The sequence below is a fragment of the Macrotis lagotis genome, chromosome 1 (genome assembly GCF_037893015.1).
Source record: "Macrotis lagotis isolate mMagLag1 chromosome 1, bilby.v1.9.chrom.fasta, whole genome shotgun sequence".
Classification (NCBI taxonomy): domain Eukaryota; kingdom Metazoa; phylum Chordata; class Mammalia; order Peramelemorphia; family Peramelidae; genus Macrotis; species Macrotis lagotis.
This window is the reverse complement of record NC_133658.1, coordinates 92,717,737-92,789,825: the sequence shown is the minus strand read 5'-3', so window position 1 is coordinate 92,789,825 and position 72,089 is coordinate 92,717,737. Positions and strand designations below refer to the sequence as shown.

Sequence of the window (72,089 nt, the reverse complement as noted above, 5' to 3'; positions counted from 1 at the left end):
CCCACCCCCCACTGAAAGCAATCTGTCAGTCTTTACTTTGTTTCCATATTGTACACTGACCCAAATTGAGTGTGATGAGAGGGAAATCATATCCTTAAGGAAGAGACAAAAAGTCTAAGAAAAAACAAGATCTGACAATAAGATATCTGTTTTTTTCCCCCTAAATTAAAGGGAATAGTCCTTGAACTTTGTTCAAACTCCACTCCTCTTTATCTGGATACAGATGGCACTCTCCTTTGCAGACAGCCCCAAATTGTTTCCAATTGTTGCACTGATGGAATGAGCAAGTCCTTCAAGGTTGAACATCACCCTATGTTGCTGTTAGGGTGTACAGTGTTTTTCTAGTTCTGCTCATCTCACTCAGCATCAGTCCATGCAAATCCCTACATGCTTCCCCGAAATCTCATCCCTCCTGGTTTCTAATAGAACAATAGTGTTCCATGACATACATATACCATAGTTTGCTAAGCCATTCCCCAATTGAAGGACATTTACTTGATTTCCAATTCTTTGCCACCACAAACAGGGCTGCTATAAATATTTTTGTACAAATGATGTTTTTACCCTTTTTCATCATCTCTTCAGGGTATAGACCCAGTGGTGGTATTGCTAGGTCAAAGGGTATGCTCATTTTTGTTGCCCTTTGAGCATAGTTCCAAATTTCTCTCCAGAAAGGTTGGATGAGTTCACAGATTCTCCAACAGTATAATAATGTCCCAGATTTCCCACAACCCTTCCAACAATGATCATTATCCTTTTTGGTCATATTGGCCAGTCTGAGAGGTATGAGGTGGTACCTCAGAGAAGCTCTAATTTGCATTTCTCTAATAATTAATGATTTAGAGCAATTTTTCATATGGCTATGGATTGCTTTGGTCTCCTCATCTGTAAACTGCCTTTGCCTATCCTTTGACCATTTGTCAATCGAGGAATGGCTTTTTGTTTTAAAAATATGACAAAGTTCTCTGTATATTTTAGAAATGAGTCCTTTGTCAGAATCATTATTTGTAAAGATTGTTTCCCAATTTACTACATTTCTTTTGATCTTGATTACAGTGGTTTTATCTGTGCAAATGGAAGGAGATATTTCAAAGAGCAAGGGAGCTTGGAATGCAGCCAAGAATCCACTATCCTGCAAAGCTGAGCCTTCTCTTCCAGAGAAAAAGATGGACATTCAATGAAATGGAAGAATTCCAAAAATTCCTGATGAAAAGACAAGAGCTAAATAGAAAATTTGGACATCAAACAGGAGGTTCAAGAGACACACGAAAAGGTTAAAAAAAAAAGAAAAGGGGGGGTGGTAAAAGAAAAAAAAACTGCTATCCAACAAGTTGAAATTGGCTATATACCAGCAGGGGGAAAAAGATCCTCATAAATCTTGAGAATTGTAACTCTAACAGAGAGAATATACCTAGGCAGAAGTGATGGACATTCATGACCCATCCATGAGACTGCTATCCATTGGGATGTAACTGGCTTTAACCCCACTTGGGAGAAAGACTCTAATAACTTTCAAGAATTTTAATTCTATTAGATAGAATGTACTTAGCTAGAAATGATGGATACTCAGAATTTTCTGTGACTCAGGTAGAATGATTTTTAAAAACACTACCTCCTTAAAAAGGGGGACAGGGAGGAGACAGGAGGAGGAAGGAGATTGAATGGGGTAAATCTCATGACATTAAGAGGTACAAAATACCTATGGTAATAGAGGGGAAGAAGGGAGGAGATGAGAAACACCTGAATCTTCTTCTCATCAGACTTGACTTAAAGTCAATTTACACATACTTAGTTAACTTAAAAAACATCTAACCTTTCAAGTATTAAAAGGGGAAAAGGGGAGTGGGGACAGAGAAAGGGAGGGGGAGGGGGAAAAAGGGGAACTAACAAAAGGAAGGGAAGGGAAAAGGGAAAAAGGGAAAGAGGAAGGAAAGGGGAGGGAGTGATATAGAAGGGCAAACACACTGAAGGGGGTGGTATTCAGAAACAAAATGCTGGGGAATGTGGATAAGGGGGGAAGAGGGAAAAATACAAGCAGAGGGAAGATAGCATGGAGGGCAATAAAGAATTAGTAATCATAACTTGGAATGTGAATGGGCTGAACTCTCCCTTAAAACACAAGCAAATGGCAGAGTGGATTAAAAACCAGAACCCTACAATATGATTTCTCTCTCAACACACTCAACTTGGATCAATGTACAACATGGAACAAAATACAGACTGACAGATTGATTTCAGTGGGGGTGGGGGCGAGGGGAGGGAGGTAAGATTGGGAGAAAAATTGTAAAACTCAAATAAAATCTGAAAAGCCCAGCTCCTCAGCACCTCAGTTCATACTTTAACATATGAGTGATTTTATCAAGGTGAGTATTCCCTCCCTCCAATAAGGGTTGGCTGGTTGGTTGGTTGGTTGGTTGGTTGGTTCTTGTCCTTTGTTATTGAAGACCAAAATGACATCGCCATATTTGTTGTAGTTAGACCCTGTGGACTTCCTCAGGGGGTTTCTTCTTCTCTTTCCTCTTTTCCTCTCTCTCTTTTTTAAAGTGACTTGCTAAGTGACTTGCCCTGGGTCACACAGCTAGGCAATTATTAAGTGTCTGAGGCTGGATAGCCCATGCTCTATCCACTGCACCACCTAACTGCCCCTCTCTTTTCCTCTCTGTAACAACTTAGACCAAAAAATTATAAAGCTTTTCAACTTTATGCAAAATACTGGACTAGAAAAATGTAATACATGCTTTCCTTGGAATCTCTTCCTGTACTACATCTTTAGTTGTCACAAACATGCTTGCTTTGTAAATTGAGGCTGCATGTCCCATAGACTTTGTACAAAACCAAGAACTATTCTTCCAAGACTCCTTATCGATCTACTTTCCTTCCATGATTCTGTTACTTCCACATGTTTTAATATAGTCACTTCATCTCAACTCTAGTCACTTTTTTTTCTTGGCTGTTTCCCCCACTTCCCAACTTGCCTTGAATGCTTTCTCTTTCCTCATCTCTTTCCCCTGATTTCCCTATCTTTGAGTCCCAAATAAAATCTCATCTTCTGCAGGAAGCCTTTCCCAATTATTTTGTTCTAATGTCTTCTCTTAATTATTTCCTATTTATCCTATATGCAGCTTATTTGTATATATATTTCTTTGTTGTCTCTCCCATTAGTTTGTGAGCTCCTTGAGGGCAGGGACTGTTTTTTTGCTTCTTATTATATCTCTAGCACCTAACAATTGTCTAGTTTAGTAAAGTGACTACTTTATAAATGATTAATATATATGTCTAAGATACACATAAACACACACATATATATAGCACTATCTCCCAGGGTTGTTACATTAATATAATATTTGTTAAGCACCTAATACAGCACAGTAGGTACTGTATAAATCCTATTTTGTATGGATCTATATGTATATTCTATTTTTCAAATTCATTTTTCTTAGAATAAAACATAATTAAGAAAATATAATAGAATTGGCTCCATGATTTCATTGTCACTGGTAACTACCCAATGAGGAAATTTCTTCTACCATATAATTGTAACTACATATTGTTATAAATGAATGAAAAGAAAAGCCTGCTAGAGTGAGAGAAAATTGTACATTTTATTCATGAACCTTGTAAGATACACTTTGCAAGATATGGGTACCTCACCTGGCGTGAGGCAAGAAGTGGTCTTGGAACATCAGGTAATTTATAGTTTTCAGAAACTCTTTCCCCTCCCTCTTGGATTTTCATAGGCTCTCAGAGTTAGAGTTACAATCTAAGAGGTCCACCCATTCCATGAAATGCCCCTAATATGATCCCCCTCCCACATCATGAACCCCAATTCTCACAGGGGGTGTGTGGGTAAATAATCAATTACCCAATTGGGCAAACTCAGTTGCATTAGGTCAAGATCTCTAGGTCACTCTTGGCCAGTTGAGAACCGGTTTTGGATTTGCTAGCCCTGGAATGGAATTAGGAAAACTCTCCCAGTCTTGTGATTAGCTGGGCCATTGTAATGGATTCCCTAAGGGCTCCCCTCCACACCCTGTGAAGACCAACACCCTATATTCCTCACACAAATAAATTTGTATATTTATAAAACTTCTACCATATAATTGTAACTACATACAAATATACATAGATATATATGCATAGATATATATGTATAGATATATATCTATACATATATACATATACATATATACATATATATATATATATGTATATATGTATATGGTTGATTCTTATCCTTCCTCATCAAAGAAGACCAAAATGACATCACTATGTTTGAGAAAAATTACAGTGTATCCAACTGTGGCTGATCAGACCAATACAAACTCGGAATGCTCTACCACAGGTTGGGCACAAATAGTCCATGTAAACACCTGGGGTGGGCAATCTAAATTTACGAATGTCTTGTGTCCTTTGAGTTGCTTCAATTCTACCTTCCTTATAAAGTACAGCACCCTTACTGATGAGGGCATGCCATGGTGGGTGGTCCTTTGCCAGTGTCTCCCATGCTGTACAATCAGTTCCAAAGTTCTTCAATGAGACCTTCAGGGTGTCTTGGTATCTCTTCTTCTGATCCCCTTTTGAATGCTGTAAACAATGGTTCCACATATGGATGGTGTGGTGGTGTTGGCTGCACCTGGGTTTTCTTGGTGTTAATTGTTAGACCAAAATGAGCACAAGTAGCAGAGAATCGATCTATACTTTGTGGTATCTCAGCTTCAGAGGCTGCACTGAGTGCACAAGTCATCTGCAAACAGAAGATCATGCACCAACACTCCTTCTGCTTTGGTCATGGCTTGTAGACTTTAAGTTAAAGAATTTGCCATCAGTGCGGTAGCTAACCTTAAGACCATGTTCATTCTCATTATAGGCATTTGATAACATGGCTGAAAGCATCATGCTTAAAAGCATGGAAGCAAGGACACATCCTTGTTTCACTCCACTGGTGACTGGGAAATCTCCAGAGCATCTTCCACTTCCAGAATCCGGGCATGCATGCTGACAAGAAATTGATGTACAATACTGATGAACTTCTCCAGGTAACCAAATTTTGACATAATTTTCCATAAACCCTCATGACTGTTGGTATCAAAAGCCTTGGTTAGATATACAAATGATGTATCAGACCTTGGTTCTGCTCATGGCATTTTTCTTGGAGTTGTCAGGCAGCAAACATCCTATCAACTGTAACTTTACCCCTTTCTTAAAGCCACACTGGCTCTCAGGAAGGTGATCAACTTCCAAGTAAAAGATCAGTCTTTTGAGGCCTCTGGCAAGTATTTTAGCAGCAATGACTAAAAGAGAAAATCTATTTCCTTTACCTTTATAGAGATGGACAATGGAGGCATCCTTAAATTCTTTGGGGATAGCCATGCAACTTGGAAAATTTCATTCAGTTTTTAGATGAACAATGGACCCCTCACCTTGTAGATCTCAACTGGAATAGAATCAACACCAGGTACTTTGTCTCTTGAAAGGAGCCTAATGGCATTCAAAACCTTTTCTTCAGTTAGTACTTCAGCTAGGGACTGATTAACTTCAACTTGAGGTAACAGGTCAATGGCTTCTGCATTGATTGATGATAGTCTGTTAAGAACAATAAGGAAGTGTTCATCTCTCTAGGACTATGTCCCTATTGTTAATCAATGTGGATCTATCAAAACTGAGTAGTTGAAATGCACTATATGTCTTTTGGCTCATATATAGCCTTCAGAATTTTGGTTTGCTACCATCTGAATAAAATTGAATTTAATCTGCCTTTTTACTGAGCCAAGAGTCCTGCATCTCTCTAAACTTCACTTGGACTTTTGTAAATTCTTTTTCTTTTATTTTTTCTCTTTTTGTAAGGCAATGGGGTTAAGTGACTTGCCCAAGGTCACACAGCTAGGCAATTATTAAGTATCCTGAGACCAGATTTGAACTCAGGTATTCCTGACTCCAGGGCCAGTGCTCTATCAACTGCACCATCTAGCCACCCCTTGGACTTTATTTATTTATTTAGGTTTTTGCAAGGCAGACGGGGTTAAGTGGCTTGCCCAAGGCCACACAGATAGGTAATTATTAAGTGTCTGAGACCAAATTTGAACCCAGGTACCCCTGACTTCAGGGCCCGTGCTTTATCCATTGTGCCACTTAGCCACCCCTGGACTTTATTTTTGAAGGAATTAAATGCTTCCTTCTTAAGAAAGGATGAACTATTCTGCTATTAAACCCTGTGGAATTCACATTTTTTCATTTAGCAGCTTCTATATTTCTCCATCATTTTCATCAAACCAGTCTTGGTGTTTGTGAATATTCTGGCCCAGATGAGCAATCTCTTTTTTTTTTAATTATAAAGATTGTATTTATTTTGAGTTTTACAATTTTCCCCCTAATCTTACTTCCCTCCCCCCCACCCCACACAGAAGGCAATTTGCCAGTCTTTACATTGTTTCCATGGTATATACTGATCCAAATTGAATGTGATGAGAGAGAAATCATATCCTAAAGGAAGAAACATAAAGTATAAGAGATAGCAAGATCAGACAATAAGATAACAGTTTTTTTTTCTAAATTGAAGGGAATAGTTCTTGGTCTTTGTTCAAACTCCACAGTTGTTTCTCTGGATACAGATGGTATTCTCCATTGCAGACAGCCCCAAATTGTCCCTGATTGTTGCACTGATGGAATGAGCGAGTCCATCAAGGTTGATCATCACCCCCCATGTTGCTGTTAGGGTGTACAGTGTTTTTCTGGTTCTGTTCATCTCACTCAGCATCAGTTCATGCAAATCCCTACAGGCTTCCCTGAATTCCCATCCCTCCTGGCTTCCAATAGAACAACAGTGTTCCATGACATACATATACCATAGTTTGCTAAGCCATTCCCCAATTGAAGGACATTTACTTGATTTCCCATTCTTTGCCACCACAAACAGGGTTACTATGAGTATTTTTGTACAAGTGATGTTTTTACCCTTTTTCATCATCTCTTCAGGGTATAGACCCAGCAATGGTATTGTTGGATCAAAGAGTATGCATATTTTTGTTGCCCTTTGGGCATAGTTCCAAATTTCTCTCCAGAAGGGTTGGATGAGTTCACAGATCCCCCAACAGTGTAATAATGTCCCAGATTTCCCACAACCCTTCCAACAATGATCATTATCCTTTCTGGTCATATTGGCCAGTCTGAGAGGTGTGAGGTGGTACCTCAGAGAAGCTTTAATTTGCATTTCTCTAATAGGTAATGATTTAGAGCAATTTTTCATATGACTATGGATTGCTTTGATCTCTTCATCTGTAAATTGCCTTTGCCTATCCTTTGACCATTTGTCAAGTAGGGAATGGCTTATTAAAAAAAAATTTGACTCAGTTCTCTGTATATTTTAAAAATGAGTCCTTTGTCAGAAACATTAGTTGTAAAGATTGTTTCCCAGTTTACTACATTTCTTTTGATCTTGGTTGCTTTTTAATTTAATGTCATCAAAATCATCTAGTTTGTTTTTAGTGATGTTTTCCATCTCTTCCTTAGTCATAAACTACTTCTCTTTCGATAGATTTGACAGGTAAACTAGTCCTTGATCTTCTAGTTTACTTATAATATTGCTTTTTATGTCTTAATTCTGTATCCATTTGGATCTTATCTTGGTAAAGGTTGTTAGGTGTTGGTCTAATCTAAGTTTCTTCCATACTAACTTCCAATTTTCCTAGCAGTTTTTATCAAAGAGAGTTTTTATCCCAATAGCTGGACTCTTTGGGTTTATCAAACAGCAGATTACTATAATAATTTCCTGCTATTGCACCTAGTCTATTCCACTGGTCCCCCACTCTATTTCTTAGCCAATACAAGACAGTTTTGATGACTGATGCTTTATAATATAGTTTTAGATCAGGTAGGCTAACCCACCTTCTTTTGCACTTTTTTCATTGAATCCTTGGAAATTCTTGACTGTTTATTTCCCAATATGAATTTACTTACAACTTTTTTCTAACTCATTAATTTTTTGGAATTTTGATTGGTAGGGCACTAAACAGGTAGTTTATTTTTGGTAGAACTGTCATTTTTATTATATTAGCTCTACCTATCCATGAGCAGTTGATGTTTGCCCAGTTATTTAAATCTGATTTAATTTGTGTGAGAAGTGTTTTGTAATTGTTTTCAAAAAGTTTCTGAGTCTGTCTTGGCAAATAGACTCCCAGGTATTTTATATTGTCTGAAGTTACTTTGGGATTTCTCTTTCTAGCTCTTCCTGCTGTATCTTGCTAGTCATATATAAAAAAGTTGAGGATTTAGGAGGATTTATTTTATATCCTGCAACTTTGCTAAAATTGCTTATTGTTTCCAGTAGTTTTTTTGATGATTTCTTGGGATTCTCTACATATACCATCATGTCACCAGATGAGCAGTGTCTGAAAGCTACCCACTCCTTTTCTGTTCCACTGTTGCCAATTGTGTGTTGGCTCATCTTTCCCTCCAAATTAGCAACAAACTGTTCTTGCTCAGAAAGACACTCTAATCTCTTGACATAAATTCTTCTAGTATTCATTTTGCCTTGGAGCAGAAGCTTTGCTTGAATATGAACATTTAGCTTAGAGGAGATAAGTCTGTAATCAGTCCATCACTCTGTACCACACATTGCCTTTGTCACTCACATCCTGTCCATCTCATCTCCTTACAATCACTTAGTCTAATAGATGCTAATTTTTACTATGAGGGTTCATCCAGTAAGTTTATCGAGTTTTCGTAAAGGGAAGACAGTGTTTATGATGAGAAGGCCATGAAATGTACAAGTCTTCAGTAGAAGATGACCTTTGTTGTTGCTATTTCCAACTTCATTCCTCCCAAGGACTCCCTGCCATGTCTGGCAATCTGAGCTCACTCTAGCATTAATCACCCAGAATTATATGCTTGTACTCTTTTGGTACATTGATGATAAGGGTCTCCAGGTCTCTATAAAAATTTTTCTTTAACTCTATCAAGGTAGGATAATGGTGGCATGGTGCTTTCCTGGAAGTGGCAATCTCATTGTCTTGAGTCTGTCATTCACTCCATTGGGTAGGCATTCAAGAATGTTGACTGGATTACTTTTGATTTCAAAACCTACCCCAGCCCCCTTTCACTGCAACCACTCCAGAAAAACATGTATCCAGCTCCAGTGACTGCTTGACTTATATGACTCTTTTCTGTAACTTCTCACAATTATATCACAGGAATTTACCTGACATTCTGGGAGGGGACTTCCTCAGCAGGAAGGTAGTTAAATTATCTGAGTCAACTGCCCCATCCAGTCTTCACCACATTCTGCCATAGCTAATACTATCCCAGAATAATTAAGGAGAAATAAGAGAAAAGGGAGAATTCTGCAAGTCTCAAAAGTGAATAATGGATGAAGGAAAAGCTACAACACGATGAACAAATATTGATCAAGCAGAACCTAAAGAGAAGGTGAAAAATTAACTTCAACTCTCCAAAGTTAGTAAATCATCAAATATTTTTTAAGTGTTAATGTACTGACAGTGCCAGGAGCTGGGAATAAAAAAAGCATAAACAGTCCCTCCCCTCAAGGAACTCTCTTTCTAGAGGAAAAACATTTAAATAACTAGATACATACAAAGTATATTTAACCAGACTAAACCAGCCTCTCACCTCTGGCTGACTGGAGTCAAATAGAGCAAGCTACAGACAGGAAAATCAGGAATGAAACAGAAGTTCAATTCCTTTTTTTTTAAGGGATAAACATTTATTTATTATTCCAACTACAAACAATGATAATTTTCAATGATTCATTTTTTGCAAGGATTTGTGTTTGAAAGCAATCTAATATAAGCTATACATGTTTAATCATGTAAAACATAGATCTAAAGTAATTATGGTATGAAAGAAAAATGGAGAAAATGAGTTAGGGAAAAAAGACATAATATATAAGACAAATTTCATTTCAAAGTGAGTGAAATGACTTATAAAAAAGGAGGCCGATTAGACCCCTGACCCTAGTGGAAGGGGCCAATTTAGTGTGGCTGAACCTTAATTTATATACTTTTGGCTAGACCAAGAGTCAAACTGTAGTAGTGAGACACAACAACAGTGAGGCAGGTTTGTCCAGTGACAAAATCCATTCATAGCAGGGTTTCATGTCTGGGCTTTTTGGGGTTTGTTTAAACTCAGTGACCATCAGTTTTCTGATTTAGTTGCAGCAATGTTCATCCAGAAGGTGAGTGCAAAGGGCTGTTGTTATGCTAAACTCAGGGCACAACTTGCTTGCTAGTCTTAGCTCTGGAAAATAGTTTATCTCCTAATATCCTGTTATTTTTTTCCCCTTTGGCTGAAGGGAGGGGCTCTGAAAGAACCCATACTCATGGGTCAGCAAGGTGGTCCAGTGGATAGAGCATTGGCCCTGGAGTCAGGAGGATCTGAGTTCAAATTTAGCCTCAGAAACTTAATAATTACCTAGCTGTGTGACCTTGAGCAAGTCACCTAACCCCATGGCCTTGCAAAACCAAAGCAAAACAAAGAATCATACCCTCTTTTTTTTTTTTACTTTTTTTATTTGTGATGAAAGATTTTATTTACTTTGAGTTTTACAAATGTACCCCTATTCTTGCTTCCCTGCCTCCAGCCCCCACAGAAGGCAATCTGTTAGTCTTTACATTGTTTCCATGGTATGCATTGATCTAAGTTGAATATGATGAGGGAGAAATCATCTCCTTAAGGAAGAAACATAAAGCATAAGAAATAGCAAGGTCAGACAATAAGCTATCAGTTGTTTTTTTTTTTTCTAAATTGAAGGTTATAGTTTTGGTCTTTGTTCAAACTCCACAATTCTTTCTCTGGATACAGATGGTATTCTCCATCACAGATAGCCCCAAATTGTCCCTGATTGTTGCACTGATGGAATGAGCAAGTCCATCAAGGATAATGATCAGCCCCCTGTTGCTGTTAGGGTGTACAGTGTTTTTCTGGTTCATCTCACTCAGTCTCAGTTCATGCAAATCCTTCCATGCTTCCCTGAATTTGCATCCCTCCTGGTTAAGATCATACCCAATTTAAAAAAAGAACCCCTACCTTTCTGGCCAGTAACAGAGGCAGATTTAAACTGAGATGCCAAGAGAGACCAGTTTGACCAGGATGAGATGTTGAATAGGGGGTTAGTTCCTTAAGAGATCTATCTGTGAAGTATTTGCTAGATACCATTGGTAGCTGTTATATGCTTGCAAGCAGAAAAGTGGGGTGGGCAAGAATGTAGAGAGAAAAAATGCCAGCTTGAATCAGGGTCTTTGTGATCGGGCACATGAAAAAAGGGCACATGACAAAACTACAACAGTATATTAGGTCCTTGTCCAGAATCTTGGGACAGCTGTCTCTGTTTGGGTGTTGGCTTCTTTAGGGTGTGTACTAGACAAACCTTGAGGTCCCTGGAGGGTTCTGCTGTTCACCTGGGAGCAGGGACTTTCTCTAGATGATCCAGGAGTATACACCCCAGGTTTGACAGCTGTGGGAGTAATCAGAAGGACTTGGTAGGGGACCTTAGAAGACATATAGATTGACAATTGTGAGTAAGTCCCTTGTATCAATCTTTGGATCTGAGTTTCTGGTCAGCATAACATAGGTCCTTGGTTAAGAATCTCTAAACTGTAAAGAGATGTCCAGTTTCCCAGCCAAGGAGGGTGAGGTTGAAACAATGAATAGTGTTTTCTCACAATTCTCATAATTGCACAATTACATAAAATCAAGTCTAGATCAAACTACTAACAAGGTCCACAATGGACTAGTTTTAAAAAGGGAGATTTACATGTTACCAAGGTAACCAAGAAAACTTAAATATAAACATCTTGATACAAAACAAAGCAATGCAAAAGTTATCAACAATATTAAACAACAACGAGTTGCCTTGTAACTTAATAAACCATTCTCAATGTCCATTTAACCAGAACATTTTGAGTCCTAGATATCTCATGTAATTATCTGGTCCCTGGACATCTTTTCTTGGACATGCTTATTCTCAGGACAGCTCTAAAAGGGGCTCTGCTTTCTGGAACCAAATCTAGAGGTTTCTAGATTATTCTGACAATTACTTAAATTTGGTTCTTCTATTTTGAAACTGTAGAGAATTTCAGTTTATATCTCTTTACTATTTTTCTCCTTACCTAAATTCTGTACTGGGCATAAGAATCTTTTAAAAAGTTTATGAGGATCCAGATATAAAATGAGCTCTTCTGCCTTTTTAAATTATCATATACTTTAAAAATGGGAAAATAATTTCACTTCCTTTCCCATTATCAAAATAATTTATGCATAAAATCCTTAACCAATTTTGATTTCATATTTCTAAAAAACATACTCAAAGTCTAAATGTTCCTTGACAGATAAATTTGGAAATAAATTATATACACCTGTATATGGTTCTTAGAGAAAACAATCCCACTTTGTTGCTTTTCTTTTGATTTTTGCAAACCATAGCCAAGCAGGGACTCTCCTCACAGTTCCAGGGCAAAGGGGAGAGTCTATGGTCATCCTCATACCAGAGCACAGGTCAGGAGAGCAGTCAGAGTCTCTCATAAGATCCTGGAGGAACTCAGGACTCTGTGGATTGTCCACCAAATCCCTAATGCCTTGGAAGTGTCATAAATCAGTAATAGGTTGAGGAAATGAGCAAACGTCAGAAAAAGAAGAGTCTGACCATAGAAAATTACTTTGGTGCCATGGAGGACCAAAATACATACTCAGAAGATGACAAAGTTGAACCTTCCATATCCAAAACTTCCAAGAGAAATCAAAAATAGACTCAGATAATAGAAGAGCTCATAAAAGACTTTGAAAAGCAATTAAGGGAGGTAGAGGAAAAATTGAGAGAAGGAATGAAAACAATGCAGATAAATCATGAAAACCAAGTGAACAGCTTGGTGAAAGAAATACAAAAAAAATACTGAAGAACATAACATGTTAAAACAAGCTTAGGCTAAATGGAAAAATCTATTCAAAAGGCAAATGAGGAGAAGAATGCCTTAAAAAGCAGAATTGTCCAACTGGAAAAGGAGTTAAAAAAAAAGCTCTCTGAAGAAAAAACTCCTTCAAATGTAGAATGGGACTAAAGGAAGCTGATGACTTTGTGAGAAATCAGGAAGCAATCCCAAAAGAACTAAAAATTGGAAGAAAATGTGAAATATCTCATTGTAAAAACAACTGACCTACAAAACAGATCCAGAAGAGATAATTAAAAATTATTGGTCTACATGAAGGTCAATACCAGGAAAAGAGCCTAGGCTTTATTTTTCAATAAATAATACAACAAAATTGCCCTGACATACTAGAAGCAGAGAGTAAAATAGAAATTGAGGGAATTCACCGATCATCTCCTGAAAGAACTCCCAAAAGAAAAACTTATAGGAATATTATAGCCAAATTCCAAAACTCCCAAGTCAAAGAGAAAATACTCAAAGCTCCCAGAAACAATTCAATTACTGTGGCTCTATAGTCACGATTACACAGGATTTGGCAGTATCTACATTAAGGGCTCATAGGGCTTGGAATCTGATGTTCTGGAAGGCAAAAGAGCTTGGATTACCACTGAGAATCAACTACCCAGCAAAACTGAACATCCTCTTTCAGGGGGAAAAGTTGGATTTTCAATGAAACAGGGGACTTTCAAACTTTTCTACTGAAATGACCAGAGCTGAACAGAGAGTTCAACTTCCAAGTATAGGACTCAGGTGAAGAATAGAGGGGGTGTTTGTATTCCTACATGGGAAGAAGATACTGATAACTCATATGACCCTTCTCATTTATAAGAGCAGTTAGAAGGAGCATATATAGAAAAGGCACAGGAGGGAGTTAAATATAATGATATAATATGGTATAAAGATGGAGTCAATGGGTGATAAAGGAAAGTACTGGGAGGAAGGGAAAGGAGAGGAAGAAGGGACTAAGATATTTCACATAAAAAAGTCAAGAAAAAACTTTTTTCAATGGAGTGGAAGGGGGAGAAGGTGAGCCTTCATTCTCATAAGAAATGGCTCAGAGAGGAAATAACATACACACTTAATAGGGTATAGAAATCTATCTTACCCTAGAGAAAAATGAAAGGAAAGGGATGGGATAAAGGGGAATGGGGGAGGGGAGGGGAGAGGAGGTGATAGAAGAGAAGGAAGATGGTGGGAGAGGATACTCAGTACTTCTGAACAGGGACAAGGTGAAAGGAGAGAGATAATAGAATAAATGAGAGTGGAAAGGAATAGAGTGGAGGGGAAATACAGGTAGTAATAGCAACTGTGGGAAAATATCAAAGCAACTTTCCTGGTGGACTTATTATAAAGAAGGCAACTCATCCCAGTGACAGAGGGGGTTTATGTTACTCTCACAGCAAGATTATTGTAATTATATAAAATAAATTAACCAAATTGTCACTCAGGAAAAAAATAAATAGCAATAAAACTAGAAAGACAAAAAAAAAAGTTATCATATGGGGCAGTTTAGGTGGAGGAGTAAAAAGACTACTAATCCTGAATTCAGGAGGACCTGATTTCAAACCTGGACTTAAGACACTTAATGCTAGTTTCACTGTGTGACCTTGGGCAAGTCAGTAACCCCACTGCCTTGCAAAAACAAAAGAAACCAAAACATTGTCCTATATATTATGTAATTTTGTTATTTCTAATGTTTTCTTTCTTTTGTATCTGATTCTTCTCTCATAACATGTTCAATTTCAATCTATATTTAGTGTGATTACAAATATGAAGCCTATATCAGATTACTTTCTGTTCAGGAGAGAGAAAAAATTGTAAACCTCAACACTTTGTAAAAAAAAAAAAGGTTGGTATTAACTATTATTGTTTATTGTTGGAAAAACAAATAAAATATTTCCATAATCAAAAAAAATTCTAAGATGTTCATCATTGTATCCTATTGTAGCCACTCAGAGATATTCCAGTATCAATCTATTTTAATAGATTGAGTATTATATTTGCAAAACTTATTTATTATAGAAATTTTCTATGAAAGCAAAATGATAAACATAATTATAATAATGTATCATAACAGAAGAAAAAAATTCCCTTAACTCTGAGTCATATCTGATAACTAAAGGAATTTTCCTTTTCTATCAGCACAATGGGGAAATGGAGTCAGGAGGGTTCTACCAAAGTCATGGCAAGGTCATCCCCAAAACTTTTCTCAGACACAGACTTCTACCTTTAGCAGGTCCCAGTCTGCAGCACATGCTATTTTCTACTATTGGCTTCATGACAATTTAGACAACTATTTCTGTAATCAAAAGTCAAAACAATAATAAATCACAGTCCCAAGAATTTCTAATTTAAATAGCAAAATTTCACTAACCAAAAGTTGGGGCTTGAATACTTTTCCTGGTGTTTCCCTAACAGTTAACATTTCATTTATTCTTTACTTATTAAAATGATCCATATTCTGGGGCTTCAAACATAAAACAACATTATTAAATGTTGAAGTTCCATCTTTAAATCACCCTATACATTTTCATAATAGCCAAGATTTTCAAATAATTGTATATTACCTGCTTTATAACAGAATATATATATATATACCCCTTTAAATATTTTACAATTTTCAAATATCTATTTTTAATCACATCCTTTTAAAAGCTCAATTCATGTGTAACAGCATCTAGAATAAAAAATTATTTTGTATAACAGCATTTCTGTTACAATGGCCTCTTAAATTTCACAATACAAGAGAATTTAGAAACACAAGAATAACACAAACTCCAGATGACCTCTGAAGATGACTAATATGATACAAAGAGTAGCAAAGAGAACCAAGTGTACATACATATATTCAGAAATGCTATGTCTATATATATGTCACAGTGTTGTATGTTTTTACTGTTAGATTCTGTCAATGTACTTATCTTTCCTCCCCCTTTAAAAAAATTTTTTATTTAAGGCAATGGGGTTAAGTGACTTGCACATGGTCTCACAGCTAGGCAATTATTAAGTATCTGAGGCCACATTTAAACTTAGGTACTCCTGACTCCAGGGCGGTGCTCTATGCTCTGTGCCACCTAGCTGCCCCTTCCCCCCCCACCACCTTTTTTAAAAAAATCAGCTCTCTAAGACTATAAGCTACAGAGAAGATCCTGATCAGCAATGGCTGAGGGGGTTTCCTCATCAGAAATTCCCTATGACAATGAGCCTATTGGTTCAATTCCAATTTTTAATTATGAGAAGGCTCCTTGGGAAAAAGAGAGGAAATATGTTAAGAAATGATTGTGTTGATATTACAGTGAAGCATATATAAATATTTTTTTAAAAATAATCAAAAAAGATGATTTCTGTGTTTCACAAGTTCCTATTTAGCAGAACATAATTATTTTTCTTTTACTTAATTTTCTTCTTTTTTGCAAAATGATTTAAGTGCAACTGCTGTCAGCAGCACTGATTGATCTCTGAATTTAAGCTGAAACTCGGATATGACTGTTGAAATGATTTAAACATAGTCCTCTATGTATTCTGAATGTAAAATCCACCTAGGAGATACAAAATTGTATTGTCATCAAATTAATTTGTTTTCCAAGCTCCAAATTTAATTTGAAGTCTGTTTCATTTCATCAATAGACTCAATTGAAAAGGTTTTCAAAAGAATTTTGTACAGAGAGAGACTGAAAACAGAAATAGCAAATGCCAGAGCAAATAATAATCTTTCCAGCTGATCCACATTCTGTTGCTTATGATGCTTCTTGAAAGTATTTTTCAGCAACTCCTCATGGAATTGACTCTAGAGAGTGTGAAGCATCCTCTGGTCTCCAGGATCATGCGCATGTCTTTGTCCTTCATGCCCCATAAACTAATCCATTCCCGGACCCTGCTGATTCTTTGACTTTAATGTTTCTCAGAGCTTGCCCCTCAGTCACCCCAGGGACACTACTCTAGCTACTCTCTCGTAAATGGTTTTCCTGACTCCAGTCCATCTTACCTTCCTAAAATAACCTTCCTAAAACATCGCTTCAGGTTATTCCTTTGCTTGAAAAGCTTCCATTTAGATAAGATCTAAGTGATCCAGCTAGCTGAGCCCTTAAAATGCTTCCCCTTCCCATATCTATGGCCAAGTCAATGTGCTCACTCTCTTAGGTCCTGGATTTTCTACAATCTTGAAGTTTTGTTTATGGGGAATACTCCCTTCTTTCCTCTCGGTCAAATCAAATCCATTGTCAAAATTTGTACTGGGAATAATCTCCTTTAGGAAGCCTTTCCTGATTAGTGTAATGATGCCTATTCAGCAAAGAAACTGCTCCGGAGCTTTTAATTCCATTAAGAGCTGGAAATATAAATTGTCCAAATATTACGGTGGTGGTGGTGGGGGGGAGAAATGAGCTACAATAATTTTACTGAGTACAGAAAACGTCGATTCTTTTTTTTTATAAGTCAAAGCAACAGAGTAAAATGACTTTCTGTGACCTCTAGTGGGCGTTTTTCAATCCCACCACATTCTAGGTAGGAGGGGGAATGAGCCCCCAGCCCCAAGAGATTGTGAATCCCTAACACCCAGGTCACTACATTATTTGTTCTTCTGCTTTGATGCTTTGCTACTTTGTTACAAAGGTCTCTTAAATTTCCCCTACAAGAGAATTTAGAAACACAAGAATGACACAAACTTGTTAGACACTGGGAGATCTTCAGCCCCTGGGGTGGGTGCTGATTCAAGACCATCTCGGGCCCAAGCCAAAGTCCAGATGTGCCTCCCTCGAGGAGGCAAGACCCTTTCCTAAATCTCGGGCCCTAGACCTTCAGTCCATCAGTTTATATTCGGAAAACCAGGACATTATGAAGCATATAGCAAGCAACTAGCTTCAAGGTTTCCTCAATCAAGGAAAAATTCTTGAATGCCAATCACCACCTCGTTTTTGCAAATGAGTAAACTGAGGTGCAGCTAGTCCGCTTCAAGGTTTCCTCAAAAAAAAAAATCCTGGATGCCAATCACCACCCCGTTTTGGAAAGGAGTAGATTGAGGCTGAGACCGAGCAGCCTGTGGTTCTAGGGCTGAGGACAGGAGATGTGCATTCCGGGCTCCGGATCTCGGAGCCTGCTTGGTTTTACAGGGGAAAAAAGAAATGAAAAGAGAAAAAATAATCTCTTTCCCGCACTACAAAGCGCCCTGGGGTGTTACTTGCATTCTCAAGGGGTTGGTCGCGAGAAGGTCCCCCTGCGGACCGAGGCCAGCGCGCCCCCCGTTTTGGGGGTTCCGCGGAGGAGTGCTTGCGGAGGCGGGAGCGGCGGGGCGGCTTCTCTCGGGGAGCGGGGAGGAAGCAGGGGCCGCAGCGCCGACGGATGCTCGGGGCGCCCTCTGGAGCGCGCATTCCGCGGGTCTGCCCCGGGCGGCGGGCGGCGGGCGGCGGGCGGCGGGCGGCGGGCGGGGGGCGGCGGGCGGCGGGCGGCGGGCAGCGGGCGGGGGGCAGCGGGCAGCGGGCAGCGGGCGGCCGCAGCCCACACGGGCGTGGGGCTCGCGGGGACGGTCAGGACCGGGACACGAGCGTGTGGAAGAGGCGCTCCCCGAGCCCCCGCCGCCGGTCCCGGGGTCCCCCGTGCGGGGAGGCGGGCGGCTCCGCTCCGCGCCCGCTGCGGCGGCTCTCCCCGACAGCCCCCGGGGCCCGGGGCGGGCGCCCCCTCCCCCGTCTCCCCGTCCCCCCGGGTCTGGCCCCGGCTGGAGGATTCCCCTTCCTCCCGCTCCCGCCGCCCCTCCCCGCCCCCAGCCCGGGGGTTCCCCGGCTGGCGATCCCGCAGCGGCGCGGGGAGGGGGCGCGGGGGGGGGGGGGGGGCTGACGGGCGGGAATCCCGGGGAGGGGGCGGGGCGGGGCGGGGCGGGGCGGGGCGGGGCGGGCCCGAGCCAGGCCCGGCCCCCGCCGCCGCGGCCGCCGCCACCTCAGCCTCTGCCTCCGGACGGCTCCGGGCTGCGGCCGCTGCCCCCGCCCGAGCCCCCCGGTCCGCTCCGGGCTCGCCGCGGCGGGGGCCCCGCAGGGCGCAGCGGCCCCGCCGGGCAGGGGGCGCCCCCGGCACCGAGGCAGCCCCGCGGGGGGGGGGGCCGTGCCCGGGCGGCCCGGGCACCCTCGGGGGGCACAGACGAGCGGAGCCGCGGGCGGGGGGCGCCGCGAGCTCGGGCCGTGCCCGCCCTGCCCGGACAGGCCGGCGGCGCGGCCCGGGGGGCGGCGGGGGCCCGGGCCGGGGCCGCCAGCCATGACCTTGGGCCGGGGCGGCGCGGCCCCGGTGGTGCTGAACGTGGGCGGCGCCCGCTACTCGCTGTCCCGGGACCTGCTCAAGGACTTCCCGCTGAGCCGGGTGAGCCGGCTGCACGGCTGCCGCTCGGAGCGCGACGTGCTCGAGGTGTGCGACGACTACGACCGCGAGCGCAACGAGTACTTCTTCGACAGGCACTCGGAGGCCTTCGGCTTCATCCTGCTCTACGTGCGCGGCCACGGCAAGCTGCGCTTCGCGCCGCGGATGTGCGAGCTCTCCTTCTACAACGAGATGCTCTACTGGGGGCTGGAGGGCGCCCACCTGGAGTACTGCTGCCAGCGCCGCCTGGACGACCGCATGTCCGACACCCACGCCGCGCCCTCGGCCGAGGAGCCCGGCGCGCCGGGCCGCGAGCGGGCGCGGGCCGCCCGGGGGGCCGAGCCTGCGGCCGCCGGCCCGCGCTGGCTGGAGCGGGTGCGCCGCACCTTCGAGGAGCCCGCGTCCTCGCTGGCCGCGCAGATCCTGGCCTCCGTGTCGGTGGTGTTCGTCATCGTCTCCATGGTGGTGCTGTGCGCCAGCACCCTGCCCGACTGGCGCGCCGCGGCCGTGGACGACCGCAGCCTGGAGGAGCAGAGCAGGTACTCCGCCGGCCCTGGGAGGGAGCCTTCAGGGTAGGACGCACCGCCGCTTCCCCCTCCGCTGTCCGGTCCCGTCCCGTTCTGTCCACCTGTCCTATCCGGTCCCGTCCCGCCCCGCCCCGTCCCGTCCCGTCCTGTCCTGGACCTGTCCTGTCCCGTCCCGTCCTGTCCTGGACCTGTCCTGTCCCGTCCCGTCCTGTCCTGGACCTGTCCTGTCCCGTCCCGTCCTGTCCCGTCCCGTCCTGTCCCGTCCCGTCCTGTCCTGTCCTGTCCCGTCCCGTCCCGTCCTGTCCTGGACCTGTCCTGTCCCGTCCCGTCCTGTCCCGTCCCGTCCCGTCCCGGACCTGTCCTGTCCCGTCCCGTCCCGTCCTGTCCTGGACCTGTCCTGTCCCGTCCCGTCCTGTCCCGTCCCGTCCCGTCCTGTCCTGTCCTGTCCCGTCCTGTCCCGTCCTGTCCTGTCCTGTCCCGTCCTGTCCTGTCCCGTCCTGTCCTGTCCCGTCCCGTCCTGTCCTGGACCTGTCCTGTCCGGGCCCGTCCCGCCCCGTCCCGTCCTGTCCCGACCCGTCCCGTCCCTCTGTCCTGTTTCTCCGTTCAGTCTCTTTGCCACCCGACTAGGGGCCTCCCTGGCCCGCCTCTCGCCCCGGGGACTCCACCTGGCTCCCAATTTATTCCTTTTCAATAGACAGTTCTCTGGGAAATGCCCCAGGTCCTGGTCAGAGAAGATTGTCCCCGGAGACCGCCTTTCCCTGCGGCCCCGGTGGTCCCCTCTTCCTCCTTCCGCGGGAAGCCACCAGCTCTTGGGTCTCCCAGGCGAGCTTCTCATTTTACACCTTAGCCCGGAGCAAAGAGGGCCGTGAGGGCCAGGCCCATCCTGGTCAGCTTGAAAGGTCGCCCGCTTGTCCAGGTGGCACGGGGTGAGCTGAAAGCGGGTGCTCTCTACATTAGATACCCCATACCCCCAACCTTAAAAAGTTTTATCGACGCAGTCTTCTCGCTGCACTAATCCGCCCCCCAAATACCATCCTAAGCGCGGCTCCTTCCTCCACCTGCCAAGTGTAGGGAACGGAGCAACTTCCACTCTGGGGCGGCTTCAAAGATTGACACCTCCAGTCAGTCACACAAAGGTGGGGAAACGCTGCCGAGAACATTGAATCCTATCAAAACCCACATTCACTGGGGGTGAAAGATCAGCATTTCCATTTTATCTAAAGCTTTCCTTGCCCTTTTTATGACGATGCCATAATCCTGTGTTAGGCGATGCCGAGCAAAGGAAAGCAGGGTATTTATTTCCTATGTTTACCATTTTGGTACTCTAAGACTAGGAATAAAGGCAAAGTACAGCTGTACCTTCTAGAAAAGCAAAAGTAGGAGCATAAGTGAACATAAAGGGACCCAAAAATGACCTTTTAGTAGGCTTGAACAACAACAAAAGACTGACTCAGCATAAAAAAAATACTCTAGACTTTTTAGAGATGGAAAGGACCTGGGATTCTCAGAATGAAGAAACCAGCTTTACCTAGTCACTACGTTTCAGAGCTTAAACCCAGGACATCATCACATCCAGTATGTTTTCCTCCTTCGCCATACAGTCTCATTCTAGTTTGACAGCATTATTTTTTTACAGATAGGACCAATAAAACAAGTTCTTGAAAATACATTATGCTTAAACTTCAACATTGTTAGTGCTTAAAGGTTTTTCTCATCATCCATTAGTGTTAATGACATGTAGTCTTCCTGATAGAGGAGTGTTGATTTGTCCTAAGATTGTATTTATTTTATTTATTAATATTTCTTTTTTTTTGGAGGAAAGTTGCTACATCAATCTAATAAAATTATCTGGTGTCCAAGATGCCATACCATTTGGTTGAGTGTTGTAGCTATCTTATCTTTTTCAATTATATGTAAGAATTATCTAGATAGATAAAAAACTTGACTGAATATTTATTGTGTACCAGAAATAATGCTAAACTGTTGGGAATACAAGCAAATAACATAGTTCTTATCCTCAAAGAGTTTGCAGTCTAATAGGGGAAGACCATATATAAAAAATGATGAAAATGAAGGACAGATAGTATGGAGGTCTGGTTCTGGGTAGGAGAAAGCAAAAGAATACTCATCTTTGAGAGTTAGAGGACACAAATGGGCAGAGATCAATATCTACTTATATTTCATCCCACGGTAAACTGAATTGTATGTATTCAGATATATAAAAACTTTTGATTCTTTAAATGCATGTGACAAAGAGAGAAGAGACACATTAAAAGAAAATCACTGGCCTGGAAATGATTTGACAGTATCAATAGAATTACTGTAGTTTACAAAAATAAAGTGGAAAAATGAAGACAGTTGTTGGTATAGATATTGAGAAGTTGGCTAATGTCATTATATAATGAAGAATTATGACCAAATCTAAAAAAAAATATTTGCAGAAAGAGTAACCTAGAATGTGAAATCAACTTCATGCAGTAGAGTCAGAGGATCTATATTGGAATGCATTGAGAGCAGTGGGACAAATGATGTATTGTTAATTGGACTTAAGGGAACAGAAGAAGTCAAGGAGAGAAACTAACCTATAGAGAAATATAGAGATAATATAGATTATAAGATATAGAGACAAGATACCCAGAAAGAAAAAGAAGAGAATAGCTAATGTGGTTTTATAATATTTAGATTAAAACTTTTTTTTTAAACTGTCCAGATATTTGAGGTAAAAGTACCTTTTTAAAAATTTACCCAATTCTATGACTGCCTCTTTATTTACATCTTGTATAAAGAACGAACTCCTCAATTTGGCATTTCCAACCTTCACAGCCTGGCTGTATTCATAATCTGCTTTCCAGCTAGTCTGAACTACTTGCTGTTCTCCTGACTCAGACCATCTCCCACTGCAGCTTTCCACAGTCTCTTGCATCCCTGGTATTCTCAATGATGTCTTTCAAACTCTTTGTTCCCTCTAAGGCTTATCTCAGATACCATCTCTGAAGAAGCTTTCCTATTCCTATCCTCATCCCCCCCAGTTGCTAATGCTCTCTCCCTCTTCCAATTTGTATTTTCAATCTATGTAAATACTTTATCCCCTCCGATAAAATGTAAGCTTCTTGAGTGCATTGACCCTTTATTCTTTTATGTTTTTATATCCACCATACTTACTCCAGATAGACTAGCACTATGGCTGGATGATTTTTATTTGTACAGTTGGACATCACTTGGGAAAACTCTGTATTGGAAGGAGCAAACAGGTCTAATTAGAGTGATAATTTGGATTATGCAGTGATTTTATACTTCATACAAAAACCCATTAATTCTTTTAAAAAAAGATTTTCCTTAACATTTTTGTTGTTTTTTGGTTGTCTCAGAGTAACTCCTTGTGATCCCTTAATTCAAGTTCCTAATTTTTAACTACTCAGTTGTTGTGATTACCCTCCATCTCTCTCTCTCTCTCTCTCTCTCTCTCTCTCTCTCTCTCTCTCTCTCTCTCTCTCTCTCCCTCCCTCCCTCCCTCCCCTTCTCTATCTCTACAATATTGCTAGATTCATCTTTAAACTACTTTGATTTTGCCTCTCCCCTGCCCAAACCTTCATTTTTCCCTAATACCAAACAGATTAAATAAACTCACATTTTAAGGTTTACTTTCTTCAAAAAGCATCCTGTAAAACAGTGTAAGAAATGAGCACATTTCTAGTGTAAGTAATAGATGAAGAAATTGGCAAGGCTAAGGAATTTGTCCAGTTCATATCATTAAGTAACTATAAGAACCATGCTGTGAATTCTGATTTTACTTGTCTCCAAGTCTAATATTTCTACTACTACTATACTATTCAATCTTTCAAAATAAATAAGGGAAATAAAAATTTACTTTGGCCTTCAAAGAACACTTCCATAGTGAGATCCCAACACTCTTTTCTAGCCTTATCTTATTATTTTCTAATGTATTGTATAGTGGGTACTTTTTTGTTTTGTTTTTGTTTTCTTAGGTTTTTGCAAGGCAAGTGGAGTTAAGTGGCTTGCCCAAGGCCACACAGCTAGCTAATTATGAAGTGTGATTTGAACCCTAGTACTCCTGACTCCAGGGCAGGTGCTCTATCCACTGCTCCACCTAGCCGGTACTTTTTGCTAGATGCTAGAGTATAAAGAGAAAAAGTTAGTCTCTACCCTTAAGGTATTTACAATTAACTAAGAGGGTAAATAAGTACTAGCTAATTTAAAAGAGGAGAGGAGAGAACATTAACAACTATGGATATAAGGAAAGATTTTCAAGTAGATGGTAGAGAGCCTGCTTTGGAGGAAGGTTAAAATCTTAAGTCTAGAGGTGCAGTTTGTAGAATGAAAAGGAAAGGGATAAATATGGAGGGGAATAATACTCTTGTGTGCAAGACACCATTTGAGATGTGAGAGATAAAAAGAGAAATGATAAAACAGCTTCTGCCCACAAGGAAATGATTTTTGTTTTAGGGGATTATGGGCATGCAATCAATAAGCAAATACAAAAGAAACCAAGGGTATTGAAGTGGGAAAGAGCCTAATGATTGAGGGGGCCAGGAAAAGCTGCAAGTAGTAATTGATGTCTGAGCTGATGGATGAAGGAAGTTAGGGATTTTAAGAATGTATGAAGTGGAGGACTTAGTCAAAATCTGTTTCCCCCCCTCTAAAATGAGGCTGGTTGATTTGTTGATGAATATTCTAACTGTAAGTCTTTGATCATGTGACTTGATGGCAGCTTGGGTAAGAGAGGAAGAAAGGAAAGCAGAGAGAAAAAAAGAAGGAAGGAAGGAAAGGATGAAGGAAAGGAAGGAAGGAAGGAAGGAAGGAAGGAAGCATTTATTAAGTATCTACTCTCTGGCAGAAGCTTGACAAATGCTATTTCCTTTAATCCTCATTGTAACTCGAGGAGGAAATAATAATAGCTAACCTCTATATTGCACTTGAGACAACTTGGTGACTCAGTGGATAAAGTGTTAGGTCTGAAGTCAGGAAGCTCAAACTTGACTTCAAACACTCACTAGCTGTGTGACCCTGGGAAGTCAATGAACTTCTGTTTGCCACTGGAGAAGGAAATGACAAATCACTTCAATATCTTTGCCAAGAAAATACCATGGACAGTATTGGTATATTATGGTCCAGAGAGTCATGAAGTATCAGACAAGACTGAAAATAACAACAGACATAGCACTTACTTTGTATCAAACACTTTACAAATATTAAATTTAATCTAATTTGATCCTCACAACCCTGGGAGATAGTTCTGTTACCATTCCTATTATACAGATGAGGAAAGTGAGGCAAACAGAGGTTAAGTGTCTTGCCCAGGGTCACACAGCTAGCAAATGTTTAAGATGGAATTTAAATTTAGGGCTTCCTGATTAAGCCCACTGCTCCATTCACTGACATTGGCTCAAATTCCACTCAGATACTTTACTAGTTGTATGATCTTGGATGATTCACCTCTGAACTTCAGTTTCCTCCTCTGTAAAATCACAGTAGTGAACTGGATTCCCCTCTGTAGTCTTTATCAGCTCTATAAATTTCTGATCTATGGGAATAATCCTGCATTTCCAACCTTATTATTCCCCCTTTACTCACCCTATTACTCTATCAACCTTGATCCAGTCAGCCTTGTCTTCTTGATTTTCCTCATAGGCAAAATTTCAACCTCCAGTCCATTTGTTTTTATAGGTTTCTATGCCTGAAATCTCCTCACCTTAATGACTTAGAATCCCTGGTTTCCTTCAAGTTCTACTCTAACATCTCCTGGTACTGGAATCTTTTCCTAATACCCTTGGCTTCTAGCACCTTTTCCCCTCCAAAATGACTTCTTTTATATAGTTTTTCTATCTTCTGTTTTGCATATACATGAGAGAATAGAAGCATCTTGAGAGGAATCATTGTTTTATTTCTGACCCTGTTTCCATAGCACCTACCTAGTCTAGAATTTTAACTTCTGGAGGATAGGCTAGGTGAGCTGCGAAGCTATGATTTCTTCTCTCTCTTTTTAACTTTTTCTACTTCACATACTCTACTAATTTGCATCCTGAGCCTAAAATATTTTAGTTTGTTACATACTTTAAATTTTTTATTGTTTTCTTAGTAAATCTTGATTTTTTAAAAATTCAGTGTTAAAAACATGCCCCTTAGAGCTACTATTTTGAAATTCTGATCTTAAATTTTGATATTATTCTTAATTAAGAGGCAGCTAGGGGGTGCAGTGGATAGAGCACCAGCCCTGGAGTCAGGAGGACCTGAGTTCAAATATGAGCTCAGACACCCCTTCTTCTACAAAATCAGTACTTAAAATTGAGACTCTGCCATTTGCCTTTTTGTTTGAAAAACCACATCTCATACACATGCACATAGACACATAAAATCTATGTTTCACATACACACACACACACACACACACACACACATATTTATCTGTCTTAGCTGCCAGCTCAGCAAACTTTGCATCCATGCTTTAATTCACACACATACACACACACACACACACACACACACACACACACATTCATGGTATGTATATGTATTTATATATAACACTTATCCATACATCTGTCCATTTGAATTTGTGGTTAAAACAGGGACTCAGAGAGAGTTTGCTGTGGTGGCACCTAAGGCAGATAGTTACTTTTGTGATATCTTTATCTCATGCAAATCATTGCAAGTCCAGAATCTGTTTCTCAAGAATTTGATTTTTTTTTTTCATTTCAACTGGAGATGCTTGGGGTCCTTCGGTAAATGATTCACATCATTGCTACTTAGACAAGATGGCTTTTATAGACCAGAATGACAATTTGTTTGTTTACAATGAGATATGTAATTTCCAAAGCAGTGGGAGTACTTCCATTAGCTGAAGTTAGCATTGATATTCTCATCTTAGGAAAATCTACTTGGAAAATAAAAGTAATAAAAGTTAATTGTATGGTGAGTACAAAAATCTGAGTAAAGTGAACTTAAGGGATGCCTTGTTGTACAGTTAGAGTGTTAGACCTGAAGCTAAGAAGTCCTGAGTTCAGATCTTGCTTCAAACACTCTCTCCATGACTGTGGAAAAAAAAAATCATATAATCTCTCTAGGTCTTACTTCTCTCATCTGTGAAATAAAGGTTGGACTCAGTGACTTCTGATATCACTTCTAGCTTTAAATTTATGATTTCATTCACTAGCCCTCCCCCACCCAGTTAGTAGTTCCTTCTCTCTCAAATTACTTTGTCTTCAGCTAGAATAATTTAGATCACTTTTTAAATTAATTTTATTTTTTAGGGTCCATTTCTTGGGTTGTTTGAATAGAAATTACTAAGCAACTCTGTTTTCAGTTTTGCTTAGTATTCACTAAATACATATTCCATGATGTTTCACAGATTCAAGGGAGGATATGGACAAAAGTCTTATAGATAAGAAGCTGTGCTTTTTTTTTGTGATCTGTACCAATGACATTATTGAAGTATCAAAGATATATATATGTGTGTGTGTGTGTGTGTGTGTGTGTGTGTGTGTGTTATATATATATATATATATATATATATATATACAAATATGTAATATATTTGTGTTATAATTTGTAAAATTATAGTCTGTTTTACCTTAGTTATATTTTAAATTGATATCTTTTTAAAAGAGACACGAAACACTTTTGCTAACATGCAGAAAAGGCCCCAATCATATTAGTGGCATACTTACAAACATTTACTAGGATGAATTACTTTGATGGCTGGGTAATCTCATTTGTTTTATATTAATTCTTAATAATGTGTTTTGGTGAAATATTGAAAATATTTGTAGCCCCCAGTGCAGTAAACATATTTTAAATATTCAAATAAATCTGATTATTTGATAATTTAATCATATACTTGATCCACGATTGAAATAGAATATAAATCAGGGTTTTAGTACAGTACTCAATGACAAATTGGCAAAATCTTTTTTCTACCAATTTTAGAATTCACTGTAAACATTTCTTATTTGTCCATTCAATTACCCTAACCAAAGTGCTAAAAGTGCTCATTTCTTTTCTGAAAGCAAAGCAATTTGAGTGTTTTTGTTAAATATTTTAATATTATGTAAGTGATAATTTGTACAGCATATGGAAATTCCGAATCACTTCTAAGTAAGATAGGATATTTTGATAGTACTGTATGGAGTTTTTTCTTACTTTGCAAAAATCCCTAGTTGATTATGAAAACGACCCAAATTGGCCCTTCAGAGACAGAGTTTTTTTTCCCTTTTTTGCTTCTCTGAAGTAAAGCTTTGCCTTTTTCTTGGCTGATAATAACTTGGCTGGTTATGCCTTCTAAAATATATGCAAACTCCTAAAATAAAAAAAAATTCATTTTTCCATCTGAGTTTTTTTTTTTTTTACTAAATATAGAGGTTGAAGCAGTTATGCATATATGAATAATTTCTTAGTTTATGAACAGTCAGAACTTGTTAACATTTCAAATGTACGGGCAAAGCAAATATGGAATTGAGACAATTATCTGAATATTTAAGACCAAAAAATACTTTGCTTAACCTTATCCATAAATAAAAGGTTTGCTAACCTGCTAGCCTTCTGGTATTTTTATATATGACAGTATAAATTAACTGATGAGTTAGGTTTCCTTTTATTTTAATTTTTCAATATAGCTTTAGAATTGAATAACAATAATAATAATAATAATAATAATAATAATAATAACATTCATTTAGGGCTTTAAAGTTCCAAAAGTATTTTACATACATCATCACATTTTAGATTCCCAAGAATCCAATAAAGTTGGTGCCAGAAGTATTATCACCCCCTAATTTGCAGATGAGGACACTTGTGATCTATAGCCACAAGAATTTAGTTGTAAGAGGCAAGATTTTAATCTAGATTTCCCTTATTTCTGATCTAGGACTTTAAATCATATAAAGCAGATTCCAATAAACAAACAGGTTTTATCAACAAAGTTCATCTGTCACTGTAGTACTCAGACCTGCTGTACTATTCAGAGTATGCCATAGTTTCAAATAATCAAATTTCATTGATTCAGAATTCACTCCAGTGATGTCAGTCTGAACACCTACAAATCTATATGTCCTATTCAACCCTTATCCATGTCCTCCTAACAGTTTGCCACAGGTGATTCATTGAAAATACTAAAATCTTTCTTTATTCTCTTCTGACATCTTGAGGATTTTCTTACCTAGTGTCTGATAATGATTTTAGTAGTAAGATATATTCTAAAGGTAGTTACAGAAAGCTTACAATAATGATTCCTAATAGAATTGTAAGTATAACAATTATAGTTAAGATAATGAAAGAGATAGGAAACATTATCAAAGATAATCAAAAGAGATAGAAAGTTTTACCTAAGATAATTGGGGGAGTGCTGACTTGTGAAACCTTAGGCTGGGGAACCTCCGTTCAGCCTTTTCACAGTCCTGATCAGAAGGGTCTCAGGCAGAGTGTCCTCTCCATGGGTGAGATTCCAAAGGGGTCCAAGCAAGGCTTGTGTAATTATAAGATTCTGAACAAAGAGGTCATGGTGCCAGTATCTACATGACTCTGGACCCAGAAGATCCATCCTGAAACTGGCCAAGTTTCAGAATGAATGTTTATGTTCCAAGTAATTGAGGAAAAGGGGGTGCACTTACAGGAATGGCCAAGTTCCCAAGCAACCATTCCCCTCCTTATCAAGGACTGGCTAGGTTCCCAACTAACTTGCTCTACTATTTTTGTCCAAATCATACTAGGGACATGGAAGAGATTCATTGATTAATCATACATCTGGCTGTTCTACTCTGGACTTATGCAGGAATCTTCCTATCCTTCAAATCAAATCAACCTTGGTACATATACCTTACCAGTCCCTTCTCCCCCTTGAACCTCTAAATGGAGGGTGGACCAGAATTCCTCCCTAAACCTCAATTTAAAGAGGGCCCCTTGGGGTTGCTCAGTGGATAGAGCACCGACCCTGGAGTCAGGAGTAGCAGAGTTCAAATCTGGACTCAGACACTTAATAATTGCCTAGCTGTGTGGCCTTGGGCAAGCCACTTAACCCCATTTGCGTTGAAAAAGTCCTAAAAATAAAATAAAGAGGGCCCCCTAGGCCAGCTATCTCTTCATCTCCCACTTGGCTATACTTATTGGGATTGCTTCTTCATGGTCCTACCTTTATCATCTTCCTTCCCCTACCAAATACCTCTTTTTCCCTACTTTGCATCTCTTTAAAAAATAAAATTAATTAATTTTTTTGTACTTCAGGTTGTATTCAGATACCATCAACTCTGTCTTTGGGATGGAGCACATTCTTTATCCTAAGTCCATCAGACAAGTTGCTTCAATATTTTTTCCCCACAGTTCCTATTGCTAACTGTATTTCCCTCCATCCTATTCCTCCCCACTCCATTTATTCTATTCTCTCTCTCTCTCTCTCTCTCTCTCTCTCTTCATCCTGTCCTTCTCCAAAAGTATCTGACTACCCTCTTCCATGCTCTTCCCTCTCTTCTATAACCTATATGGCCCCCTCTCCTCCCCCTGTCTCCTTTCTCCCATCCCTTTCCTCTCTTTTTTTTTCTTCCAGGGGAAGATAGATTTCTATATCCTATTGAGTGTGTATATTATTTCCTCTCCAAGCCACTTCTGATGAGAATGAAGGCTCTCAGGGGCAGCCAGGTGGCACAGTGAATAGAGCACCAGCCCTGGAATCAGGAGGACCTGAATTCAAATGTGACCTCAGACATTTAATAATTGCCTTGCTGTGTGGCCTTGGGCAAGTCACTTAACCCCATTGCCTTGCAAAAACCTAAAAAAAAAAGAAAAAAGAGAGAATGAAGGCTCTTTCATTCCCCCTCACCTCCCCCCCTTCTACTCCATTGCAAAAGTTTTTTCTTGTCTCTTTTATGTGAAATATCCTTAGCTCATTATACTTCCTTTTCCTTTCTCTCAGTACATTCCTTTCTCACCCATTAACTCCATCTCTTTAATATATTATACCTTCATATTCAGCTCACTCCTGTGTCTTGTCTATATATGCGCCTTCTATCACCCTGATAAATGAGAAGATTCATATGAGTTATCAATATCATATCATCTTCCCATGCAGGAATACATGCAGTTCAATATCATTAAATTCCTCATAATTAGTCCTTCCTGTCCATCCTCTCTATGCTTCACCTGCGTCCTATACTTGAAGATCCATCTTTCTGTTCAGCTCTGGTCATTTCAACAAGAAAGTTCAAGAGTTCCTTATTTCATTGAATGCCTATCTTTTCCTCTGAAAGAGGATGTTCAGTTTTTCTGGGTAGTTGATACTCAGTTGTAATCCAAGCTCTTTTGCCTTTCAGAATATCGTATTCCAAGCCCTCTGAGCCCTTAATGTAGAAGCTGCTAAATCCTGTGACTGTAGCTCCATGATATTTGAATTATTTCTTTCTAGCTGCTTGTAATATTTTCCCCTTGACTTGAGAGTTCTAGAATTTGACAATAATATTCTTCGGAGTTTTTATTTTGGGATCTCTTTCAGGAGGTGATTGGTGGATTCCTTCAATTTCTATTTTACCCCCCGTTTCTAGGATCCCAGGCAATTTTCTTGGAGAATTTTTGAAAAATGAATCTAGGCTCTTTTCTTGGTCATGATTTTCAGGTAGCCCAATCATTTTAAAATTATCTCTTCTGGATCTGTTTTCCATGTCAGTTTTTTCCCAATGAGATGCTTCCTATTTTCTTCTAATTCTTCATACTTTTGGTTTTGTTTTATTGTTTCTTGATTTCTCAAAAAGTCATCAGCTTCCCTTAGCTCCATTCTACATTTGAAGCAATTATTTTTTTCTGAGAGCTTTCTGATCTCCTTTTCCATCTGGTCAATTCTGCTTTTTAAGATCTTCTCATTGGCCTTTTGGAATGCTTTTTCCATTCGACCCAAACTGGTTTTTAAGATGTTTATTTTCTTTGGTATTTTTTCATATCTCCTTCACAAAGAAGCTAACTTGGTTTTCATGATTTTCCTGCATAACTCTCATTTCTCTTCCCAATTTTTCCTCCTCTTACTTGATTTTCAGAATCTTTTTTTTTTCAGCTCTTCCATAGCCTGAGACCAATTCATATTTTGCTTATAGGTTTTGGATATAGAAGTTTTGACTTCTGAGTGTGTATTTGGATCCTCCATGGGATCAAAGTAATTGTCTATGGTGAGATTCTTTTTCTTCTGTTGTTTGCTCATTTCTGCTTCCAGGGTGGAGGACCTCACTTTCCCAAGTGTTTGTAGCTATTTTCAGGGACAACCTCCCAGGGACCCAATTTCTTTAATGTCTTATAAGAGACTCTGACTGCATAACTCTCCTAGTCTTTGCTTTGGTCTGTGAATGATCACAAGTACTACCCTCTACCCTGAAACTAAGAGAAGGGTCCCTGCTCTACTATGGCAATATGAGATCCCCAGACTGTGATCTGTATCTGAATATGGGCAAAGCAGCAGAGTCTTTCCCCTCTACAGTGTCCCTCAGACCCTTTACCATCCATGAACTGGGCACTCTGGAAACAGCTGTTGGGTTGCTCCCCAGACCTACTTCTAGTTCCTGGGCCAGGACTGCGCTGGGGTTGTACTGGCCTGGGTTCTGCACCTCATTCTGGTACGGCAGAGTTTTCCAGCTGATCTTCCAAGTTGTCCTTGGCAATCCCTGTACTAAGAGGTCTGGAAACTGCCCTGTTGTCATGGACCCAAGTGCCCCTAGGGACCCAGGTGCCTTATGGACTATTCCTGGTTCACTCAAGTGGGCCAGGCTTTGCTGTGGCCCTTTCCAACCCCGGTGGAACAGACCCTTCCTATTAATCTTCCAAGTTGTCTTAAGCCAGACAGTTGTTTCACTTAGTCTTTCTGTGAATTCTGCCACTCTAGAGTTTGGTTAGAGTCATAATTTAAAAGCATTTGGTGTGGTGTGGGGGTGCACTTCACTCTGCCATCTTGGCTCTGCCCCCATCTTTTTTTTAAGAAATGTTGTTGCTTCTAAGACTATAAACTTCTTGAGTGCAAAGTCTTTATTTTTCATATCTATGACTCTTTTTCATTTTTCATTTTTATAAAATCTGATTTTTATTATTGGAAGATCAATGAACAGGGTTATATCTTTTACATCCTATGTGAAATCTTAAATGATCTTACTCTTTGGACAGATTAGCCTTATTGTAAAAGAGACTATAATTCAGTGTCTGCAGTACACTGAGAATATAATAAATGTTTATTGACTGAACCCTCTGATCATCCCCCATTCATCCTTAGTTCTCAATAAGTGACTATCTATCCTTTGTCATCTAGCTCTTTGATAAGAACTTTTATTTCTGTTCTTCAGAAGTCTTGGTTTTTTATTTTGTTGCCTATTTATACCCATCATATGCCTTTTCATTACCTTTATCTTTGGGGCAGTGGTGTTCCAGATCTTGTCTCATACAGCAATAACAGGAAAATAGTTATATTGAAAAGGTAAACCTTAATTGTTATGGAAAAATAAAAAAGTTTTTTTAAAATGTCTTGCAGTTTCCTGGAAGTCATTTAGCTTCCTCTCCTCCTCCTTTTCAATTATCTGCCCCAGTACACTGTTCATCTGTACTGTCTGTTCCAGATATACATCCTGTTGGACCACTCTATAGGGCATCCATTCAGAAGCATGTTGGAACATGGACAATAGATATTCTTCATCTATTTGTTCTTTCCTGCATGGATGACAGGCCAAACTCTTGAGTGAAAATGGTTCTTTTCCAGAAGTCTGTCTCTGAACTGTCTTGGGACTCACTGCAATCAACACCATGCCATCTACAACAGAAATATCTGGAGAACTTCACTCTCCACTGAGAATTCCTTCTTATTATCCATTGGAAAATGGTAGCATCTATCTCCTTGTTTTTCATTTTTATAAAATCTGATTTTTATTATTGGAAGATCAATGAACAGGGTTATATCTTTTACATCCTATGTGAAATCTTAAATGATCTTACTCTTTGGACAGATTAGCCTTATTGTAAAAGAGACTATAAAGTGGTGTTTTGTTCTGCTGAATTGAATTTTTTTAAAATAAGCATAATGGTATCTTTTGTTCACATTTTTTTCTGTAAATTTCAAGATGATAAAAATGTAATTGAATATCATCTGTGAAAGTTCTTTTATTCCTTTTTTTTGGTAAATATTTTATTTTTTTCAATTTACATGACAAGATGGTTTTCAACATTCATTTTTAAAATTTTTTCATGTTTTGAGTTCCAAACTCCCTCCCTTCCCCAAGATGGCAAACAGTCTGATATAGGTTATACATGTACATTCATGTTAAACATATTTTTACATTAGTCATATTGTGAAAGAAAACACAGAAAAAAAAGAGAAAAGCTACAAAAACAAAAAAAATAAAAATAGTATGCTTTTTTCTGCATTTAGTTCTTTTCCTTGAATGGGGATGGTATTTTCCATAACATGTCCTTTAGAATTGTTTTGTATCATTGTATTACAGAGAAGAGCTAAGTCAAGCATAGCTGATCATTGTATAATATTACTGTTCTGAGTACAAAGTCCTCCTCACTTCACTCAGCCTCAGTTCATGTACGTCTTTCCAGGTTTTTCTGAAATCTGCCTGCTCATCATTTCTTATAGCACAATAGCACTCCATTATATTCATCTACCACAGTTTGTTTAACCATTCCCCAACTGACCAAATCTTTCCTCAGTTTTTAATTCTTTTCCTTTGTTCTTTCTTGCTGTCCTCATTGAGGGCAAAAATAATAATCCTAATTATTATTATATAGGTTAGAGGTTAAAAATCTAATTAGCTGTTGATGTTTTCCCAAACACCTTTCTTGGCTATTATTAAAGTCCAAATTTTTTTTGTACACTTGTTGGTACCTTCCCTCCTTTAGATATCTTGAAAACTGATCTTGAATATCCTAAAAATTGTATCACCTCCAATACAGTTTTTCTCAATCTATGTTTGATCTAATTCAGTTTCTACTATTTTTGTTTTTTCTAATGCCTTTTCTAATTCTGTAAACACTTAAGAGATTGTGATGTTAGGGACCGAGTTTGGTAGTTCCATATTCATTGATGGATAAAACATTTTGTTGTAATGAATTCTCTGCAACTTATGCATTGTTCTTCTAGTTGTGTTTACCTTTCAGTTTTTTGGAATAATTTTGTTTAGTTGGATTTGTTGCCAAACTTTGCTTCAACTGGTCTTATCCTTCACTGTTTCTGTCTGCTTTATGAGTTGATACTGTTCATAACCTTCCACCATCCTTTTTTTAAATTGATATTTTATTTTATTTTTCTAATTACATTATGAAAGTTTTTTAAACATTCATCCATATGCATATGAATATTTTTAAGTTATAGGATTTCCTTCTACTCTCCCTTCCCAACCAACCCCCTCCTCTCAGTGGTGAATACTCAGGTGAACAGTGTACATATTCATTTATATTTAACATTTTTACAGATTAGTCATTTTCAGTATGAAGAATTAGGATTAAGAGAAAAGAAAGAAATCTGTGAGATAGGAAAGAAATGATAAATTTTTAAAAAGTGAGTGTGGTTTATTCAGATTCTATAGCAGTTTTTTTGATTATGTTTTGTTTTATTTTTCTTCCTCTGGATGAGGATAGCATTGTCCATAGCTGTTCTCCTAGGGTTGTCCGAGCTCTCTGAACTGCTGAGAGGAGCTGCTTCCATCAAGGTTGATCAACTCACAATGTTCTTGTTAATGTGTACATTGTTTTCTTGGTTCTGCTTCCTTCACTCAGCATCAGTTCTTATAATTCATTCCATGCTCCTCTAGAATCTGACTAGTCATGGTTTCTTATAAAACAATAGTATTCCATGACATTCATGTACCATAACTTGTTCATCCTTTCTTCAATTGATAGACATCCCCCCAATTTCCAATTCTTTGGTACTACAAAAGGGCCTACTATGAATATTTTGGAACATGTGGGACTTTTCCATTTTCATGATTTCTTCTGCATATGGACCTAGTATTGGAATTGCTGGGTCAAAGAGTTTTTATTCCTCTTTGGGCATAGTTCCTTATTGCTCTCCAGAAAGGTTGGAGCTGTTCACAACTCCACCAACAATGCATTAATGTCCCAATCCTCCCACAACCACTTCAACATTAATTGTTTTCCCTTTTTGTCATCTTAGCCAATCTGATAGATGTGAGTAGGAACCTCATAGTTGTTTTAATTTGCCTTTCTCTAATCAGTAATAATTTGGAGCATTTTTTCATATGCTTATATATAGCTTTAATTTTTTCAATTGAATACTGTCTGTTCATATCCTTTCATCATTTATCAATTGGGGAATGATTCGTAATTTTTTAAATTTGGGCAATTCTGTATGTTTTAGAAATGAAGCCTTTATCAGATTCCCTAGCTGTGAAAATTGTTTCCCAGTTTTCTGTTTTCCTTCTAATTTTAGCAGCATTCATTTTATTAGTGCAAAAACTTTTTAATTTAATATAGTCAAAATCATCCATTTTGCAATTTATAATGAACTCTCTTGTTTGGTCATAAATTTCTTCCCTTTCCTTGGATATGACAGAGTATTTCTTGGTCTGTTCCACCATCCTTCTTTATAAGATTTTACCAATTTATATTCTAATTCAGTGCTGTCCATGGCAGGCTACTCTTTAGTAAGTCAAATATTTCCTGGCTTTCTAGGCTCTTTTATTTTCTTGTTGTTGCAATTATTTTACATTGGTTTAATTTCTGGAAAATATTATTATGGTTGATGTCAATGGCATTTCTGTAAGCCATTTTTATGCTCTTTTAAAAAAATAAATTTTTTAATATCTTTTGTTTTTATTTCATCTAAATTTCCTCTCATCTTTTTTCCTACCCCTTCTTAGAAAGCCACTCTATAACAAAGAATTAAAAAAAAAGAATGAGATGAGAAGAAAAATCAACCAAACTGATTAATACATTGACAAAATCTATACAGTGTTTCAGGAATGAAGGAAAGGAATGAAGGAAAGTATTTTCTTTTATCTCTTCTTTGGAGTCAAGTTTTTTCTTTGCAATTTTTGCAACATTCATTTTTATTTTTTTGTATGATTTTAAAATTTTCATTGTATCATATATGTTGTTTTCTTTTTTCTTTTTTTTTATTTAAGGCAATAGGTTAAGTGATTTTCCCAAGGTCACACAGCTAGACAGTTATTAAGTGTCTGAGGGTAGATTTTAACTTAGGTCCTCCAGGGCCAGTGTCCTGTACTTACTTTTGCATCAGATCATTTCAATCTTTCTATGATTCTATATATTCATCATATGTTGTTTTTACAATACTGTAATATTCTATTAAGTTAATGTAATACAATGCATTAAGTTGTTTCCCCATCTTTATGTATCTTTTGCTTCTGGTTCTTTGCAATAAAAAAAATGCTGCTAAATTTCAGGCTTTCTTTTTATTCATACCTCTATTACTAAGAGTAGAAACTCTGAGTCAAAGAATATGACATTCTAGCCACCTTATTTTTTAAATTCTAAACCACTTTCTAAAATGGTTAAATTGATTCACCCTTCACCACAATGCCTTAGTATGCCAATATTTTACAACCTATCCAACACTGGATTCCTTCTTGTTTTTTGGTCATTTTTGCCAACTTTCTGGATGTTAGATGAAACTTTAGAGTTGTTTTGTTTTTTGTTTTCTTATCTTTTATTTTGATCATTCTTTCAAATTATTAAGTTTGCAAATCTACTTTTGTGAACTGCTTGTTTATTTTGATAACATCCATTTGAGAATGACTTCATTTTTTATTATTTTCCTATTTTGTTTAAATAATTCAGGGTTATATCTTCTTCTTTTTTTTTTTTTTTAGGTTTTTACAAGGCAAATGGGGTTAAGTGGCTTGCCCAAGGGCACACAGCTAGGTAATTATTAAGTGTCTGAGACCGGATTTGAACCCAGGTACTCCTGACTCCAGGGCCGGTGCTTTATCCACTGCGTCACCTAGTCGCCCCTAAGGGTCATATCTTCTTAACTGTATGCTATATCTTTTTTTTATTACTATTATTGTTTATTATACATTCTGATAGTAGATCCAACATTTGTGCCTAGCTAGCTGTCTCAGGAATGACTTTCACATTCTTAAAGTTTTTTCCTGTCTGTTCAAATGTAGTCAGTTTCATTTTTTATAAAAATGCTATTTAGTGCTTACTATGTTCATTGCTTATCAACTCTTTTATCTTTGTTTTATTTTAATTTTGAAAAATTAAACTTTAGTCAAGAAAAATCTTTGTTCTCTCTTCTAAATGTCCCTCAAGGAACAAGAAAGAACAATAAAATTCTCATTAAAAAACAAATAAAAACATGGATATTCAAGCAATACAAATGCTCCCATTAACCAGGTCCACAAAATAGAAAAAAAAGAATGTGCTACTGTGTACTCAGTCCCTTGCCTCTCTATCAGGAAGGAGGTTGCTATTTCATAATTATTCTTGAACTGTGATTGGGCATTACATTAATTAGAATTCTAAAATCTTTCATTGTTTGTCTTTGCGATATGATTGTTATTGCATAATAATAGGAATTAATATTTTTAAAATACTTTGATACATTTATATGGTACTTTAAGGCTTGCAAAGCATTTAAAAATATTATCTCATTTTATCTTCATACAAACCGTAGGATGTAGATGCTACTATCACACCATTTTACATATGAAGAAATAGAAATTAAATGACATGCTCAGGGTTAACACATCTGACAGGTGTCTGAGGTCAGATTTGAATTTGGCTCATTCTGACTCCAAGTACTAGTATTCTTCCCAGTGTGCCACTTAGTTGCCAGATTGTTCTCCTGATCCTGCTAACTTCACTAAATCAGTTCATATAAGTTTTCTGGGATTTCTATGAAACCTTCCTTTTCATCTTATCTTTTTTTTTAGTTAATATATTTTATTTTTTCCCAATTCCATGTAAAGATAGTTTTCAACAGTAACTTTTTAAAGTATTTTTTTTTAGGTTTTTTTCAAGGCAAATGGGGTTAAGTGTCTTGCCAAAGGCCACACAGCTAGGTAATTCTTAAGTGTCTGATGCCAGATTTGAGCTCAGGTACTCCTGACTCCAGGGCTGGCGCTCTGTCCTCTGCGCCACCTAGCTGCCCCTCCCAATCTCTTTTTTTAAAAAAAGTGTTCATGGTATGGAAATATGAGGCTCCTGTTAATCAGCAAATCTTTGAGATTTTTCTCAATGTGAGATCTTTAGAATATCAAGTTAAACTATTGACTATCAAAAAACTCTTATCCTTAGCCTGTTCTGTCTAGGCACAATTTGATTGATTTGATTGTTGTAGTGTTTAGTAGTATTGTAGTCCTCAAGGCATTTGTAAACCTAATGAGGAGGTTGGAGGTAGTGTGCCCTATTCAGAAGTCTAGTGAGGAGGGTGGAAATGTTTTATCAATTTGTTTATCCTGTTCTATCTCTTCACAACCATGGGAAGAGCCTGTCTATATTATTTTTCCACCCAATCTAAAAGCCTGTTGTGGCATCAGGCAGTGTTTGGCCTAGTCCTCCTTCATTGACTGAAAGTGGGGGCCAAAGTATCCTGACTGGGAGCCTTGTAAGACAGTGTGAAGTGGTCTCACCAGGTGAGGATTAATTTTAGAAATCCAAATATAATACATGTCTATTTATCCCTGGAGCCTTATCCTCTCCTGAAAGTGAATAATGCCTCCAGTCCCTTTAAAAAATAAGAGTTTTTAACATAATTTTGTGTTATGGACCCCATTGGTAGCCTGGTAAAATCTAACAAACTTCCTTCTCAGAATAAGGTTTCTATTTTTTTAAATTCCTAATTGAAGGAAATTATACATTTCAGTTAGAATTATTGAAAATAAAGATGTAACATTTTCTCATTTAAGATCAAGATCTCCCCTCCCCATATATATACACATACTCCAATTTCCTGAGTTAAGAATTCCTGTTCTAAATTCCAAAACTTCTTTCTAGACTAATATCTACATTGACTTTAATCACATAAACAAGGTTGGGCTTTATTTATTTATCTATTTATTTATTAGTTAGTTTGTTTGTTTGTTTATTGTATTTGATAGACATGAAGACAGTCAGGAAATAAGCAATTTCAGTAAACTTTTGACTAGCAGCCAAGAAGGACAAACCTAGCTCTGTTTCTCCTGTGTCTTCTTCCCCTGACTGAGCAGGAAATAGAGTGGGAAGTGAGCATGCCATAAGTTATAAGAGAGACCCACCACAGTTTCAAGGAAGATGAGGAAGGAAACTGATGTGTAGAGATCAGATGTATATGCATAAACTTGTCCCTCATTTTCTTTTTAGTGGTATATAAGATGGAAACTCTTACAGCTTTTCTTTTCCAAAAGTCATCAAGTTAGTGAACTGGTCTATTTAGTCTAAAGTTTCTATTTAAGTGCTTCAGGTCCAAAGGCTTTCATTCCTCCCTAGGACTTGAAATTTTAAAGTCCTTTGCAGCAATCAGTCTATATTTGCCAATTGTGACTGTGTAGGACAAATGTTAGAAAGCACTCCAACACTTTAAAATGAGAGTGATTATCCTAGAGGCTGAGTATTTAAAGCCAATGTACCTAAACTATGCATGCAATAAAGATGGCTCATAGAGGATGCTTCAGTTCTGAAATGTATAAATTACCTTCAGAATTTAGAATGTGCATATCCTAGGACTATATGCATATTCATAGTACTCAAACAATTAATATAAATAAGAAAAAGAAAAAGCTAGCTAACTATGAAAAACCAATAGACCTGTAAAAAGTAAGCATGAGTATAATCATTAGCATATATGCAAATAAACAATGAATAAAATTCTGAATAGCTGAGACAGATGTTGCTACACTACAAATATAACAAGTTTCTAAGCAAATAAACACAATTGTAAAATAAGAAAACATAAATGTAAGCCCACAGTAATTCATAGTATATCAATAAACTTATATTTACATGTAAAGCAGACTTTACATGGGTAGGCCTAAGTATTATCCCATGCCTACAAGGGACAGGAAACTACCTCTTTTGATTCTCTGATAAAATATAAATCTATCTAGTCTAATTCTTTTGTAATACACACACACACACACACACACACACACACACACACACACAAACACACATATATAGTATTGTTTAGTCATTTCCAACTCTTTGTGACCCTTTATTTTGGAAGAGGCTCTTGGCAAAAATACTGGAATGGTTTTTTGGGTTTGTTTTTTTTTTTGCAAGGGGTTAAGTGGCTTGCCCAAGACCACACAGCTAGGTAATTAGTAAGTGTCTGCGGCCGGATTTGAACTCAGGTACTCCTGACTCCAGGGCTGGTGCTCTATCCACCGCACCACCTAGCTGCCCCTACACCACCTAGCCACCCCTGGAATGTTTTACCATTTCCTTCTCTAACTCATTTTTTTGGATGAAGAAACTTGGACAAAAACAATTAAGTGATTTGCTCGGGGTCACAAAGCTAGCTTTGACTTGATCTTTGGTCCTTTGAAGTCATGGTGGATTGTAATGTTGATTAGAGTTCTTTGGACTCTCAGAATTATTTTTTTTTTACCATGTTGGTGCTATTGCATAAATTGTTCTGATTCTATTACTTTTGCTCAATTTAATTTCATTCAGTTTCATAAAGTCTTCCTGTTTTTCTCTGAAACTATCTCTTTCACTGCACAAACTGTCTCTTTGTGGCAAGAGCACTGACCTTGGAGGCAGGAGAACTGGAGTTCGAATCCAGCTTCAGATACTTACTAGCTGAGTCACCTTGGGCAAGTCACTTAACCCTTATTGCCTTGCATCATATCTGGCCACTGGACACAGATGGTTTTGAAGGAGAAAGTGAGGCTGATGATTAGCACATCACCTCCTCACTCAAACCCAACTCATGTGCTTGTCCTGACATCACCTCCCTGATGTCATAGTCTTCTTCAAAAATGAAGGACCAACATCCACCTATTAATATTCTATTCCAATCATGTGCCTTAATGTGATCAACCATTTCTGAACTGATAGGCATCTCCTTAGTTTCCACTTCTTAACCACCACAAAAAGAAATGCTACAAACATATGCTTGGATATATAGCCTCTTTACCTTTTTTCTTTGATTTGTCAGGACTCCTCTAAGCAGAGCTCCTAGGTAGGTAGCAGGCATCTTTTAACCAAGAGGAAAAGGTTATATACGTACAAAGATTATTCTTTATGAATTTAATGGAATACTATTATGCTGTAAGAAATTCTATCTTTGATCTTCTGATGACTTTGTGGATTTCAGAGCAAAATAACAATTCTTATCCTTTTGTTTTGGGGGTTTCTTTAAATTTGTACAAATGAATGAGCAATAGTTCCATTATTCTTAGCAAATTTGTGATAGTAGCTAGCCTATCCTAGAAAAGTCCTTTGATTTTGAAGGTTCAGTGGACTTAGCCAATTCAACAGCACCTCCATCTTTTCTGGATCAGTACTCATGCACTTTGTTAAGATCCTGTATGACCCAAAAACTTAACAGAATGTCTGCAAAACTCTCATGTTAATTGATAGCTTCAGAACAACTTTTTCTGTCTAATGCAAAATAGTAATTGATCCCTGTTCATGTTCTTCCATTGTTTTTCCTAGGACAGTGAGGTCATCTAGCTATGCCAGCCTTTCTAAATAATACATGGTTCGTTTTCTTCATCAGTTGTTGGAAACTGCCCCGAGATGCTTTGAGGCATATGCTCAAATTACTAAAATCATGCCAGGCAAATGAAAGTAATCTCTTTTTCCTCTTTGGCAATAGGAATATGATAGTATCCTTTGTGTAAATCCAAGAATGAGGACCACTGGTTGCCAAGCAGACAGTCTAGGACTGCTTGGCAACCAGTGGTCCTCATTCTTGTGTCTGAGGCTGGATTTGAACTCAGGTCCTCCTGACTCCAGGGCCATACTCTCTTCACTGTGTCACTTAGCTGTCCCATCTGCTCCTTTCTTTCTTTCTTTCTTTCTTTCTTTCTTTCTTTCTTTCTTTCTTTCTTTCTTTCTTTCTTTCTTTCTTCCTTCCTTCCTTCCTTCCTTCCTTCCTTCCTTCCTTCCTTCCTTCCTTCCTTCCTTCCTTCCTTCCTTCCTTCCTTTCTTTCTTTCTTTCTTTCTTTCTTTCGCAAGGAAAATGGGGTTAAGTGGCTTGCCCAAGGCCACACAGCTAGGTAATTATTAAGTGTCTGAGGTCGGATTTGAACTCAGGTACTCCTGACTCTAGGGCCAGTGCTCTATCTACTGTGCCACCTAGCCACCCCCTCATCTGTTTCTTGAGGAGTCACCAAAGTCTAACAGGTTTGTATCTACTTCCAAATTAGAAGACCCAGTACTCACATGATGTTTATTGTTACCAGTTATTCCCAGTTCCATGTAGGCTTCTGCATAGCTTGAGTTTATTGTCAAATATATGTGTATTTGATCTAGCTTATTGATTACAATCTCTTGCTAGTATTTTGAATAGGGTAGAATTGGTGAGTAAACTGGAAAGTTGAAGAGTAAAAAAAATGAGAGATCTAAATTTACCAAAGTCAAGGAATTAACTTGACATTAACACTAATAACTTTCATAGGAAGAGAACCATGTGTCAGACACTTATGCCCTTCCCAACTATTATCTCATTTGATCCTTACAACAACTGTGAAATGGGCTGTTATTATTCTTATTTTATAGTTGAGGAAACTGAGGCAGACAGAGGTTAAATGATATTCTAGGGTCACACAGCTAGTAAATTTCAGATTGAATTTGAACTCAGGTCTTCTGGCTTGCACTCCTAGTGTGTTCTCCATTAGGTAAACTACTGCCTCAAGAAAGACAAGAAAGCTACCCTTCTCGAGAAATTTAAAACTTTCATAGACCATAAAGGTGTTTTCCTTAAATGTCTCATATAGTAAGATTAGAACTTAATAGACACTTGGGATCTACTGTCTAGGACAGAAGTGCATTTCATTTCCTTAATTTTAATTTATGTGTCCTCAGAGTCCAAATGGAATTGTCTCATAAGAAATTGATGGTGGGATGATTTTCACTGTGCTTGGGGTATGTGGTGACTTCCTTCTATGATCCTACCTCCTTTCCCCAAAATTTAGAAGTCGGTCCTTTTCCCACTGGCTACGGATTTTTCTTTTGGTTTAAGGCATAAATTTTATTCCTTTCCAGGCAACCATAATAGCAAAGAATAGGTTGCTGGTAATATTCTTGTATCAGGTCTGCATGGCCTCTATTTTCTTTTTTCCTGACTTTTCCTAGTTTTATCCATGAGACATTTTTTCCATATTTCATTTGATCCTCTGTTGACTTCTGCCTTTGATTCTCTGCAGTGTGGCTCTCAGTCTCTTTGGGTTTGTGGTCCCCATACGAGAAGATGATACCAGGCCAGCCGAGGTTGATTCCCTCTTTGCCAAGGTACAGTTAGTGGTTGTCTCAACTCTGGTAGCTGCAGTCATACAGGTGTGCCTCAAGGCCAGTGAGGATTTGGTCCAGCTCAAGTTTATGTATCATACTTTGTTATAGTCAGACCTTGTTAGTTTCCTCAGGGGATCTCTTCTTCTCTTTCCTCTTTTCCACTCTTTTCTTTTTTAAATTTATTTAAGGCAATGGGGTTAAATGACTTACCCAAGGTTATACAGCTAGCTGTCCCACAGCTAGGCAATTATTAAGCATCTGAAGCCAAATTTGAACTCACTTCCTCCTGAGTCCAGGGCCAATGCTCTATCCACTGTACCACCTAGCTTCCCTTCTCTTTTCGTCTCTGTAACAAAGAATCTACTTAGACCAAAACATTTCACTATTATGCTGAATAATGGGACTAGAAAATGTAACACATGCTTTTCTTCCCACCTGTACTAGAGATACATGCTTGCCTTGTAACTTGAGACTATGTCATACAGACTTTGCACAAAACCAAGACCTATTCTTCTAAGACTCCTTATCATTCTTTGCTTGTCCGGTTCTGTTACTTGCTCGTGTTTTAATGTATCCGACACTGGACAAATTCAAGCTTTCCATGATTATTTTCCTGGCAGTGTAGAGTAGAATGGCAGAGAATGGTTCTTGTACTGAAAAAATCCTCAGTTTGGGACTGTAATATCTGGGGGAAAATCACATTGGAGGCAAAACAAAATATGAAAGATAAAAAAAATTAAAATAAGTTTTTAAATGTCAACATGGCAAGGAGGGGGGGAATCAGTGAATTAGCACAAAGATAAGCAACTGAGATATGAATGAAACACAATATCTTCAGGTAGCATACATAAAAGCTGGGGATAGGAATCACCTCAAAACTCAAAACCATCATCACTAAAAATTCCAGTCATAAGAAAGAAATAAAATAACTAATAAAGAGTAAATCCCAATAATAGAAAGTAAAGTAAATAAGAAATAAGAAGAATAAAATTTTAAAAATGAATTCCTCCAAAAGGATATCACACATATAAAAAGGGTGCCATATAGTTCATGTAGGAAATGAGGAGCTCCAGGGAAGCGGGCCCTGAGAGTTACCCATGAGACCAATCACAGGAGATTGGCTGAGAATGCTTTGGGGGCTCAGGATGCTTATCCTACACAAGCTCTCATTTGCCTGGGGGGCTTATCTGCATTAGGTCTAAGAGCATATAAATTATTTTATATATTTAAGTAAACCTTGTTACAATAATTCATTCATTTTAAGATGAAGGGCAATGTAAGACGATGTCCTGCCTCCTGCTTTAGGAAGTTTATATTAGACAAAAAGAACAGCCATAAATTCTTAGGAAAAATCGTAATATTTTGGCAGAGGCTTCACTCTCTTGATTTTTATTTGTATCTTTCTCCAGTTAATCCTGTTTTCTCTGTGGCTGAGGCAAAATTCAGGTTATGAGAAATTCTTGGATAGAAAAGCAGCATAGCATATTATCATGTTTGTTTATACAGAAGCATTGGAAGGGGAACTTAGGAAAAGAACAGACTTTTCTCAGAATTGTCCTCAACCTTGAGGAGGATGGTGTAACTGGTAAAGTCATCCTGAGTTTTCTGTTCTGAGATTCTGGTAGCCCTCCTCAGTATCTTCCTTTTCTGCCACAGATCAGTGAAATTGTTTTCATTCTGTTTCTGATGCTTTTGCCCCTGGGCTACTGATTCTTTCTGGTCAAGTTCTGAATGTCCCCACTCCTTCCTCTCTATTGCCAGACCCTCAAAATCTCTCTGGACTCCAAATCCTGTCATCTCATTTTGTATTGGTTTCTTATTTGATAGAAAAACCGCAAGGCATCCCCAAGTTTGCTTAGATCATCCTGTCAATTTAATTCTTATTCACTTTTTCAGGACTTTTCCCACAGAAAAGGCTTTTTTACACATTAAAGTCTTCACAGACTTTGAAAGCTTTGCTTGATGGTTTAATTGAGATTTGTTGCTACTTTGTTAAAGGATAGACATCTTATCACTTGCTATACATTGAATGGGTCATTGATTAATTTACTCTATCAATACCTGACCCATATGCTTTTATAACTTACATTTGGGCAAGGGATAAGGGAAAATATCCTTGCTTATGGGAAGTTAAAATAGAATCCATTGTCTACCCTGCTTCAGGAACTTTAGCTCTCACTGAAAGAAGGTTAATATTGCCTTTCACTTTAATATATTTAAATGATAATGTAGATGTTAGCCCATCTTTCTCTTTTGTTACATTTTTTAAAGATTTTATTTATTCTGAGTTTTACAATTTTCCCCCAATCTTCCCCCCCCCGAAGGCAATTTGCCAGTCTTCACAATGTTTCCATGGTATATATTGATCCAAATTGAGTATAATGAGAGAGAAATCATATCCTTAAGGAAGAAACATAAAGTATAAGTGATAGAAAGATCAGACAATGAGCGAGTCCATCAAGGTTGAACATCACCCCATGTTGCTGTTAGGGTGTACAGTGTTTTTCTGGTTCTGCTCATCTCACTCAGCATCAGTTCATGCAAATCCTTCCAGGCTTCCCTGAATTCACATCCCTCCTGGTTTCTAATAGAACAATAGTGTTCCATGACATACATATACCACAGTTTGCTAAGGATTTCCAATTCTTTGCCACCACAAACAGGCTGCTATGAATATTTTTGTACAAGTGATGTTTTTACCCTTTTTCATCATCTCTTCAGTAGCCCATCTTTCTCAAAGAAGATCTTGACATTAGAGAGGTGATGCCAAGGCAAGCACAGATTTGAGTGAGGGGGTGCTGTTTTAAGTCAGCTTCTCCTCTGGAGTCATCTGGTTCCAGTGACCAGATATGAATTAGGATGACTGGAGATGGCTCTGTATATAAGTGACTTGATCAAGGTCACACAGCTAATAAGTGTCAAATGTTTGAGGTCAAATTTGAACTGAGGTCCTCCTAACTCCAGGACCAGTACTCTATCCAGCACCATCTAGCTACACACACACACACACACACACATGCACGCACGCACGCACATGCACACACACACACACAAACATTATACAAAGATATTAGCATTAACCAAACTTTTTTTTTGCATTTATCAGATACATGGGTTCCCATTGAATGTGAAGAGTGCAATCAAAAAATAAATTATGTGAGTAAAGTATCAAACTCAGTGGGGTGGAGGTGAAGGAGTGGAGAAACAGAAAGTTCTGGGTCTCAGTCTCAGTTTCAGTCTCATTTGCCTGAAGGAATTTTAGAGGATTTCCCTTATTTTCATTCCCATTGTAGCAATGTACCTCAATCACCTGGCTAAAGTAATTGTTTTTGGACTCAGAATGGATAACTAGAGCATTCATTAAGCATTTATCACTGTACTAAGCACTATGAATATAGATATAGATTTTAAAAATATATCCTTACCTTCATGGAGCTTGTATTTTAAGGATAACCCATGAAAGGAACCTTTAAAGGGGAAGGAGAAGGATCCCTGAATGAAGACAAAGTTGTCATGGAAGAGTTGGAACAGTTTGGAGAACTGGAAGTAGAGTTAAGAGAGAAGTAACCTTGGACGACCTGGGTAATTTATGAAATGGAGGTCCTGAGAAAATCCTCACTTGCTAAAGTAGAGGACTAGTAAGCAGAGACATCTCTGGGATGAAAAGGCCGCTGGTAAGGACACTGAACACTCTGGAGAGTTAGGCCTGCATTTTGGAGAGAAGTGAAGGTGAAGTACAGTTTCAACACTGTACAAAGAGTCTCAAAAAGTTGCACCATGCCCAAGATGGGCATCTTGAGGACTAGCAAAATGACTTCCAGGAACTGGGTTACCCCTTTGCCATATGTGATCTTTAAGACTGAACTCATTTTCCCTTGAACTCTGTAAGTACTTGTGGGAGAGTATGACATAGAGTTTTGGGAATGTGCCAATTATTTTCACTCTACCACATTATCTCTTTCTAAAAGCTATTTTAGACTGATAGATTAATGAATATCAACTGTAATCATGGAAGAAAATACACTGGTGGGGGGGTTTATGAGCTGTATAGCATTGAAAAAGATACCTTCTTAGTGTCTTAGGGTTAACTCTAGAATCCTATGGGAATGTGGTAGTCTTGCTCAAGGGACCCAACTTGAGAGTCAGTAATAGGATTTTGGATAGTCACTTCAGAGAATGTGTCATATGGTATCTAAGGATCAAATCTTAGACCTTGCTCTTTATTCATTCTCTTGTATTGTTTGCAATATTGAATTGTGTGGTGGGAACCCAGTTGAGATGAGATGATATTCTTGTAGTAGATCCATTTGCCTCAGTTATATAGTTTTGTAAGCAGTACTGAGGTCGATGGAGTTGGGATGCAGAGTGGTGGTTTGCCAAGATGTGCATATAGATAGGACAAGGGGGCAAAGGAATTTGAGCATGGAAGATAATATAATTGGTTTACTGAACAATCAAGAGTGGAAAGGAAGGAAAATATAGTTAGCATAGGGGTGGTGGTTTAGGAGAATCTTTGAAAGATGGTAGGATTAGAGGTTCTGGTGAGATTGTAGAAAGGGTCAGGAGTGGTAGAATGATAGGATAACAGATGCCTTCAGCAGAAATGGGAAACTTGGGAAGAAAAGTACATTTGGGGGAAAGGTAGTGACTTCTGTTTTGGACATGGTGAGATGATCATGAGACAAATAGTAAAGTAAGAAGTTTTATCTCACTGGTATGGGTGACAGGGTATTTATGTTTCATATATACCCTTTATTAACCTGTGCTCTTTGCATTGGTGCATATTTGAGGTCATTAATATCATTATAGAGAATTATGCACATGGCAGTGTATATGAATAAAATATACCCTTTGGAGAAATGTTTTAATACCTAAAATGTAATGGAAAGAACACTGAGTGGAAATTAAGTAATGTGTTTTTGTTTCTCTTCTGCCACCAATTAGCTTTGTGACAATGGCCCAGTCCTATATCCTCTTTTTCCAAGTGCTTTACCTACATTAGCTCATGTTAATCTTATAACTACTCTTGAGGTAGGTAATACAAATATTTTTATCTCTATTTTACAGATGAGGAAATTGAGACTCAGAAATACTGAGTAATTTTCCGAGAATCATATGGCTGTTAAATGGATGAAGTGATATTGGAATGCAGGTCTTCCTGGCTCTAATATCACAATCTTTCCATTATACTGTTTTAAGGTTCTTTCTAGCTCCAAATTTCTTCAGTTCCTAAGTGCTTAAGAAGCCTTTTGACAAAGGGGCTAAAAGCAATACTTTGCTCCTCTGAGTCTAAAACCTAACAAGACTCTTTTTAATAGAAGAATTTAGCATGTCTTTGATAATTTAAGAAATAGTATAATTTTGTTGTTTAACTTTTCTTCTATATTCACATTTCAGCAGGATAATAACATAATCCAAAGGAGTTTTCTTCCTGGTGTAATTATCTTCCCTGTTTAAAAATATTGAAATCATTTGTATAAATATTATTTATGTTATTTACAATTACAATTATAATTCAATTACAACCAAAATTTCTCTTAAAACTTGGGACTCTAGAATCACTTAATAGCAGTTGTTTACATTTAATTTAGTATCTGGGCTCAGACACTTGTATGATTGTGGGCAAGTCACTTAAACTCTGTATCTCAGTTTCTTTATCTATAAAGTGGGCATCATAATTGCAGCTGTCTCCCAGGGTCATTGTGAGAATAAAATGAAATAATATTTATAATATTCCTTGAAGCCTTAAAGTAACATATAAATGCTATTATTTTTATTATTATATAGATAATTTAATAATTAACATCATGTTTTTAGTTTTTAGATCATCTAACTTGTCATTGAAAACTGATTTAAGTTTTGGTTATTTTTTTGGGTTAGGTATTTGGAAATATCCTGATAATTGAAGATGACCTATAGATATGACACCAGGCTGTTCTGATTTAAAAATGAATCATATTTCAGCAGTGTGTAAAGTCTGCCTTATTTCAGGTTTCCTTGATGGGTTTTTTTTTTTGACCATTGGACTCTTTGTGTTCTGCCCATGTATAAGCTTAGTCATTCTTAGTACATTCTTTCAGAATGTTTGCCCCTTAGCCTCTGAACAAAAATTCCCCCTCATATTTTCTGGTTAATAGATTAAAGACACTATACTTGATGTATAGGATAGAAAACCTTGGGCTCCTAATTGATTTTTCACAATAGTCAAGGAAAAATAGAGAAAGCAATTTTATAGGGAATTTGATCTTAGTAATTCAAAGAGGTTGGCTCAATTTATTTTGTAATGAATCTTTGTCTCATATTATAACTATATATGTAAAATCAAGAGGAGAGTTAATGCATTTCTTTAAATAATTCAGGCATATAAATCTGTTATTAACGAAATAAAGGGAATGGTGCTTATTAATTGTCTATATTGATCAAATTCACTGGGTAATTATTTTGTTTTCCATTATACCTATATAGTGATTACCTTGGTATGTTTCATGCATAGTTCCTTGTAGCTGCTGAAACTGCAGGAAAATTAATAAAATAATAAATTAATATTTATTTGGGTGATGAATACGACTTCCTCACTGTTTGGCCTATGGAATTAATAAAGGACTCTATTCCTAGGCTTTAACATGTTCTTCAAGGTAACCAAATTGTTTTCTACACAGAGATGTCTTCATTTTCTAAATATTTATCAACTATAGTAGAGTTAAACTGTGATTGAAATCTCAAACTAAAGATTTTGAAATTTTCCATTTCCTTTACTCTCATTAGAGAGGATAGGCAGAGAAAAAAGAGAAAAGAAATATAAGAATTGTCATTTTTCACTTGCTTCCCCAGTGCCATACAGGAAAAGGGCTCAAAACAAGTGTATATGCATAAAGATCTCATACAATCACAAATGTAAGGGAAAAATCACAACCATTCCGAAAGACAAAGCTGTGCAGATTCAAAAGAATAATGTTACAAAGTTGACCAAAGATGACTGCTTACTTAGTTCTCAGCAAATGCCTGGCTTGTTGTTGAATGAAAAACAAACAAACCAAAAAAAGCAAAGAAAATAGACTTTCTAATTCAGAAGAAAACTGGTTCCTTCAGAGCATCCCAGACCACATGGGACCTTCTCTACTAAGAGAATTAGGACCTGGCATCTGCTGGAAGTTAAACTCCCTTATTCTCAATGGAGAAACTAGACTTGGTACCCACAAATTGTTCTCTGTCCTCAGATCTCAGTCACTTCATTAGCTCCCCATTTTATAATTTGACACTATGTATCACCATCTACTTGAGGGGAGCTGTGTCTTTTTTTCTTGAATATGTATTTCTAGCATTTGGACCAGAGCCTGGCTTAATAACTGCTCTATTTCTTAGTTTCTGTCAGTCTTCACAAATATGTAAATACAACATAATTTTACTTTATTCTGGTAAAGGAAGAAACCTCAGCCTTTTCCCTGAATTTATTTTGTGAACGATGAGAGAATTGAGAAGCAAAAATGTCATGACTTTTAAAAACTTTTTTTATCATTGATTTTATTTTTTCCAATTACATATAAAGATAGTTTTCCACATTTCATTTTCTGTAAGTTTTGAGTCCCACATTTTTCTGCCTCCCTCCTTTCCCTCCTTCCTCTCCATGACAGTGAATCATCTGATATAAGTTATGTATGTATAGTCATGCTTAACATATTTCCATATTAGTCAAAATATATGGCTTTTTTTAGAGTAAATAGTTTTTATCAAATGTAGTAAAGAGATAATGGGTTAGATTCTTTCCCTGTAGATTGGGAAATAGAATCTTGTAGGGGCATAGGCCTTCTAAGAGAAGACTAATTGCTGTTTGTGGTTTACAGAAGTGAGTGTCATTATTTTATGAACTCAATGAGATAGAAATCTGTTTGGAATTATCTGTCTGGTTAAAAGGCTGAAAGCTAGGAGTAAGGAGGATTCAGCTTTCCCTCCTTTACAGTACTGTAATTATTCTGTTGGTTCATGCTGTTGGAGGACAAGGTCAACAATCTTCTCACAGGTCATAATGTCATGGTGTATGTGAAAGGAAAGGATCTTAATTTAAGTAAGTACCTGTTGATTCATGCTTCTACTCAACCATTATTTGAGAGGAGAATAAGACAAAGTTGGGGTTCCAAGGCTTTCCTTTGCCCCTCTGCACGCACATGTATATCTTAACTAGTGTCCTTTTGTGTTCAGAGGAGTAAGAGCTCAGCTGATGTTAGATAATACAAAGAAAAATGACTTGTTTGGAAAGAAAATATAAGCAATGTCTTTATTATTTATTACTGCTTATCATTTGTACATTTTTTGTGTTGCAAAGGAACATAAAGCTCTAAGGTCTTTTGCCAAATACTATAAATTTGAATCTTAAATGTCTACTGCATTTTTTTAGGTGTTTTTTTTTGCAAGGCAAATGGGGTTAACTGGCTTGCCCAAGGCCACACAGTTAGGTAATTATTAAGTGTCTGAGACTGGATTTGAACCCAGGTAGGTACTCCTGACTCCAGGGCCGGTGCTTTATCCACTACACCACCTAGCCGCCCCTGTCTACTGCATTTTAAAGATATTTTAAGTGATAGACTAAATGATTTGTATTTCATGGATTCGTAGACTCATAGGACCAAAAATGACCTTAATTGCCCATTTAAGAGAAACATTTTCCTGCCTCTTAGGAAAACAGTATTTAAACCAAGCACTAGAAAGGCACACGCGCACACACACACATGCACACACACACACACACACACACACACACACACACACATACACACATACACACATCTGTTTATTTAAAATAGGCATAGGAGGGAATTAGATCCCTTTTTGTCATCAAGTGGGATTCACAAGTCTTAAAATTAGAGGGTTCTAATATATATGTATACATATATACATATACATACATATATATATATATATATATATATATATATATATATATATATATATATATATAGCTTACGACCCTTCTGTTTCACTTTAAGTATCTTCCTTCTTGTTTTATAGTCCACTGATCCAAAGATTAAAAATTGTCATTTTCTCAGTGTTTATTCACATTCTTAAAGAATGGTTATTTTAATGTTCCCAAACTAGTCTGACAGCTGTAGAGAATGGCACCCTATGGTTTCTACATTTTACACCCTTATTTACATATTATATGAGACTGGATGGGGTCCAGACCTGTAATTTCATTGGCATAGGGAACTTGTGGGTAAGAAAACTCCCTGTGCTAATGCAGGTCCATACCATCTTGGGTCCTTGGAGAGTTGTCTTTACACTTCTAGTACAGAGGGGAAAATCTATAACTATAATCCTTTCTTATCCTCTCTTCAAACATTATTTGAAAAATGATACCTTCCTTACTTCCAGGCTCAGGCCATACTTGTAATTTCTGAACAGATTTCATCTAACTTATTGCTAGCTCTGAGAGGTTAAGTGGTTAATGCAGAGTCATCTAGCCAGTAGTTGTCAGAGGAAGAACCTCACTTTGAGGTTGCTTCTCTATACTTGATGCCATTCTCCTCTTACCACAGATAATATTATACTTGTTTTCTAGTTGGACCATAGGATTTATATACTCTTATTTTATAGATGAAGAAACAGAGGCTCAGAAAGATTAAGCAATTTACTAAAAGTCACACAGGTTATATAGTCTGCAGGGTCTGCAGAAGATACTTTAAGTATCTTCCTTCCACTCTGCAAGACACCCATCAGTCCTGTGTCATTTTATATTTATTCAGTTTAATTTCCCCTCTTCTCAGTTGCTTTTTATTAAACTTTAGCCTGCTTAAATCTTTACATTTTCCAACTTATCATAAAATTTAGAGCTAGAAAAAAAGATATTTCAAACCAGCAATCTCCTTCTACATAAGCTATAAGTAGGTGACCTGTGATTTTAAATCTTGGTCCTCGAAGATAATTTTGAATTTTTATCAGGGTCATTGTGATGTTGCATGCAGTTACAGGAAAATAGCTAAATTTCAGATTCTGCCAGTTTTTAAACTTTATTGGAGGGCATGATTTTCAACCACTTTTAGTGCCACACACCTTCCTCTCCACCATGCCATCTCCACCCTATCTTAAATTTTCTGCTATTTACAGAATCTCTGCAGCCCTCAGAAATACTTTTGATCAGGGAGTGAGTAAAGAGAGTAACCGTTACCTTGCAGAGTCTGATGAAGACTTGGGTCAATCCCAGAGGGCAGAGGGAAACTGTCTATACCTCTTGTTCTCCATGTGGTGAAGCTGCCTTGATTTTCACTGGAATAGAGTAAATAGAGAGTTCTCTATAATAGATGGTCTTTTTGTAACGATGAAGCAAATGTAGAAGTGCCCTATCTTATGTCATGTTAAGTCAAATCAAAAAGCATTTATGAAATGCTTACTATCAGTCAGGCATTTTTGGAACTGGAAGATTAGAAGATAGCTAGTGAATATTATCACAGTTGATACTGTTGTTAAATAAAATAGCATTTTCAAATATTACTTTGATGAATTCATGACCTCTATGGATTAAATTCTCTTGCTACCTGTACATCTTCCAGTCCATCCATGCCTTCTTGTCACATGCCATTCTTGTTCATCACCTCTAAGATCTTCACAGATTCTTCACATTGGAGACCTTCCTCTGGGTCTTTTAATATTTTATGAAATCCACACAATTCTTTAGCTGCCTATATGCTCTACCTTTCCTTGTTACATGATAATGTTTGTCCTTCATTTTCAAAGATCATGACATCAGGGAGGTGATACCAGGACAAGCACATGAATTGGATTTACTGAGGGGGGGCTGTGCAAAATCACCAAGCCACATTTTCTCCTCCCTAGGTATCTGGGTCCAGTGAGCTGGATATGAATCAGGATGACTGGAGATGGCCCTGGATGCGAGACAATCAGGGTTAAGTGACTTGCCCAAGGTCACATAGCTAAGCAATCATTAAATGTCTGAGGTCAGATTTGAATTCAGATCCTCCCAATTCCAGGGCTGGTGCTTTATCCACTGCAACACCTGCCCTTGCCCTGCTTTCTTAACAACCTTTCCTTTCACATATATCATGGCACCATGATCTGTGAGAGGATTGCTGACCTTTACTTCCACATTTCTATAGTTGGTAAGGTCATCAGCTACTTTTTTTTAATTGATTTTTTATTAAAGATATTATTTGAGTTTTACAATTTTCCCCCAATCTTACTTCCCCCCCACCCCACGGAAAGCAATCTGTCATCTTTACTTTGTTTCCATGTTGTACCTTGATCCAAATTGAGTGTGATGAGAGAGAAGTCATATCCTTAAGGAAGAGACAAGAAGTCTAAGAGGTAACAAGATCAGACAATAAGATATCTGGTTTTTTTTCCCCTAAATTAAAGGGAATAGTCCTTGAACTTTGTTCAAACTCCACGGCTCTTTATCTGGATACGGATGGCACTCTCCTTTGCAGACAGCCAAAATTGTCCCTGATTGTTGCACTGATGGAATGAGCAAGTTCTTCAAGGTTGATCATCACTCCCATGTTGCTGTTAGGGTGTACAGTGTTTTTCTGGTTCTGCTCATCTCACTCAGCATCAGTTCATGCAAATCCCTCCAGGCTTTCCTGAATTCTTGTCCCTCCTGGTTTCTAATAGAACAATAATGTTCCATGATATACATATACCACAGTTTGCTAAGCCATTCCCCAATTGAAGGACATTTACTTGATTTCCAATTCTTTGCCACCACAAATAGGCTGCTATGAATACTTTTGTACAAGTGATGTTTTTACCCTTTTTCATCATCTCTTCAGGGTATAGACCCAGTAGTGGTATTGCTGTGTCAAATGATATGCACATTTTTGTTGCCCTTTGGGCGTAATTCCAAGTTGCTTTCCAGAAAGGCTGGATGAGTTCACAGTCAAATATAATTTTTGCAGGTTTAATGATGATGTTTGCAATTTACTGACAAAATATTGTCATGAATCCTATATTACACATACTATTCTAAAAGTCTTAATACAGTTGTAAGCATTAATAACTTATAACTACTAAAACTGCTAAAACTTATGTTGCCCATGAAGGTTTAATTATGTGAAGTATTACAGAGATAACCTTATTCAGCTTAGCTTAAGTCTAGGTAAAAGTTACACTCTATCATTTTACTGTAATAGGATCTCTTAAAGCATATGATTCTAAACAGGTATATCATTGCCTTGGACTTATTTCATTATTGGAAGAACCCAAAGAACTTCCATTTTGCATCATCTACTTTTCCCTTTGATTTTGACTGCTAGTAAAAATAATGACATTTGGTCTTTTGCAAACATCCCTGTTGAACTCCTTTCATTTCATAGAATCTTTGTGCTGTATGGGACTTTAGTGATCATTTGTCAACTCCTTTTACTTCCTGAGAAAGGAAGTCATGCGACCAAGGTTATACAATCAGGATGAGACCAAGCACTAGAATTCGGACTTCTGCCTCCCAGTTCTGGGTCCTATGCATTTATTATATATGTCAGTTGTTGAAGCAGCATGATCTTTTGTGTTGTGAGATAGGCAAATCTAACAAAACCATGTTGTTAAAGATACTAGGTACACAGGAATGTGGAGAAAGAAGTGCCCCATGATTTTTGTATTTAGAAGCACTTGTGATGGGATTCTATGATTTCTGACTTAGTGGCACCTCCTTCCCCTCACACAGCATCCCCTTCCCTACCCCCCCACCCCCATTACATTCACCATGGAGAAACAATGACTCAGTGTTATTTTTGTTAGAACCTTATGTTAGGAAGAAGACAGCTTGCTATTCTTCAGGTTTCATGAATTTCTCATTTATAGGAGCCTTACAAGACCCAATGGTCACATTTTTATTCATAGTCTCCCTAGTCTGGTGAGGGTGGAATCTGGCAGGTGGACAAGGATAGCTGATGCCATTCCCACTTTCTCCATTCCTGCTGCCCCTTTTAGATTTTCTTTTCTGCTAATTTTCAAGGCGATGAGGTGCATGAAACAAAGAAGCAAGCTGTACAGTGAAAAATTGTGAGTGGCAGAAGATACTTTTTTTTTCTGGCTGAGGGTTTCACCTGATTTATGGTTATAACCCTTATAGCTAGGGGCTTTCAACACCCTGATAGCCCAGGCTTTAAATTCTTTGGTGAAAAAAGAGGTGTCTTCTCCACAGTCAGTGACCTCTGCAAATAAGTAAGGAACTCAGACGCTAAGTCTGACTCTCTGGCTCCTCATGGGTCTGAAGTAGGAACCATCTTGCTTTCTCATGTCCTTGAGGACATGTTTTTATAGGAGCTTCTCCTTGGAAAGGTCCCTGAAATTGAAGGGAAGGGGATTTGATGAGTCTGAGGAGAGTAGTTCTGATAGGATTCCTTCACCTTTTCAGGGACAGACAGAATTATGGAATAGGCAAGGGAAGGGCTTATTGGAGGAGCCCACCTGGACTTTGGATGCAGCAAACTGAAACTAGATGATATATACCACCTAGGATATAAATCAGTACTCAGTATGCTTCCATAGGCAAAGTCCATATCATGAAATCACCATCATAAAGACATGAAATTTGAAGGACTTTTTTTCTGAGTCAGAAGGATAGATTATGCCTATGACAAATAGCATGTATTTTTTATAGGATGGGTGGTTAGCATGAGAATAGACTGTCTATAGCAGTGAGACAGAAATGTTGTTTGGAGGTAACTAGGTCATTTGGACCTGCAGCTTCATTACACATAGTTAAACCCATGCTTTTTGTCAGTGAGGTGGTACAGTAGATAGTTTTCCAGATCTGGAATCAGGAAGATGCACTATCATGAGTTCAAATTTGACCTCAGAAACTTACTGACTCTGGAACCCTGGACAAGTCACTAATCCTGTTTGTTTTAGTTTTCATAACTGTAAAATGAGCTAGAGAAGGAAAGTGCAAATCACTCCAATTTTTGCCAAGAAAGTCTCAAAATAGGGTCATGGGGTCATGGAGAATCAGACATGATTGGAAAATGACTGAACAACAAAACTAGTTTTAACAAGCAGAATTTACCAACCTAGACTTTAAAAAACAAAACTAAAACAAAGAGCAATCATAGGATAGTGATTTTTTTAATATTGCTGCTTGGCCTAGATCATTTCACTTTTCTTTAGTTCTACATCTCTCCCTCACACTTCTGATAGAAGATACCTGAGTCATTAATGATCAGAGAATCCTAGAATTTTTAGAGGTAGAAGAGATCTCAGCGGTCACCTTGTATCTCAAAAGGAATCCCCAGTATAACCCTCCTGACAAATGGTCATACAGCCTCTGCTTAAAGAACTTCAATGAGAAAGAGGCCTCTTTCTCTTGAAGATAGCCTATCCCACATTTTGTTGGGCCTAATTTTGGGAAGTTTTTCCTTCTACAAGACTAAATTTTCCCCTTTTCATCTTCTCATTGTGTCTGTTTCTGGCTTCTGGGACCAAAGAATGGCCTTTCAGATCCTTTTCTCTAGACTAAACTTTCCTAGCTACTTCAAGTAATCATTATATGATGTGAAGCCCTCCATTCTCCTGCTTGCCATCCTCTGGATGCTCTCCAACTTTCAATGCCATTCTTTTATTTTTTTATTTTTTATATTTAATATTTATTCTCATTTTGTACAAATAATGTTTTTATATATTAATAAAATATTCTTATTTAAGAGTAAACAAAATACCCCCTCCCCCCAAAAATATAGACTCACTCGAGCGATAAAATAAAGGGGAAAGAAAAAAATAATAGGAAAAATTGTAGGTATGGCCAGGTGACGCAATGGACGGAGCACCAGCTCTGGAGCCAGGAGCACCCGAGCCCATATCCGGCCCCGTACACCCAACAATCACCCAGCTGTGTGACATGAAAGCCTCCCCAACCCCACTGCCCTGCAAAAACCAAAAAAGAAAAAAAAGACTCAAAATAAAATAAAATAGCAATAATAGTAGGGGTGGCTGGGTGGCGGACAGAGCATTGGCCCTTGAGCCAGGAGCACCCAGGTCCAAATCCGGCCTCAGACACCCAACAATCACCCTGCTATGTGGCCCCAGGCAGGCTACCCAGCCCCATTTGCCCTGCAAAATAATAATAATAAAAAATGTGCTTCAGTCTTTGTTCCAACACCACCAGCTCTGTCGCGGGTGGATCACATTCTTTAGGATAAGTCCATCACAAAAGTTACTTCCATATTTTTCCACCGTTGCCATTGCTGATCGCAACTCTCTCCTTTCGTATTTCTCCACTACCATGTACTATATTTTCTCTCTCCTTTCACTCTCTCTCTGCTGTAAGGTAGCTGAGTGGCACAGCAGACAGATCCCTGGTCCTGGGGCCAAGAGGCCCTGAGCCACCATACCACCCCTTAGGCCCAGAATACACCTGGCCCTATGGTCCCAGACAGGCCATCCAATCCCAGCCCCTTGCAAGAAGTAAAAAAGGAAAATATGTTATATCTGACCACTCTCCCCCCATGGTCCATCCTCTTCTCCATCACTCACATCCCCCCCTTCCCCCTGTCCCCCCCTCCTTCTTACTCCAGATGTCTATACCCCATTGAGTGTATATGCTGTTTCCTCTCCTAGCCACCTCTGATGAGAGCAAAGGTTCCCTCATTCCCCCTTGCCTTCCCCCCTTCATATCATTGCAATAGCTCATTGTAATAAAGAAAAATCTTATTATATGAAATATCTTGTCCTATTCCCCTCTCCTTTTTCTTTCTCCCATTACATTTCCCTTTTTTTTCTATTGACTCCATTTTCACCCCATATTTTTATCTTCAATTTCAAAATTTTTTCTCCTGTGCTTCAACTATAAAAGTTCCTTCTATCTGCTCTATTAACTGAGAAGGTTCATATGAGTATTATCAGTGTCATTTTTCTATGCAGGAATACATGCAGTTCATCCTCATTAAGTCCCTCATATTTTTCCCTTCTCCAATCTCTATGCTTCACCTGAGTCCTGTATTTGAAGATCAAACCTTCTGTTCAGCTCTGGCCATTCCAACAGGAACATTTGAAATTCCCCTGGTTCATTGAAAGTCCATCTTTTTCCCTGGAAGAGGACATTCAGCCTTGCTGGGTAGTTCATTCTTGGTTGCATTCTAAGCTCTTTTGCCTTCCGGTATATTATATTCCAAGCCCTACAAGCTTTTAATGTAGTTGCTGCTAAGTCCTGTGTGATCCTGACTGCAGCTCTATGATATTTGAACTGTGTCCTTCTGGCTGCTTGTAATATTATCTCTTTGACTTGGGAGTTCTGGAACTTGGCTATAATATTCCTAGGGGTTGGATTTTTGGGATCTCTTTCTCAGGGGATCTGTGGATTCTCTCCATTTCTATTTTGCCCTCTGCTTCTAGGATATTAGGGTAATTTTCCTGTAGTAATTCTTTGAAAATGATGTCAAGACTCTTTTCCTGATCATGACTTTCAGGTATTCCAATAATTTTTAAATTATCTTTCCTAAATCTGTTTTCCATATCAGTTGTTTTTTCAATGAGATGTTTCACATTTTCTTCTAATTTTTCATTCTTTTGGTTTTGAAGTATTGAGTACTGATTTTACATAAATTCATCAATCTCCCTGAGTTCTATTCTTTGTCTGAAGGATTTATTTTCCTCAGAGAGTTTTCTTATTCTCTTTTTCCATCTGGCCAATTAAAGCATTCTTCTCCTCAGTAACTTTTTTTAAATTTTTTTTTTGTAAGGCAAATGGGGTTAAGTGGCTTGCCCAAGGCCACACAGCTAGGTAATTATTAAGTGTCTGAGACCGGATTTGAACCCAGGTACTCCTGACTCCAAGGCCAGCGCTTTATCCACTACGCCACCTAGCTGCCCCTCCTCACTAACTTTTTGAACTGTTTTATCCATTTGACCTAAACTGGTTTTTAACATGCTGTTTTCTTCAGTTTTTTTTTTTTTTTGGATTTCCTTGACTAAGCTGCTGACTTCATTTTCATGTTTTTCCTGCATCTCTCTCATTTCTTTTCCTAGTTTTTTTCCTACCTCCCTCATTTGATTTTCAAAGTCTTTTTTGAGCTCTGTCATAGCCTGAGCCCAATTTCTGTTTTTCTTGGAGTCTTTAGATGCAGGCGCTTGTGCTTCCTCATCTTCAGACTGAGTGTTTTGATCCTTCTTGGGCAAGATATTTCTCAATGGTGTTCCTCTTTTTTTTGTGCTTGCTCATTTTCCCAGACTAAGCCTGTTTTGGGGGGTGCTTCCTGAGCTTTTGGGACACTCCCACAAGGATCTCAGTGTGTGAAGCTCTGCCCTCCCTCCTGGTCTGTGAATGACCATATGCACCCCGCCTCTGCCATGGGGCTGAGGTAGGGGGGGCCTAGACTGCGATCAGGATCTGAATGTGGTCAGAGCCCCAGAATCCTGTTCCAGGGGCAGAGCTCTGCAGTCTCTTTTCACTCCCCTCCCTAGGTTCAATGGGCTCATGCCCTGGGGGCTCCTGCTTACCAGCTGCACCTGCTTCTGTTTCCTGGATCTGGACTGCCTTGGCCATGCTGCTTGCTGTGTACCCTGAGGACTGGGCTTCACATGCTCACTCTGGCAAAGGCCCCCAGCCTGCCCCGCCCCCCCTTCCACCAGTTTGTGTACAGTGCTCCCCAGGGTGTAGGTTCAGAAACTCCCAGGCTGCTGTGAGTGCCCTGGGGCTGCCTCCGGGAGGCTGAAGTTCTTTCACTCTGGCGGGCCGCCCCTCCAACCCCAGGCAGCAGAGCCTTTCTGCTCCTTTCCAGGTTACCTTGAGTAGGAGAACTGCCTCACTGGGTCCCTCTGTGGGTTCTGTCTCTCGAAAATTTAATTAGAGTCCTCAGTTTTGAAGATTTATGAGAGAGAGCCTAAGACACATATGCTCTTGTTGCCATCTTGGCTCCACCCCCCCTTTCAATGCCATTTTTAATCCTGGGACAGTCCAAAACACAACACCAGGTCTGAATACAGAGGGACCATCACTTCTTTATTCTTGGGAATTTTGTCTCTCTAAATGGAATCCAAGTTATCATTGGATGAGGAATAAAGAATAGAAAAATCATTGGTTTCAGCTTTAAAAATTTTTAATTTGTTTTATAGGAAGTTTCAGATTAGTTAAAATATAGCTTTTATACACAGTTTATACTCTAGCTGCATGCAAAAATAGTCTTTTGAGAAAAGTCTAATGGATATTATTGTTTGTATATTTGTGGATTGCTCCAAGTTAATTATTTATTGTTAAAAAAAGATCTTGCTTTTCAAAAATAATTTATGCTGGTATCTAATTAACCTTAGTGGAAACTTTAAATTTTATAAATAAATAAGGACTTCATCACACTTAATGAATTTGCATTTGTACTCTGTCAGTTATTAAATTGTGAAAGATCTGATAAGGGTAGGCTTGTCTCTGTTCTTCATGTTCTCTGGAAAAGTAAATGAATTAATGTCAATGTACTATTTGAAAAAATCTGAGTGCTATTAAAATGCTTAAAAATAAAATGATCAATTCTTTTTTTTTGTTCTCTTGACAGGATAATTGAAGCCATCTGTATAGGTTGGTTCACTGCAGAGTGCATTGTGAGGTTCATCATCTCCAAAAACAAGTGTGAGTTTGTCAAGAGACCCCTGAACATCATTGATTTACTGGCAATTACTCCCTATTACATCTCAGTGTTAATGACAGTCTTTACAGGAGAGAACTCTCAACTTCAGAGAGCTGGAGTCACCTTGAGAGTACTTAGAATGATGAGGATTTTTTGGGTAATTAAGCTTGCCCGTCATTTCATTGGCCTTCAGACACTTGGTTTGACGCTCAAACGTTGTTATAGAGAAATGGTTATGTTACTTGTCTTTATTTGTGTTGCCATGGCAATCTTTAGTGCACTTTCTCAGCTTCTTGAACATGGGCTGGACCTGGAAACATCCAACAAAGATTATGCCAGCATCCCCGCTGCCTGCTGGTGGGTGATTATCTCTATGACTACAGTTGGCTATGGCGATATGTATCCTATCACAGTCCCTGGAAGAATACTTGGAGGAGTTTGTGTAGTGAGTGGAATTGTTCTATTGGCGTTGCCCATAACTTTTATCTACCATAGCTTTGTGCAATGTTACCATGAGCTCAAGTTTAGATCTGCTAGATATAGTAGAAGCCTCTCCACTGAATTCCTGAATTGAGCATCTCTGCTCTCCTTCTGCCACTACTAGTAACACATCTGCTGATCAAAGAAACCATAAAGTCCTCCACAAGAGCCTCTTGCTGGATGATCTCTGGAAGAATATTGTCATCAACTTTGTTGAGTAATTGTAATCCTGTCCCACAGAGGAGGAGAATATTTCATTTATTAAAAAAAGAAGTAGGATGGAACATAAGGAAGAAATGTCATAGACTTTTAGACTCTTAGAATGATGAGAAGAAGATTTCAGGACCTTATTTAGACTTTATCCTCTTTGCCTTGAATAACTAGATTTCAAAAAGCACATATTATTTAAATATTTAAAAACATACAAGTTCTATTTTCCAAATATATTTCAATGCTTGTATTCAGAAAAAAAGTTTGGAATTTATAGTATTCTGGTTAGTTTAAAAAAAAGCATCTCTCCTTCCTGATGGTGTACAATTTTTTTATATCATTGTCAGGAGTATCCCAGAAATATATACCGCATGCAAGAATGGCTCAACGCATACTAAAGAGATCTGGCTAAAATATTTAAGCCGTTGAATGAGGCTATAAGCAAATGGGAATAACTTTTGGCTCTTCAGCATCTGTCTCAATTTACTAGTTATATTTTGTTCTCATAATACTCTCTGTATATTATAACTTTATTGAACTTTGAATATTATATTCCTTTATTGTTGAGATGGATTTTTCTTTTAATTGTTTCCTTGTTTAATTGTCCACATAAGTTATTTAAAAGCAAAAGAACTTCCTTTCCTGGGTTATTTTATCATCAGGTCATATCCTAACAAATTGAAAGTGTCAATGCCCAGTGAAAAGATTGCTGAAGCTGTAATTAGGAGTCCTGGGTTCTACTCTTGCCTTGGGCATTTATTTGTTTTGTGACCATAGCTGAATCACCAGGCCCTTCAGTTCCATATCACTAAATGGCAATAATGATTTGTGTACTATCTCACAAGGTTGTTGTGAGGAAGCACTTTGGAAATCTTTAAGCATCATATTGAATTTTTAGATGTCTGCATAATTCTGTGCAAATTTTAAGAGAGAGAGTTTGATCAGTAGTGGAAGTGGAGTTATATCTTCTTTTTATGGCAAGGGTTAAGTGACTTGCCTGAGGTCATACAGCTAGGCAATTATTGTGACAGATTTGAACTCAGGTCCTCCTGACTCCAGGGCCAATGCTCTATCCACTGCCCCACCTAGCCGCCCCGAGTGATATATTATTAATGGGTGTTCAGCTCCAGCCAAATACAGATGTGTACAAACACACTCACATTCACACAAGCACACACCTCAATTGTGCTATTTTAGAAAAATAACTTTTCAAATCCTATGCTGTATGTACAGTTGAAGTGACATTAATAAGTCACCCTACAGATCAGTTAACCAAGATGATGTTTCTGTGCTACTGAAATTTAACAGTTTTCTAATCAGATCTTTTTATTATACAAAGATTTTGTATAATCAGTAGAACTGCCTGTGTAATAAGACTGGTTCAGCTAAGACAACTAAAAAGTATGTTTCTGTTCTTTTTATCTGATATTTTAAATATCAGATAGGCATAAACATGTTGACTTCTGTCTAGAAGAAGATATTGATATATAGATTTTTCCATAATCATCACTCCCATCAAAAAACTTTAACTAATTTAACTTAAATTCATGGAGACATTATTAATTTAAATGTGTGATACATAATATATATGTGTGTGTATATATATATATATATATATATATATATATATATATATATATATATATATATTAAGTGGGCAAAATTACTGTTTTAAAGTAATGACTTGAACGTGAGGATTTCAGAGGGGAATGGTAATCAGATTACCGGTACAGGTCAGGATCAAGGGACAGTTCCTGATTTGTTCTCACTATCTCTAATTGTAATTTATCCCTACTGAATCTAGTAAAAAGTCCTGAGACCAGTCCTATGGGAATCATGTGATGTTATTTAACCATCTAGTTATCAATCTAGTCGTCCTAGAATTTTACTTGTCTGTTATACTTCTCCCACCTCCAATTAATTATTCTGATTTATTTCAGCTATTTTTGACTCAACTATCCTTGGAGTAAGGTGCAAGAATTCATCTGTTTTCTCTACTTGGAATAAAGACTTTGGGAGTTCACATGTAGATTCCAAGAGACTAAAGTTCATTAGAACAAACTCACATTAGCTGGGGGAAAAAAATCTGATCACTCTAAATTTAATTGTTACTAGAAATATTTCACATATGCATATTATCTACCTAGTTGTATTGTAAACTTCTTGAGGGCAAGGACCCAATGTCTTCTGTATCTTGGCTCACAGAGTCAAAGATCTAAAGGTAGAAGTGACCTCAAAATTCATTTAGGCTTCCCTTTATTGGTGAACAAAATTACTTGCCAAGATTATCCAAAAAGGGGTAGAATTTAAACTTTGCTCTTGTAAAACTTGCTCTTGTTCTTCCCACTGTTTCCACTGCTTTTCCTATATTATCTTTTTTTTATTTAATTTTTTTTTAGGTTTTTGCAAGGCAAATGGGCTTAAGTGGCTTGCCCAAGGCCACACAGCTAGGTAATTATTAAGTATCTGAGACCAGATTTGAACCCAGGTACTCCTGACTCCAGGGCTGGTGCTTTATCCACTGCACCACCTAGCCACCCCTTTTCCTATATTATCTTGCACAGAATTATACATGATGGATTGATTGAATGAAACAGCCATATAAATAGACTAATATATTAACACAAATCTATAGATTGGACAGCATTCACTGTCTTTCAATGACAAAAAATTCCCTTGCTGATCCCTTTGATGAAGACACACTTTACATCTGGCATAATTCCAGTTTAGATCAAAGTACACTGGAAAATTCATGCAGTAGCTAATTAGAACTAAGATTTGAGTTTGTTCGTGCACTCTCAAATTCTGTGCCCAAAAGTCTGCTCATATGAACACCATATTCTTTCAGTACAGTTGCTGATAGTTGCCTCTCATAGGAAAATACTTTTATTAAATGAAGTTCTTTCCCATTCAGCTGAATAAGGATTAACTGCTTTTTTTCTTAATCTTTTTTTTAGTTTTTTTTCTAGGCAATGGAATTAAGTGGCTTTCCCAAAGCCACACAGCTAGGTAATTATTAAGTGTCTGAGGCTGGATTTGAACTCAGGTACTCGTGACTCCAGGGCCAGTGCTCTATCCACTGCGCCACCTAGCCACCCCTCTTTTTTCTTAATCTTAAAAATATTTACTCATTATTTCTTTTTTTTATGATGGAAATATCTTTGTAGTATCTGTAAAGAAACTGATGAGTCAGATACTATCCTAAATGAAGTCAGTATGGCCCACTGGAAAGATTCTTGGGTTGTGTCTATGTGTCAGGAAACCTGGTTCCTAATTCCTACTCACAGACTTGACTCATTGCCTACCCATCTGTAAAATAGGAATAATTTTTCAAGAAATTTTTTTCAAGTATTTTTCCTATTTTATATATACAGTTTCAACATTCATTTTTAAAAATGTTGAGTTAGTTCTAAATGTTCTCCCTCGGTTCCCTGTTCCCTCTGTGAAACAGCAAGTAGTTTGATATAGGTTATACATGTGCAGTCATGCAAAGCACATTTCCATATTAGTCATGTTATAAAAGAAAATGCAGACCAAAAAATTTCAAGAAAAATAAAGTTAAATAAATATGCTTTAATCTATATTCAAATTCCTTCAGTCTTCTCTTTGGGAACGATTAAAATTTTTCATGATGAGTCCTTCAGAATTGTCTTAGATCATTATATTGCTGAGATTAACTAAATCATTTATTTACAGTTGATCATTGTACAATATTGTTTTTACTACATATAGTATTCTCCTAATTCTGCTCATTTCACTTTGAAACAGTACATGTAAGCCTTCCCTGGTTTTTCTGAAACCACCTCCCTCATCATTTCTTATAGTGCAATAGTATTTCATCACAATCGTATACTACAACTTGTTCAGCCATTCTATAATTAATGAACATCCCCTCCATTTCTAAGTTTTTGCTTCTGCAAAAAGCTGCTATAAATATTTTTATACATATTGATCCTTTTTTATCTCTTTGGAATCAATCCTAGTAGTGCTAATGCTGAGTCAAAGGGTATTCACATTTTTTTAGTTTTTTGGGGGCACAATTCTAAATTACTTTTCAGAATGATTGGATCAATTTACAATTCTACAAACAACAGTGGATTAGTATCCCAAGTTTTCCTCAAGCCCTTCAACGTTGATCATTTTTTATTTTCTATTATATCAGTCAATCTAATAGGTGTGAGGTGGCACCTCAGTTAATTTAATTAATTAATTTAATTTCTCTGATCAATGGCAGTTTAGAGCATTTTTTCATATGACTAGATAGCTTTGATTTTTTTCATCTGAAAACTGCCTGTTTATTATCTTTGATCATTTATCAATTAGGGAATGACTTGTATTTTGTATAAATTTGACTCAGTTCTTTATTTTTTTTTTTAGAAAGGAGGCCTTTATCAGGAAAAACTTGCTATAAAATTATTTTCTCTCAGTTTTCTACTTTTTTTTTTCAGTTTTTGCAAGGCAGATGGGATTAAGTGGCTTACCCAAGGCCACACAGGTAGGTAATTATTAAGTGTCTGAGGCTGAATTTGAACTCGGGTGCTCCTGACTCCAGGGCCGGTGCTCCATCCACTGCACCACCTAGCTGCCCTTTATACTTTTCTTCTAATCTTGGCTTTTTGGGTTTTTTTGTGCAAAACCTTTTAAATTTAATATAATTGAAATTATCCATTTTATATCACACAATGCTATCTTGTTTGTTAGTAAATTTTTCCCATATTCATAGTTCTACTCACAGACTTAGCTTATTGTTTACCCATCTGCAAAATAGGAATCATTTTTTAGTAAGCTATTCCATGCTCCCCTAATTTGCTTATGATATCATCCTTTTGTCTTTATCTTGGTATATGATGTGAGATGTTGGTCTATACTTAATTTCTGCCAAATTGCTTTCCATTTTTCTTGGCAATTTTTGTTGACTAGTGAGTTCTTGTCCCCAAAGCTGGAGTATTTGGGCTCATCTCACACACACTTAGATGACTATGGTCATTTACCATTGTATCTTGTGTACCTAATCTATTCTACTGATCAACCATTCTGTTTCTTTACCAGGACCAGGAAATACTTTATTTTTTTGTTTGGTTTTTGTGAAGCAGTGGGGTTAAGTGACTTGCCATGCTGTTAGTAAGTATAAAATGTCTAGGGCTGGATTTGAACTCAGGTCCCCTTGACTCCGGGGCTGGTGTTCTATCCACTGCACCACCTAGCTACCCCACCAGGCAATATTTTAAAAGTAGATGTGAATGTTCTATAAAAGCCCAGTTAAAAGAATCCTAACTGATAGTACTATAGCTATACAGTACTTGCTAGAAGCTCTAACAGTCTTTTGTCTCTATCCACAAACTCCTTTGCTTCTACGACAGTAGAAATTCTTTCCATTTTTTTAGTAGCAATAATTGCATTCTAATCTTGTCACCCAGATATATCCTGCCAAGATTGCCTGCCATTGGTCTGCTGGAGCCTGGGAATCAAAAACAGAAAATAAAGAAAACCCCCAAACAAACAAAACTTGGGGCACTATTTCCATGGTGTTGAGAAGGGTAAAACAGATGGAAATCTTTGTGTACCTCCATCCTCCAAGCTGAAGGAGGGAAGGAGACAATACTAGGGAAATCTTAAGGACCTCATGGAATCACACTGTATTGTACAGATAAAGCTTTAGAGACAGATTGACTCAGCAGGAAGAGAATCAAGGAGGACCAGGTTTGCTTTCATTAAACACACAGTGAGAAAGAAAGATTTTCTATGAATCAATCAATAAACATTCATTAAGTGCATAGTATGTGCCAAGCTGGGAAACAAAAAGAGGCAATAGATAATTCTTGCCCTCAGGGAGCTTGCAGTCTAATGGAGAAGACAACATAAAAAGAAATTCATTCAAAGCTAATTTATATTCAGGTTAAAGAGAAAATAACAGAGGGAAGGCTCCAGAATTAAAGAGTATTTGTGGGAGGCTTTTGGATTCAGATTTTTAATTGACATGATATAGGGATGATACAGTCATTCACATTCTGAGGTAAGTGCAGGTCCATTTCAAGGCAAATTTAGCTGTCCAAATCTTATAGCAGAGTCATACAAGCACAATTGGTCAATTAATCCTAATCATGCTTAAATTATCAGAGATCTTTTTAGCCTCCATTAACATTGCATTTTCATAGACTATGGATTTTAGCCAAGAATCACTGAAGTAGCCCTAATTTTTAATTCTGAAGGAACAGAATTGTATAGGGGACCTTTTGTGAAGTATTTTTTTCTTTAGGGTTTAAATCCACAGAATTTAACCTTATGTAATCATGCTCATTTTGAGAACATTTATTTTAACATATGTAGCAACATTTTCTTCATCCCTTTTTCTCCCTATTAAGTTTTCCAATTAAGAGGTTTATGTGGGTTTCTAACTATGTGAAATAAATACCTTGTAACAGTTGGAAGTTCTAGGGAGCATTTGTGGGATATTCAGCCACATCTGTCAGTCAGCTCTAATTCTTTGCCAGCAATCAAATTGCAATTAAACAGAAGCCAAATTTACAAAATATTTGCAAAGCTAAATAGAAGGGATTCATTTATCCTTCCTTTCTCCTCCTTATCTTGTTTTCCCTAGATCTTCTCTCCTGTCTTTTTATCTTTTTCAACTTGCTTATCTTTTCTCCTCCTAAATCTTTTATTCCCCGCCCCCCCCAATCATCTTCACTGCCACTCATCATTTCCAGGATCTTCCCACCTTTATTCTAGTCTTGCCTCCTCTCCACCCCCCCCCCCCAGCTTACACTGGTCTATATTTAAAACATACTCATTTTGACATACCTCAAGTGAAAAATCTCATTTTCATTATTAATTGACACAGAGAAGTGAATTAGCCCTTCAAAGTTAGGTCAGTCACCCGTCTCAATAGATGGGCTTTTCATATCAGTGGATACTCCAAAGATATTAGACAGAAGTGACAATATGATTTAGTTGGAGGAGTTGAACTGTTCTTTTGAAATGACTGTGCCAAGCTATCCATAATTTTTCAGATGTATCTATTCTTTTTGACAATGGCAATCAAATAGGTATGGCTGTAGAGACCAGTATTGATAGTGTGGAAGGAAGTTTGAGAATCAGGTTGACAATCTGATGGATTGCAGACTGGGAGAGAGACAGGCAGAGACAAACTGAGGCAAAGAGAGAGAGACAGAGAAACAAAGACAGATATACAGACAGATAGAGACTGCGGCAGAGACAGATAGAGATTATGAGTCAGTGCTTCATGTATGAGGAAAAGTGATCCATGGGAGCAGGACAGAGCAGGCAAGAGAAATAGATGCTTCTGTTGCTGAGTATTCATTTAAAACATGAATACTCAATGTTTTGTTCCATTATTCTTTAAAAAGCTGAGTTATTTAATTAGATCTGGAAATTCATAGTACATGTTTAGAGTCTCAGGAAGGCAGGTTGCTAGGTGGTGTCATGGTGCAGACTGCTGGGCCTGGAGTCTGGAAAATTCATTTTCCTAAGTTCAAATCTGACCTCAGCCACTCACCAACTCTGTAACTCTGGGCAAATCACTTCATCTTGTTTGCCTTAGTTTCCTCATCTGTAAAAATGAGCTGGAGAAGGAAATGGCAAACAACTCCAGTATCTTTGCCAAGAAGACCCAAAATGTCATCTATCATAAAGAGTCAGACAGGACTGAAAGACTGAACAACAACAGCAACATTTGCTAGGCATTCTGCCAAGTGCTTTATAAATTTTATTTGATTCTTATTAGAAGGTAAGTACAATTATGATCCATACTTTACAGTTGACTTGCCCAGGGTCACACATCCAATAAGTGTCTGAGGCTGGATTTGAACTCAAGTCTTCCTAACCACAGATCTAGCTTTATCTACTGTTCCACCTAGCTGCCTCTGAGAAAGGGATTTCAGCATTCCTATCTTCCTCTCCCCACCAAAATGAAGATTTTTGTATAGATTTCATTAAAAGAAAAAGTTAAATTGACTCATCATTTCCTTGGTAGTCTTCCAAGTATTACAGCAATAATACTTCAGTGTGAAGTGTGTATCTATTCAAGACAGTATTCAGGGTGAGCCTGAACCTTTGCACACAGAAAATAACTACTCTGAATGGCATAATCACTTTTCTCCACATAACTATACTTTACATTGAAAGTCACCAAATAAGAGGCAGCTAGGTGGTGCAGTGGATAGAGCACTGGCCCTGGAGTCAGGAGGACCTGAGTTCAAATGTGGCCTCAGAAACTTCATAATCACCTAGCTGTGTGAGCTTGGGCAAGTCACTTAATCCCATGCCTTAAATAAAAAAAAAATTTTAAAAGAAAAATAATTCACCAATTAAGATACTTTGGTCCAGGGCAGCAGCTCCAAAGGTTAATGGAGAACTCCTAGAGAATCCGGGTGGGGAAGATGCAGTTGAGAGATACTTTTAGTCAATTCACTTTAAAGGATACCCAGTGTTGTAATTTTCCTTTTGAAGAGCCTAGACTCAGCTCGGTTTTAAGGTCCTCCCTGACTATCTTCCAGAAAGTTAGAGCCTCCTGTTCTCCTTGAAAGACTGCTTACCTGTCTTCTCTAAGGCTCTGGATCTGAGTCTGTGGCTAGGTGTCAAAGGCACAGAGTTCCTACTAGACATTCATCAGTCTTTATCAAGAAGACTGGGAT

At 38.2% G+C, this 72,089-nt stretch overlaps 1 protein-coding gene across 2 annotated transcripts; it reads left to right on the top strand.

Moving 5' to 3' along the window:
• Positions 1 to 19,172: 19,172 nt before the first annotated feature.
• On the top strand, positions 19,173 to 67,865 carry KCNG3 (potassium voltage-gated channel modifier subfamily G member 3). 2 transcript variants are annotated; one of them, XM_074204661.1, is made up of 2 exons: positions 19,173 to 19,843; positions 62,674 to 67,865. In XM_074204661.1, exons 1-2 carry the CDS (start codon positions 19,173 to 19,175, stop codon positions 63,317 to 63,319), a joined length of 1,317 nt encoding a protein of 438 aa, XP_074060762.1. In that variant the 3' UTR covers positions 63,320 to 67,865. The 2 variants fall into 2 exon arrangements, with proteins under 2 accessions (XP_074060762.1, XP_074060769.1); XM_074204668.1 differs by having other exon boundaries at positions 19,173 to 19,810; positions 62,674 to 67,864.
• The last annotated feature ends 4,224 nt before the right edge of the window (positions 67,866 to 72,089 follow it).

Excerpts from the sequence above, each read along its gene's own strand:
- KCNG3 (XM_074204661.1), top strand. The coding sequence starts at position 19,173 with ATGACCTTGGGCCGGGGCGGCGCGGCCCCGGTGGTGCTGAACGTGGGC. Across the intron at positions 19,844-62,673 it reads CCTGGGAGGGAGCCTTCAGG|GATAATTGAAGCCATCTGTA; the intron begins GTAGGACGCACC and ends TTCTCTTGACAG.